The sequence below is a fragment of the Triticum urartu genome, chromosome 1A (assembly GCF_056163025.1).
Source record: "Triticum urartu cultivar PI428250 chromosome 1A, HENAU_Tu73, whole genome shotgun sequence".
Lineage (NCBI taxonomy): Eukaryota > Viridiplantae > Streptophyta > Magnoliopsida > Poales > Poaceae > Triticum > Triticum urartu.
Genome location: NC_141873.1, coordinates 469,369,725 through 469,441,166, shown reverse-complemented (window position 1 = coordinate 469,441,166; position 71,442 = coordinate 469,369,725). Strand labels below are relative to the sequence as shown.

General features: G+C 44.7%; 4 protein-coding genes and 1 pseudogene across 31 annotated transcripts; 3 read left to right on the top strand and 2 right to left on the bottom strand.

Moving 5' to 3' along the window:
* Nucleotides 1-16,592: 16,592 nt before the first annotated feature.
* LOC125519780 (soluble inorganic pyrophosphatase) lies at nucleotides 16,593-18,283 on the bottom strand. Its single transcript, XM_048684552.2, has 7 exons — nucleotides 18,061-18,283; nucleotides 17,863-17,957; nucleotides 17,631-17,738; nucleotides 17,413-17,478; nucleotides 17,174-17,294; nucleotides 16,990-17,071; nucleotides 16,593-16,884 (listed from the first exon to the last, which is right to left on the bottom strand). The coding sequence occupies exons 1-7, from the start codon at nucleotides 18,194-18,196 to the stop codon at nucleotides 16,842-16,844; spliced, it is 651 nt and encodes a 216-aa protein (XP_048540509.1). The 5' UTR covers nucleotides 18,197-18,283; the 3' UTR covers nucleotides 16,593-16,841.
* A 567-nt stretch (nucleotides 18,284-18,850) lies between these two features.
* Nucleotides 18,851-21,318, bottom strand: LOC125519822 (sm-like protein LSM3A). The gene is made up of 3 exons (XM_048684596.2): nucleotides 21,066-21,318; nucleotides 19,939-20,034; nucleotides 18,851-19,216 (listed from the first exon to the last, which is right to left on the bottom strand). The coding sequence occupies exons 1-3, from the start codon at nucleotides 21,180-21,182 to the stop codon at nucleotides 19,136-19,138; spliced, it is 294 nt and encodes a 97-aa protein (XP_048540553.1). The 5' UTR covers nucleotides 21,183-21,318; the 3' UTR covers nucleotides 18,851-19,135.
* A 118-nt stretch (nucleotides 21,319-21,436) lies between these two features.
* Nucleotides 21,437-31,333, top strand: LOC125519790 (uncharacterized). 28 transcript variants are annotated; one of them, XR_015604474.1, is made up of 13 exons: nucleotides 21,437-22,328; nucleotides 22,519-22,567; nucleotides 22,862-23,082; nucleotides 23,194-23,345; nucleotides 23,430-23,474; nucleotides 23,554-23,598; nucleotides 23,677-23,735; nucleotides 24,249-24,315; nucleotides 24,835-25,037; nucleotides 25,914-26,092; nucleotides 26,450-26,537; nucleotides 29,827-29,952; nucleotides 30,096-31,333. XR_015604474.1 is itself a non-coding variant. In XM_087525886.1 (10 exons), the coding sequence occupies exons 3-10, from the start codon at nucleotides 23,060-23,062 to the stop codon at nucleotides 25,986-25,988; spliced, it is 669 nt and encodes a 222-aa protein (XP_087382012.1). In that variant the 5' UTR covers nucleotides 21,437-22,328; nucleotides 22,519-22,567; nucleotides 22,862-23,059; the 3' UTR covers nucleotides 25,989-26,291. The 28 variants fall into 28 exon arrangements, 3 of the variants coding, with proteins under 3 accessions (XP_087382012.1, XP_087382014.1, XP_087382017.1); XR_015604469.1 differs by having other exon boundaries at nucleotides 25,914-26,109; nucleotides 30,096-31,328; XR_015604472.1 differs by lacking the exon at nucleotides 29,827-29,952 and having other exon boundaries at nucleotides 30,096-31,329.
* Nucleotides 31,334-33,361: 2,028 nt separating this feature from the next.
* LOC125535652 (uncharacterized) lies at nucleotides 33,362-37,034 on the top strand. The gene is made up of 2 exons (XM_048698727.2): nucleotides 33,362-33,778; nucleotides 36,676-37,034. The coding sequence occupies exons 1-2, from the start codon at nucleotides 33,596-33,598 to the stop codon at nucleotides 36,826-36,828; spliced, it is 336 nt and encodes a 111-aa protein (XP_048554684.2). The 5' UTR covers nucleotides 33,362-33,595; the 3' UTR covers nucleotides 36,829-37,034.
* Nucleotides 37,035-44,316: 7,282 nt separating this feature from the next.
* Nucleotides 44,317-45,246, top strand: LOC147991751 (uncharacterized; annotated as a pseudogene).
* Nucleotides 45,247-71,442: the final 26,196 nt, after the last annotated feature.

Here is a 71,442-nt window from a genome sequence, read left to right as displayed (position 1 = left end):
TGGTACCCATGGCCTTCTGGAAAGAATCCCAAAACTTGGAGGTAAAGATACTGCCACAGTCTGAAGATATCACTTGAGGAATACCGTGCAGAGAGACAATTCGAGAGGTATAGAGTTCTGCCAATTGAGCTGCAGTGATCGACTCTTTGATAGGCAGAAAATGAGCCACTTTGGTGAGCTTGTCGATGACAACGAATATAGCATCATTGCCACGCTTGGACTTTGGAAACCCAGTCACGAAGTCCATTTCAATGTGGTCAAACTTCCATTCTGGAATAGCAAGAGGTTGGAGGAGACCTGCCGGCCTTTGGTGTTCTGCCTTCACTCTTCTGCAGACATCACACTCGTTCACGAATTGAGCGATCTCGCGCTTCATTCGAGTCCACCAATAAGCTTGCTTGAGATCCTGATACATCTTCGTACTACCAGGGTGGATGGAGAGGAGAGAGTTGTGAGCCTCGTTCATGATCACTTTACGAAGTTCACCTTTGGGCACGACAATTCGATCCTCAAAGAAGAGAGTGTCCTTGTCATCCAGTCGGTAGCACTTGTACTTGGACTGACTCTTTGCAATACCAATCTTCACCTTTTTCACCATAGCATCAAGAAGCTGGGCTTGGCGAATCTGGTCTTCCAAGGTAGGAGAGACTTGAAGGTTGGCGAGGAAACCTTGAGGAACAATTTGCAGATTAAGTTTGCGGAAAGCTTCACAAAGCTCGGGTTGATAAGGCTTCAGAATCAGACTGTTGCAATATGCTTTCCTGCTCAAAGCGTCAGCAATCACATTAGCCTTGCCTGGAGTATACTCAATACTTGGATTGTACTCTTGAATCATTTCGACCCATCGAGTCTGCCTGAGGTTGAGATTAGGCTGAGTGAAGATGTACTTGAGACTCTTGTGATCAGTGAAAATGTCCACTTTCCTTCCCAATAGAAGATGTCTCCAAGTCAACAAAGCGTGCACAACTGCCGCCAACTCGAGATCATGAGTGGGGTAGTTCTTCTCATTAGGCTTCAACTGGCGAGAGGTATAAGCAACAACTTTCTTCTCTTGCATCAGTACAGCACCTAGACCTTGGAGAGAGGCATCACAAAAGACCTCGTACGGCTTGGTTTCATCAGGCGGAGTCAAAACTGGAGCAGTGATCAACTTCTCTTTCAAAGTGTTGAAAGAAATATCACACTCCGGAGACCAAACATACTTGATGTGCTTCTGAAGAAGATTTGAGAGAGGCTTCGCAATCTTCGAAAAGTTTTCAACGAATCTTCTGCAATAGCTTGCGAGACCGAGGAAACTACGGAGTTGCTTCACGTTCTGAGGAGGTTCCCAATTCACAATTGCAGACACCTTCTCAGGATTCACGGCAATGCCCTTGGCAGAGATGATATGACCAAGATAAAGAACCTCATCAAGCCAAAATTCACACTTGGAGAACTTGGCGTAGAACTGATGTTCCCTGAGCTTGTCAAGAACCAAACGCAAGTGCTTGGCATGATCTTCCTTGTTCTTGGAGAAAACCAGAATGTCGTCGAGATAGACCAAAACGAAGTCATTGGTGTAGGGGTTGAAGATGAAGTTCATCATGCGAGAGAACGTCGGAGGAGCGTTGGCAAGACCAAAAGACATGACGGTGTATTCATATGAACCAAAGCTTGTTCTGAACGCCGTCTTGGGAATATCTTGCTCACGGATACGAATCTGATGATAACCCATACGAAGATCAAGCTTGGAGAATACTTGAGCACCCTTGAGTTGTTCGAACAGCTCATTGATGTTGGGAAGTGGGTATTTGTTCTTGATGGTCTTCTTATTCACTGGACGGTAATCAACACAAAGTCGGCTCGAACCATCCTTCTTCTTCACAAAAAGAACACCACAACCCCATGGAGAAGTACTAGGCCGGATAAGACCCAATCTTTCTTGCTCATCGAGTTGTTTCTTCAACTCCTTCAACTCTTCGGGGCCGAGCTTGTAGGGACGTTTGCACACAGGTTCCGTACCGGGCTCAAGTTCAATAACAAATTCAACCGGCCGGTTTGGAGGCATGCCTGGGAGTTCTTCTGGAAAGACGTCTTGATACTCACAAACGACTGGAATTTGCGAGATAGCATCCAATTCACCCTTCTCATTGAGAGAGAACAACCGGATGGTATCATCACGAGCGGCAAAGACAATTACATCCTCAGACGAATGAGTCAGTTGAATCTGCCTGGCTGCACAATCGAGGTGAGCCTTGTGTTTAGAGAGCCAGTCCATCCCAAGAATAAGATCGATGTCAGAATTACCAAGAACCACCGGAGAAGAGAGAAACTTGTAATCGCCCAATGTGATAGAAACATCGGGAGCAACCAAACTTGAAGTCAGAAGCTTGCCTGGAGATACAACTTGCATGGCTTTGGGCATAATCTCAGTATCAACATTGTGCTTCGATGCAAACGGGCATGACAAGAAAGAATGCGATGCACCAGTATCAAAAAGTACTTTTGCGGGAACATCGTTAACAGGAAGGTTACCCATGATGACATCTGAAGAATCCTCTGCCTGAGCTGCGTTCATCATATTGACCTTGGCATGCTTGGGATTGTGCTTGACCACAGCTGTACTTGCCGACCTGACAGGAGGAGGAGGAGGAAGACGCCTCTGGTTGAAACACTTGTTGGCACAGTGACCCTTCTGTTGGCACTTGTTGCACGTGACCTCTGAAAGCGGACGGTGGTACGGAGCACTTGGCCTTGGAGCTTGAGACGAAGTCTTGTTCTGAAAGCCTGGATTGGGTGGGTGGGAAGAACCACTGCCACCTTTGCTCTTCTGCTGATACGGCTGACGGAACGGAGGAGGAGGAAGCCAATACTTCTGCTGCTTGGCCACTTGAGTAGAGGAAGACGGAGTAACATCTCTGGCACGCTTCCTGGAAGCATCACACCTCAACTGAGCAGCCTCTTGCTTCAGTGCCATGTTGTAGAACTCATCGTATCTCAACGGCTCGAAGAGGACAAGAGCGAGCTGAATTTCTTCACGAAGACCACCCCTGAACTGATAGATCATGCTCTTCTCATCAGGAACATCCTGCTTGGCAAAACGGGCAAGCTTCTGGAACAACTTGTTGTAGTCATAGACAGACAAAGAGCCTTGCTTCAGATTGCGGAATTCTTCACGTTTACTCTCAATCACACTTTGAGGGATGTGATGAGCGCGGAAATCACAACAGAAATCATCCCAAGTGATCAAACGTCCACCTCTGGAATCCTTGTACTGCTGGAACCACTCTGCAGCCTGATCTTTGAGCTGGAAAGAAGCAAACTTGACGAAATCTTCAGGCCTGACGTTGCTGCATTCAAAATGCTTGCCCAGATCCACTAGCCAATTGTCAGCATCGGTAGCCTCAATGCAATTGCTGAACGTCTTTGGACCATTTGCGAGGAACTGGTTCAGAGTAGCAAAGTGGTGCTGATTATGGCCTTGATTCCCTTGACTGCCTTGATTGCGCTCTTGGAGAATTTGCATGATCAACTGTGTATTTGCATTAGTAGCGGCCATCACAGCTTGCCAAGCTTCCGGAGGAGGCGGAGGTGGTGGCGGATCAGGATTCGGAGTCGTGCGCGTTGGAGGAGCCATCCTGAAGAGGTTGACCACCATTAGCACACAAATAGACAAATATTGAAGGTGAATCCAACGGAATGAAAATTGCAACATAGTCTTCGCATCCAAACAAAATGAACGAATGTATTTCTCTTGAAGTGGTCACACCTTCCTAAATTGCAAAGCCACGAAGAATCAGGTAGAATGGGTACATCAACGAGGAATGGAATCAACATATGACGTCGAAGCAACTCAAATTCCACAACTGAAAATAAAACCAAGGGTTGGCTTGCGGAATAAGCCGGAACAAACAGATGATAGAAATTTCGTCCGAAGTTTTCATGGTGGGACCTACACGGGCTCGATCGTACAGCACCATCATGTACAAGGCAGTGCACATGACATACGAAGCGTCCCCGAGTCAGCATAGCCAAGGACTCTTTAAGACACAACGAGACCACTGTAAAATCGACCGTGAATAGGCGAACCACTAGACGTCGAACCCCAATTTCATATCAAACATCTGTCGGAAAGATATCCTAAGAGCTACTTGAATTCCCACCTATGAAACTCCCGAAATTTTCCGGCTATGCAATCAGGTGTTGGGGATACAGGGGAGCATAATATCTCACTCAAGCTAGCAAATCCTACATCCAGCTGTATCCATCCTTCAACACATAACCAAGAAACCTTCGGAAACCATCTATCTCAACCTTCGAAAAACATCCGTTATACAAGTTATGGCGATACTCCCGAACTCCCGCCCCAGTACTGGGTGGCGTCGAGGTTATCTCACCAACGAACTGCATAAAGGAGTTTTTCGATGTCGCGCACATATCTCAAGTATACCAGAATTGCAACGATAAAATTGTGACGACAACACCTCGGAGCTCAACTCCCCGGGACACTGCCACAACCCCTAAAGACAGGAGGCACCAAGAACAATGTTCTCGTCACAAAACCATCGGAACAAATCCAAAATACTCGCGTGATCCTAAAAAAAATTAGTGAAATTTGAGAAGAGAAGAGTCAAAACTCTACGTCAGGAAGCCTTACCAGAGCGATGAGGAGACTGGGAAGTAAAAAGAATTCCTAAGCTCTCCGATATATAATTCCTAAATGACTCAAAACATTTTTCTAGACACAACTCGGCTTCTAAAAACGATCAAGCAATGGGGCTCCTAAGGTCGGGGAAGGCTCTGATATTTTGTCACCTCCGTAATCGAGAAACATATCCTTATTCCAGTAAGGATAATTTTGACCGCTGTCCATTGATCTACTCCTAGATCACTATTGTACTCCCTCTCTTAACACAGTGTATGGTATACAATAGATCTGGTACACAGCATGGCATACTTTATAGAACCTATGACTGAGGCATAGGGAATGACTTTCATTCTCTTTCTATCTTCTGCCGTGGTCGGGCTTTGAGTCTTACTCAACTTCACACCTTGTAACACAGGCAAGAAATTTTTTCTTTGACTGTTCCATTTTGAACTACTTCAAAATCTTGTCAAGGTATGTACTCATTGAAAAAATTTATCAAGCGTCTTGATCTATCTCTATAGATCTTGATGCTCAATATGTAAGCAGCTTCACCGAGGTCTTTCTTTGAAAAAATCCTTTCAAACACTCCTTTATGCTTTGCAGAATAATTCTACATTATTTCCGATCAACAATATGTCACACACATATACTTATCAGACATGATGTAGTGCTCCCACTCACTTTCTTGTAAATACAGGCTTCACCGTAAGTCTGTATAAAACTATATGCTTTGATCAACTTATCAAAGCGTATATTCCAACTCCGAGATGCTTGCACCAGTCCATAGATGGATTGCTAGAGCTTGCATATTTTGTTAGCACCTTTAGGATTGACAAAACCTTCTGGTTGCATCATATACAACTCTTCTTTAAATCCATTAAGGAATGTAGTTTTGTTTATCCATTTGCCAGATTTCATAAAAATGCGGCAATTGTTAACATGATTTGGACAGACTTAAGCATCGCTACGAGTGAGAAAATTTCATCGTAGTCAACACCTTGAACTTTGTCAAAAACCTTTTTCGACAAGTCTAGCTTTGTAGATAGTAACACTACTATCAGCGTCTGTCTTCCTCTTGAAGATCCATTTATTTTCTATGGCTTGCCGATCATCGGGCAAATCCATCAAAGTCCATACTTTGTTCTCATACATGGATCATATCTCAGATTTCATGGCCTCAAACCATTTCGCGGAATCTGGGCTCATCATCGCTTCCTCATAGTTCGCAAGTTCGTCATGGTCTAGTAACATGACTTCCAGAACAGGATTACCGTACCACTCTGGTGTGGATCTCACTCTGGTTTACCTACGAGATTCGGTAGTAACTTGATCTGAAGTTACATGATCATCATCATTAGCTTCCTCACTAATTGGTGTAGTAGTCACAAGAACAAATTTTTGTGATGAACTACTTTCCAATAAGGGAGAAGGTACAATTACCTTATCAAGTTTTCTACTTTCCTCCCACTCACTTCTTTTGAGAGAAACTCCTTCTCCAGAAAGTTTCCGAATTTAGCAACAAAAGTCTTGCCTTCGGATCTATGATAGAAGGTGTATCCAATAGTTTCCTTTGGATATCCTATGAAGACACATTTCTCCGATTTGGGTTTGAGCTTATCAGGATAAAACTTTTTCATATAAGCATCACAATCCCAAACTTTAAGAAATGACAACTTTGGTTTCTTGCCAAACCACAGTTCAGATTGTGTCGTCTCAACGGACTTAGATGGTGCCCTTTTAAATGTGAATGCAGCTGTCTTTAATGCATAACCCCAAAACGATAGTGGTAGATCGATAAGAGACATCATAGATCGCACCATATCTAATAAAGTACGGTTATGATGTTCGGACACACCATTATGCTGTGGTGTTCCAGGTGGCGTGAGTAGTGAAACTATTTCACATTGTTTTAACTGAAGGCCAAACTCGTAACTCAAATATTTTACCTCTGCGATCATATCGTAGAAACTTTTATTTTCTTGTTACGATGATTCTCCACTTCACTCTGAAATTCTTTGAACTTTTCAAATATTTCAGACTTGTGTTTCATTAAGTAGATATACCCATATCTGCTCAAATCATCTGTGAAGGTCAGAAAATAATGATACCCGCCGTGAGCCTTAACACTCATAGGATCTCATACATCAGTATGTATTATTTCCAATAAGTCAGTTGCTCGCTCCATAGTTCTGGAGAACGGCGTTTTTAGTCATCTTGCCCATGAGGCATGGTTCGCAAGCATCAACTGATTCATAATCAAGTGATTCCAAAAACCCATCAGCTTGGAGTTTCTTCATGCGCTTTACACCAATATGACCTAAACGTCAGTGCCACAAATAAGTTGCACTATCATTATTAACTTTGCATCTTTTGGTTTCAATGTTATGATTATGTGTATCACTACGATCGAGATCCAACGAACTATTTTCATTGGGTGTGTAACCATATAAGGTTTTATTCATGTAAACAGAACAACAATTTATTCTCTTACTTAAATGAATAACCGTATTACAATAAACATGATCAAATCATATTCATGCTCAACGCAAACACCAAATAACACTTATTCAGGTTCAACACTAATCCCAAAAGTATAGGGAGTGTGCGATGATGATCATATCAATCTTGGAACTACTTCCAACACACATCGTCACCTCACCCTTAACTAGTCTTTGTTCATTCTGCAACTCCTGATTCAAGTTACTAATCATAGTAACTGAACTAGTATCAAATACTGAGGGGTTGCTATAAACACTAGTAAAGTACACATCAATAACATGTATATCAAATATACTTATGTTCACTTTGCCATCCTTCTTATTCGCCAAATACTTGGGGCAGTTCCACTTTCAGTGATCAGTCCCTTTGCAGTAGAAGCACTTAGTCTCAGGCTTAGGACCAGACTTGGGCTTCTTCACTTGAGCAGCAACTTGCTTGCCGTTCTTCTTGAAGTTCCCCTCCTTCCCTTTGCCCTTTTCTTGAAACTAGTGGTCTTGTCTACCATCAACACTTGATGTTTTTCTTGATTTCTACCTTCGTCGATTTTAGCATCACGAAGAGCTTGGGAATTGTTTCCGTTATCCCTTGCATATTATAGTTCATCACGAAGTTCTACTAACTTGGTGATGGTGACTAGAGAATTCTGTCAATCACTATTTTATCTGGAAGATTAACTCCCACTTGATTCAAACGATTGTAGTACCCAGACAATCTGAGCACATGCTCACTTGTTGAGCGATTCTCCTCCATCTTTTAGCTATAGAACTTGTTGGAGACTTCATATCTCTCAACTCGGGTATTTGCTTGAAATATTAACTTCAACTCCTGGAACATCTCATATGGTCCATGACGTTCAAAACGTCTTTGAAGTCCCGATTCTAAGCCGTTTAAGCATGGTGCACTTAAACTATCAAGTAGTCATCATATTGAGCTAGCCAAACGTTCATAACGTCTGCATCTGCTCCTGCAATAGGTCTGTCACCTAGCGGTGCATCAAGGACATAATTCTTCTGTGCAGCAATGAGGATAAACCTCAGATCACGGATCCAATCCGTATTGCTACTAACATTTTTCAACACAATTTTCTCTAGGAACATATCAAAATAAACATATGAAAGCAACAACGCGAGCTATTGATCTACAACATAGATATGCTAATACTACCAGGACTAAGTTCATGATAAATTAAAGTTCAATTAATCATATTACTTAAGAACTCCCACTTAGATAGACATCCCTCTAATCCTCTAAGTGATCACGTGATCCAAATCAACTAAACCATGTCCGATCATCACGTGAGATGGAGTAGTTTTCAATGGTGAACATCACTATGTTGATCATATCTACTATATGATTCACGTTCGACCTTTTGGTCTCCATGTTCCGAGGCCATATCTGTATATGCTTGGCTCGTCAAGTATAACCTGAGTATTCCGCGTGTGCAACTGTTTTGCACCCGTTGTATTTGAACATAGAGCCTATCACACCCGATCATCACGTGGTGTCTCGGCACGAAGAACTTTCGCAACGGTGCATACTCAGGGAGAACACTTCTTGATAATTAGTGAGAGATCATCTTAAAATGCTACCGTCAAACTAAGCAAAAATAAGATGTATAAGATAAACATCATATGCAATCAAAATATGTGACATGATATGGCCATCATCATCTTGCTTCTTTGATCTCCATCTCCAAAGTACTGTCATGATCTATATCGTCACCGGCATGACACCATGATCTCCATCATCTTGATCTATATCAATGTGTCGTCACGTGGTCGTCTCGCCAACAATTGCTCTTGCAACTATTGCTATCGCATAGCGATAAAGTAAAGCAATTATTGGACGCTTGCATCTTATGCAATAGAGAGACAACCATAAGGATTTTGCCAGTTGCTGATAACTTCAACAAAACATGATCATCTCATACAAAAACTTATATCTCATCACGTCTTGACCATATCACATCACAACATGCCCTGCAAAAACAAGTTAGACGTCCTCTACTTTGTTGTTGCAAGTTTTACGTGGCTACTACGGGCTTAGCAAGAACCGTTCTTACCTACGCATCAAAACCACAACGATAGTTTGTCAAGTTGGTGCTGTTTTAACCTTCGCAAGGACCGGGCGTAGCCACACTCGGTTCAACTAAAGTTGGAGAAACTGACACCCGCCAGCCACCTGTCTGCAAAGCACGTCGGGAGAACCGGTCTCGCGTAAGCGTACGCGTATTGTCAGCCCAGGCCGCTTCATCCAACAATACCGCCGAACCAAAGTATGACATGCTGGTAAGCAGTATGACTTATATCGCCCACAATTCACTTGTGTTCTACTCGTGCATATAACATCAACACATAAAACCTGGCTCTGATACCACTGTTGGGGAACGTAGTAATTTCAAAAAAAATCCTACGCACGCGCAAGATCATGGTGATGCATAGCAACGAGAGGGGAGAGTGTGATCTACGTACCCTTGTAGATTGACAACGGAAGCGTTTGGTTGATGTAGTCATACGTCTCCACGGCCCGACCGATCAAGCACCGAAACTACGGCACCTCCGAGTTTTAGCACACGTTCAGCTCGATGACGATCCCCGGACTCCAATCCAGCAAAGTGTCGGGGAAGAGTTCCGTCAACACAACGGCGTGGTGACGATCTTGATGTACTACTGTCGCAGGGCTTCGCCTAAGCACCGCTACAATATTATCGAGGACTACGGTGGCAGGGGGCGCCGCACACGGCTAAGAATATGATCACGTGGATCAACTTGTGTATCTCTGGAGTGCCCCTGCCTCCGTATATAAAGGTTCAAGAGAGGAGGAGGCCGGCCGGCCCCTATGGCGCGCCAAGGAGGAGTCCTCCTCCTAGTAGGAGTAGGACTCCTACTAGGAGGGGGAAAGAAGTGGGGAAGGAGAAGGAAAGGGGGGCGCCGCCCCCCCTCTCCTAGTCCAATTAGGACCAGGGGGAAGAGGCGCGCGGCCCACCTTTGGCTGCCCCTCTCTCTCTCCACTAAGGCCCATATGGCCCATTACTTCTCCCGGTGGGGTTCCGGTAACCCTCCGGCTCTCCGATTTTCTCCGAAATCATCCGGAACACTTCCGGTGTCCGAATATAGCCGTCCAATATATCAATCTTTATGTCTCGACCATTTCGAGACTCCTCGTCATGTCTGTGATCACATCCGGGACTCCGAACAACCTTCGGTACATCAAAACGTATAAACTCATAATATAACTGTCATCGAAACCTTAAGCGTGCGGACCCTACGGGTTCGAGAACAATGTAGACATGACCGAGACATGTCTCTGGTCAATAACCAATAGCGGGACCTGGATGCCCATATTGGCTCCTACATATTCTACGAAGATCTTTATCGGTCAGACCGCATAACAACATACGTTGTTCCCTTTGTCATCGGTATGTTACTTGCCCGAGATTCGATCGTCGGTATCCAATACCTAGTTCAATCTCGTTACCGGCAAGTCTCTTTACTCGTTCCGTAATACATCATCTCGTAACTAACTCTTTAGTTGCATTGCTTGCAAGGCTTAAGTGATGTGCATTACCGAGAGGGCCCAGAGATACCTCTCCGACGATCGGAGTGACAAATCCTAATCTCGAAATACGTCAACCCAACATGTACCTCTGGAGACACATGTAGAGTACCTTTATAATCACCCAGTTACGTTGTGACGTTTGGTAGCACACAAAGTGTTCCTCCAGCAAATGGGAGTTGCATAATCTCATAGTCATAGGAACATGTATAAGTCATGAAGAAAGCAATAGCAACATACTAAACGATCGGGTGCTAAGCTAATGGAATGGGTCATGTCAATCAGATCATTCAACTAATGATGTGATCCCGTTAATCAAATAACAACTCTTTGTCCATGGTTAGGAAACATAACCATCTTTGATTAATGAGCTAGTCAAGTAGAGGCATACTAGTGACACTCTGTTTGTCTATGTATTCACACATGCATTATGTTTCCGGTTAATACAATTCTAGCATGAATAATAAACATGTATCATGATATAAGGAAATAAATAATAACTTTATTATTGCCTCTAGGGCATATTTCCTTCAGTATGTGGTCCGATGAATATTGAGGCTCGTGGCGGATATCGTTATTTTCTCACCTTCATAGATGACTTAAGCAGATATGGGTATATCTACTTAATGAAACATAAGTCTGAAACATTTGAAAAGTTCAAAGAATTTCAGAGTGAAGTTGAAAATCATTGTAACAAGAAAATAAAGTTTCTACGATCTGATCGTGGAGGAGAATATTTGAGTTACGAGTTTGGTGTACATTTGAAGCAATGCGGAATAGTTTCGCAACTCACGCCACCTGAAACACCACAGCGTAATGGTGTGTCCGAACGTTGTAATCATACTTTATTGGATATGGTGCGATCTATGATGTCTCTTACTGATTTACCGCTATCATTTTGGGGTTATGCTTTAGAGACGGCCGCATTCACGTTGAATAGGGCACCATCGAAATCCGTTGAGACGACGCCTTATGAACTATGGTTTGGCAAGAAACCAAAGTTGTCGTTTCTGAAAGTTTGGGGCTGCGATGCTTATGTGAAAAAGCTTCAACCTGATAAGCTCGAACCCAAATCGGAGAAATGTGTCTTCATAGGATATCCAAAGGAAACTATTGGATACAACTTCTATCACAGATCCGAAGGCAAGACTTTTGTTGCTAAATTCGGAAAATTTCTGGAGAAGGAGTTTCTCTCGAAAGATGTGAGTGGGAGGAAAGTAGAACTTGATGAGGTAACTGTACCTGCTCCCTTATTAGAAGGTAGTACATCACAGAAAACTGTTTCTGCGACACCTACACCAATTAGTGAGGAAGCTAATGATAATGATCATGAAACTTCAGGACAAGATACTACTGAACCTCGTAGATCAACTAGAGTGAGATTCGCGCCAGAGTGGTACGGTAATCCTGTTCTGGAAATCATGCTGCTAGATCATGATGAACCTACGAACTATGAAGAAGCGATGGTGAGCCCAGATTCCGCAAAATGGCTTGAAGCCATGAAATCTGAGATGGGATCCATGTATGAGAACAAAGTATGGACTTTGGTTGACTTGCCAGATGATCGGCAAGCAATTGAGAATAAATGGATCTTCAAGAAGAAGACTGACGTTGACGGTAATATTACTGTCTACAAAGCTCGACTTGTCGCAAAAGGTTTTCGACAAGTTCAAGGGGTTGACTACGATGAGACCTTTTCACCCGTAGCGATGCTTAAGTCTGTCCGAATCATGTCAGCAATTGCCGCATTTTATGATTATGAAATTTGGCAGATGGATGTCAAAACTGCATTCCTGAATGGATTTCTGGAAGAAGAGTTGTATATGATGCAACCAGAAGGTTTTGTCGATCCAAAGGGAGCTAACAAAGTGTGCAAGCTCCAGCGATCCATTTATGGACTGGTGCAAACCTCTCGGAGTTGGAATAAACTCTTTGATAGTGTAATCAAAGCATTTGGTTTTATACAGACTTTCGGAGAAGCCTGTATTTACAAGAAAGTGAGTGGGAGCTCTGTAGCATTTCTGATATTATATGTGGATGACATATTACTGATTGGAAATGATATAGAATTTCTGGATAGCATAAAGGGATACTTGAATAAGAGTTTTTCTATGAAAGACCTCGGTGAAGCTGCTTACATATTAGGCATAAAGATCTATAGAGATAGATCAAGACGCTTAATTGGACTTTCACAAAGCACATACCTTGACAAGATTTTGAAGAAGTTCAAAATGGATCAAGCAAAGAAAGGGTTCTTGCCTGTGTTACAAGGTGTGAAGTTGAGTCAGACTCAATGCCCGACCACTGCAGAAGATAGAGAGAAAATGAAAGATGTTCCCTATGCTTCAGCCATAGGCTCTATCATGTATGCAATGCTGTGTACCAGACCTGATGTGTGCCTTGCTATAAGTTTAGCAGGGAGGTACCAAAGTAATCCAGGAGTGGATCACTGGACAGCGGTCAAGAACATCCTGAAGTACCTGAAAAGGACTAAGGATATGTTTCTCGTATATGGAGGTGACAAAGAGCTCATTGTAAACGGTTATGCAAGCTTTGACACTGATCCGGACGATTCTAAATCGCAAACCGGATACGTGTTTACATTAAACGGTGGAGCTGTCAGTTGGTGCAGTTCTAAACAAAGCGTCGTGGCGGGATCTACATGTGAAGCGGAGTACATAGCTGCTTCGGAAGCAGCAAACGAAGGAGTCTGGATGAAGGAGTTCATATCCGATCTAGGTGTCATACCTAGTGCATCGGGTCCAATGAAAATCTTTTGTGACAATACTGGTGCAATTGCCTTGGCAAAGGAATCCAGATTTCACAAAAGAACCAAGCACATCAAGAGACGCTTCAATTCCATCCGGGATCTAGTCCAGGTGGAAGACATAGAGATTTGCAAGATACATACGGATCAGAATGTAGCAGACCCGTTGACTAAGCCTCTTCCACGAGCAAAACATGATCAGCACCAAGGCTCCATGGGTGTTAGAATCATTACTGTGTAATCTAGATTATTGACTCTAGTGCAAGTGGGAGACTGAAGGAAATGTGCCCTAGGGGCAATAATAAAGTTATTATTTATTTCCTCATATATCATGATAAATGTTTATTATTCATGCTAGAATTGTATTAACCGGAAACATAATACATGTGTGAATATATAAACAAACAGAGTGTCACTAGTATGCCTCTACTTGACTAGCTCGTTAATCAAAGATGGTTATGTTTCCTAACCATGAACAAAGAGTTGTTATTTGATTAACGAGGTCACATCATTAGTTGAATGATCTGATTGACATGACCCATTCCATTAGCTTAGCACCCGATCGTTTAGTATGTTGCTATTGCTTTCTTCATGACTTATACATGTTCCTATGACTATGAGATTATGCAACTCCCGTTTACCGGAGGAACACTTTGTGTGCTACCAAACGTCACAACGTAACTTGGTGATCATAAAGGTGCTCTACAGGTGTCTCCAAAGGTACTTGTTGGGTTGGCGTATTTCGAGATTAGGATTTGTCACTCCGAATGTCGGAGAGGTATCTCTGGGCCCTCTCGGTAATGCACATCACATAAGTCTTGCAAGCATTACAACTAATGTGTTAGTTGTAAGATGATGTATTACGGAACGAGTAAAGAGACTTGCCGATAACGAGATTGAACTAGGTATTGGATACCGACGATCGAATCTCGGGCAAGTAACATACCGATGACAAAGGGAACAACGTATGTTGTTATGCGGTCTGACCGATAAAGATCTTCGTAGAATATGTAGGAGCCAATATGGGCATCCAGGTCCCGCTATTGGTTATTGACCGAAGACGTATCTCGGTCATGTCTACATTGTTCTCGAACCGTAGGGTCCGCACGCTTAACGTTACGATGACAGTTATTATGAGTTTATGTATTTTGATGTACCGAAGGTTGTTCGGAGTCCCGGATGTGATCATGGACATGACGAGGAGTCTCAAAATGGTCGAGACATAAAGATTGATATATTGGAAGCCTATATCAATCTTTATGTCTCGACCATTTCGAGACTCCTCGTCATGTCCGTGATCTCATCCGGGACTCCGAACAACCTTCGGTACATCAAAACGTATAAACTCATAATATAACTGTCATCGAGACCTTAAGCGTGCGGACCCTACAGGTTCGAGAACAATGTAGACATGACCGAGACACGTCTCCGGTCAATAACCAATAGCGGGACCTGGATGCCCATATTGGCTCCTACATATTCTACGAAGATCTTTATCGGTCAGACCGCATAACAACATACGTTGTTCCCTTTGTCATCGGTATGTTACTTGCCCGAGATTCGATCGTCGGTATCCAATACCTAGTTCAATCTCGTTACCGGCAAGTCTCTTTACTCGTTCCGTAATACATCATCCCGCAACTAACTCATTAGTTGCAATGCTTGCAAGGCTTAAGTGATGTGCATTACCGAGAGGGCCCAGAGATACCTCTCCGACGATCGGAGTGACAAATCCTAATCTCGAAATACGTCAACCCAACATGTACCTTTGAAGACACCTGTAGAGCACCTTTATAATCACCCAGTTACGTTGTGACGTTTGGTAGCACACAAAGTGTTCCTCCGGCACACGGGAGTTACATAATCTCATAGTCATAGGAACATGTATAAGTCGTGAAGAAAGCAATAGCAACATACTAAACGATCGGGTGCTAAGCTAATGGAATTGGTCATGTCAATCAGATCATTCAACTAATGATGTGATCCCGTTAATCAAATGACAACTCTTTGTCCATGGTTAGGAAACATAACCATCTTTGATTAACGAGCTAGTCAAGTAGAGGCATACTAGTGACACTCTGTTTGTCTATGTATTCACACATGTATTATGTTTTCGGTTAATACAATTCTAGCATGAATAATAAACTTTTATCATGATATAAGAAAATAAATAATAACTTTATTATTGCCTCTAGGGCATATTTCCTTCAGTTATAATGACATAAATACCTACGAACCAGCATGCCAGCTCTCCTTCTATCTCACTACAATAAAGTGTGGGGCCCACTTGATCCCAACGACGTTCTTATTTTCCTATAAAATTATTCGCTTGGTTACTCCTGACAAGTGGGGCCATACTTATCATTGTGAGATAGAGAGAACTGACATGCGGGTCTAGGCTTATTTTTGTCATATAACATGGTCAATGAGTTTGATGTGAAAATAACGATGTTTAATGGCATTTTTGAGGAAACATCTAACGGAACGATGACATTTTTGAGCAAACATCTCACGGATCGATGGCATTTTTGAGTAGTCGTAACTTCTAATGGCAAAACTGAGTAGTGGGACACAACTAGTGGCAAAAATGATAAAAACCCTTATTTTAAAACTCACACTCAGTAAACAAATAGGCATAAACAAATAGGCATAAACTTCTGAATTTGTTTAGCATCCATTCTACAAGTACATGATGATACGGAAGATGACCTGGATGGCCACTGTCCTCTCAGTGTGTCAGCAACTCAGCATTGGTACGACTCCAAATGGAAGGAGGGACACACAATATCCGGAATTAAAAAGATGGGGTTAGCTTATTCAATTTTGAAGTTTGTAGACCAAAAATGGTCAATCTGACAAGGGGTGAAAAAACACTTAGCTCATACTGTATATCAATGTGACAAATTGTTATATTATTGTTCATATAGTAAGAATTGAACATGATACACGGGCCAAACCACATGGTCTTCAATACAAATTTGAGATAGGTAGTACTACGGTATCTCAGATATCAATGTGTCAATGTGACAAATTGTTATATTATTGTTCCTTCAGTAATAAGAACTGAAGATACACGAGCCAAACCACGAGGTCTAGAATACAAATTTGAGATATGGCATTACCACAGTATCTCAGATATCAATGTGATAAATTGTTATATTATTGTCCGTCCAGTAAGAACTGAAGATAATACACGAGCCAAACCACAAGGTCTCGAATACAAATTTGAGATACATAGTACCACAGTGATGGGAAAATATGGCTAATACAAAGCAAGAATGTAGAAATACAAACTCGCTTGGTTGTTCATCAGATCCCAAATGTTCCGAGGGGATCTTCTTTGCATCCCATCATAGGAGGAAGGGCAAAGGAAAAATAGTAATAGTACACACTCTACTGCCTTAGGCTGTGCATAATGTATTCTGCGTACAGATCCCTGAAAAGAAACAAATCAATTTAGGTCAGCATAGATCGACGCCTTCCGTCGTCAATGCCTCTTGAGCTTGATTACTGATCATCGTCCAAAATGGCGAGAGCTTACATGGAGTGCTGGATGGCAGCACGAGCATCATCGGCCTGGAGGAAGTCGTTGACAGCCACCTCCTTGTTCTCATTCTTCTTGTCTGAAAGATTTGATCAGCCAAGAATCACACACTTGAAGTCTGAAGATGCATGAAAAGGTTGCGGAAATGCGAGATATATAATGCAGGGAATGGTATACGTACAATCTTCGAAGAAGCGGCGGATCTCCTGGAGGCGATGGGGAGAGAGCTCGCTGAGATGGTTGAGGTTGTGGTACTCGGGGTCGTCGGCGCAGACGGCTATGATCTTGTCATCCTTCTCTCCCTGTTTAAGAAAAACAAAAAACAGAGAGTATGATATGAATATAAGCTTGATGCCAAAATGGTGGCTGGAAAGTTGACTTGTGCGCTTGGACAGGGATGAGGGGATTGGTTCAGCGTGCCTGATCGATCATGGGCATGAGGCCGATGGCCCTGGCCCGGAGGAAGGTGCCGGGGAGGACTGGTTCCTGGTTTGAAAAGAAAAGAAAAGAAATGATTAATTAACACGCGGTTGTCAGAAAAGAACGGTGGGTAATGCAGACGGTGATGCCTTGACAGGATTGTTAATTTGCACTTGTCATGACAGGACGATGATTGGAGTGTTGGTCGATTCACTCACCTGCATGAGGACGAGGACATCGATGGGGTCGTTGTCCTCGCAGAGGGTGCGTGGGACGAAGCCGTAGTTGTGAGGGTACACCACGGAGGAGTAGAGGATCCGGTCGACCTGGCAGGCAGATGATGATCTCACATCTCAGAACACATCCACGATCCATGCCGATGCAAATTAACAGGGAAAAGGGTTTGAGAGAGGCGAGGGAAGGGAATGCGCGCGGGCGCAGACTGCAGACCTTGATCATCCCGGTCTTCTTGTCGAGCTCGTACTTGACCTTGCTCCCCTTGGTGATCTCCACCACCACGTTGAACACCGCCGGAGCGCCAGGGCCTGCACCGGCCAATTCACGCAAAGATTAACTAATCAGCATACGTTCCGCGTGAGCGACCAACCAGCAGCTCCGGATCTGAGACGAAATGGGGAAGGGGCTCACCGATCTCGAGGTCGTGCCACGGGTGGGCGGCGACGGACCTCCGGGAGAGGGAGGAGAGGATCCGCTCGTTGAGCCGCGGCGTCTGCCTCTTGGGCTCCGCCGCCGCCTTCTCGCCGGCGGCCTTGTCCTGGCTCATCTTCGATCGAAGGAGGTCGCTGCTTAATTTGCTGTGTGCGCTGGATCGTTGCGCGGCTCTGAGGACGGGATGGCCGAAACGTCCGCGGCCCGGCGTGCATATATAGGAGAGGAGTTGGCGGGGCGGGGGGACGAGCGGTGAACGCGTCGTCGTCGGATGCATGCGGTGCCGTGCCGGTGCGAAGCTTCGGCCCCGCACCGTCAACAAAAAACATAAACGGTTTAAACAAACTGGGCAACTGGCCGGGCAGAATCCCTGCACATGCGGAACGTGCATGGATCAAGGCATCCGGTCACTCACAGCGCACTAGGCGCCATCGTTCATGCGTACATATACGTAAATAATAGTAAATACATAAAAAGCTGCCACCGGCACGATGCTGCGGTCAAATTTAAATTGGTTTTTCTCGTGATGGGGGGCACACGGCGCCATGTTCATCGACGTGCCGTGATCATCGTGTCAGCTTTGGGGGGGTCTCGCCCGGCTGGAAGGAGTGACCCACCCACCACCACCGGTTTTTGTTTCGCGAATTTGACTTATTACATTTCATATCGTAGCACAAAAATCAGTTCGCCGTGAACCGCAACTGTGAACGCGCAGTGAATGTTGATGCTGCTAGATGCCATTCAGAGGTAGGCGCTGGGAGAGGAATGATTAACTCAAGCTTCCCTCGACTATGGTCTAATGGATGAACAGGTGCCTGAATCAGATCCATCTACATAACAGATGTGAGTACAGTGTTTTCTCTTTGTATCAGGATACATGGATGATTGATTAACTCAAGTTATGCAGTGTCTCACGAGCCGGTAATGCTCCAGATAACATGTATAAGCTGATGCATGTCATCCGGATAGCGCTGCTGCCAATGCCCATTGAATGGTAGTTGTTCCGCCCTGACTTCAGACGGTCCCCAAGGGCGGCGAGACCAGTATCACGCCATCAGACGGTCCGCAAGGGCGGCGAAACCAGTATCACGCCATCTCCTCGGACAAAAAGGTAGGGGATGGTGCGCTTGCTGGTCTGGAATCATTGGAATAGAGAATATAAGTTAGTAGTAAATCTATTGCATATCAGCAGCCAAAAGTATCTGACACCATTTTGTGCTGTTGTATCGAATTACCCCAAACTATGGAAACGGTGACCACACAGAATTTTAAAAGTTAACGAAATGAAGAAAACAAGTAACCAGGTTCAATAGTAAAAGAAGATGAATTATCATATACACTGTAAAGTGATTAAGTGACCATAGTGACATGAGCCACATAGTACATCTAGTAATACGTGGAAGAAAGTTTCATTAAATAAGTTAAAAACCCTGACTACAATAACTGTAAACAAAAGAAATTGGTGCTATGCTTATTATGCAATATAACACAAGTGTTACCAGCAGAATACAAGCAGGTAAGACTGCTCATTTATAAACACAAAGCATTTTACACGTTACTATGCAACTGACACTGGGTTATCGTTAAGCAGCATCATGGTAAAACAATGCGCCTCCCAAATTACATGTGAGTGCAGAACTGACGATTGTGTGAGACATGACTTAATGTTAAGCAGTATCAGGGTAATCGTGCCAAACCCTCACTCCAGAGGCTCTACACATCATTAACACAAACTAAATAAACATATTGGAATAACTAATGATTTTGATTTGGAACAAACAGTAGTCGACGGTCTGAATTTGAACAAACTCACATCAGCATACAGTTCAAAATTTCGAGGAACGAGAAAGTACTTACACGAACAATCTCCTCGTAAGTCTCATCATCAATTTCAATGGAAGTCACTATCTCTTCTACATCTCCAAGTATCATATTGAGATGTTGATCATAAGCCTGGATCAAAGGAAGAATAAAGGAAACTTAGAAACAGAGAATCTCAAATAGTGGCCATGCTGATGCCCCAGGGTCAAATTTCCCAGCTGTCAGTACAACTGAATAACAATGCATTAATACAGTGTATGGCCCATGGGGCGCATCATATAACCCACATATGTTTTTTCCAGGTATACAATTGTAATGAATCGGTGAAATGATAATAATGCCCAGCGGGTAATAAGTTATAACCTCTTAACTTAAGCAACCCGAAGTCTTACATTGGAATGCCGAGATGATTTTGCCATTACGTTCCTACATATTTCTATGAACTCAAAATTAAAATACTACATTGCAAGACATCTGGTTCCACTAATCGATAAAACTCTGAAACCAGCATGTTATGCTTTATTCTAAAGTAAGCGGCCATTCTTTTTTCCTTTTTTTTTCTTTTTTTAAAGGAGGATTACCCCCGGCCTCTGCATCAAAATGATGCATGCAGCCATCTTTATTAAGTTATTCAACAGAATCTGACAAGATAAATACAAAGATCAACCAATCCCTAGAAAATGATGCCCAAAGTCTTGCATTGAAATGCCGAGATGATTCTGCCACCACAATCCAACATATTTCTATGAACTCAAAATTAAAATACTACACACATTGCAATTCATCTGGTTCCACTAATCGAGAAAACTTTCGAATCAGCATGTTAAGCTTTATCTAATGTAAACGGTTATTGTTGATGTCCATAACGAAAGCTTCTACTCGCATTTATATCCAATGGAAGGGAAAAAGGGTACATCATATGAGTCTCTACACAGATAAATTTGGGTTCTGATGTCTTCCAGTTCAACCGGAAAGTCTGTTTACACACCACAAGACCACGGCAACTCATTTCTCTATGCATTAATATCAGCTAGTATTAAAATACATAAGGCAGCACAACCACATAGTGGACACATAAACAAGATCCCTCACGCAGCCAAGCTCAGGCAGCGAAAGCTACCAGATCGACAGCAGAAATTACAAAGAGGGGCGAGGAAACATACATGGAGCTTGCCGCGGAGCTCGCGGTCGGAGCGGAGCTTGACGTAGATGCGCTCGTCGAGGCTGAGCCGTATGAGATCCAGCGGCTCCTTCACCGCCACATCCTCCTCCGACGCCATCGCCGCCGGCTGGTACCCCCTTCCGCTGCTCTCCCCAAACCCTAGCTTCTGAATCGAGCTCTTTCACTTCCGCGGCGTTCTTTTTTTTCCTTGTCGGGTCGGAGAAGTACAGTACACAACCTGTTTGGGCTTTGCACTTCTGGGCCCATCTCTATTCCTAATAGAGCAGTTGGTAGTGTCTGCCGGTCAATTTTCGTCGCACCACTTTCGTCCGGTTTTTTTCGTCGGTTTACCTTCGCCCACCTCCCACCACCCCGTGCAAAACCAAAAAAAAAAAACATACGCCACCATCCGTGTCCCGATCCACCCGATGCGGCCGCCCTATCTCCCTCGTCTAGCGATGCAATGCCGCCCCAATCTCCCCGCTCCGCCGCCGCGGCCCCCCACCTTCCACTATCACCCGCTCAGCCACCTCCACCCCCCTCTACATCGCCGGGGGAACGGGCACACCTGGCGCGCCGCCTCGAGGCGGCGCTCGAGCAGGTGAGGAGGGAGTCGGTGCGGCAGGGCGCGGCGCTGGACGAGCTGAGGCGGCGGCTCGAGCGGCGGCGGGCGCGCGCGTACGACACACCCTCCTCTCGATCCAGATGCGACCTCTCTCCCACTCCGCCGCCGCCCCTACTGCTCCGCCGCCGCCCCCTCGATCTGTTTCCTACATCGATTGTCAAGAATGCCCCAGCCGCCATAGCCTCCGCCGCGCGATGTCCGGCTGAGACGCGCCAAGGAGATCTCGCGACTCCGCCATGTTGGTGAGTACCCCACTTGACGGCTTGCTCCCGCCCCCCGCGCAGATCCTCTCCGCCGCCAACGAGCGCTATTCACCGGCCAGATTCCATCGGAGAGGAGGAGGTTCACCGGCCAGATCCTGATCCTCCTTCTACCACCGCTGCGTCGCTGCCCCAATGCTCCACACGATGCGCCGCCACCCGTATCCCAGAAATTTTTTGATCCAATCTTCGTCTCGCTGTCTCGTCTCACAGCATGCCGCCTCCCCTTTTCAAGATGGGGAGCTCGAGCGACCTCAAGCAACTACCACCGCCGCCGTCACGTATGGCCCTGCGAGCTCGTACAGCGTGTGCCCCGCCCTCCCTCCTCCGCCCCTGTCAGCCACGAAGGCTATGCCCGTCTATGGATTCTCAGTCTCAGGTGAGCTTCCCTCATTCCATTTGATACCATGTATTCTTCCTGGTTTGGACAGCATACAGTTTGATTTGTGCCCCTGCGATTTTTATGCATGAACTTTAGAACAGAAAAATGAATCTTGAGGAATGGGTTTACCTTCATGGAGATAATTCAAGGGTGCAATTTTCTGATCCACTCTTTTCTTGAATGGCAGGGAATGCTCACCTTAGGCCCTGTACGGTGGGTAGCTTGACGTTGTTGAGGTACGACGGCTGAATCTGAGTACTACTACTTTGCTTGTGCGCTTGCGTGGTGAATTGAATGTATAATTTTTTTTCTCCTGACTACTGTTTTCATTTCCGAATAATGGTTTTAAATGAACCAAATTGCCTCTGTAAGGTAGTTGATATTTATGTAGCTTCAAGCTTTCATTTCTTGTGCCTGAGGATAGTAGTTGTTTGTGTAGCTTCAAGGTTTATTTTCTTTTGCTTGATGATAGCAGGGTTGAGTAGATTATTGCCACACCCTGATATGGTCGGCCGTCCTTGTATTTTCAGGCTCTTGAATATTGTTGATCGAGTCAATGGATGTTTCCTGGTTGCTCTTATGGTGAGGATCAGGTACTTCTCTTCGACGATGATGTCGCCAACACAGCAGATGTAGCTTGCGGATCCCACGGCATGACTCAGATGCTGACGATGAACCGGACTACCCGTTGTAATCTGAACACCTAAAGAAGGTTCCTATACTCCTCCATGTTGGTTAACATTTGCTTCAGGTTCACTGTCGTTGAGTTATTTGTGTTATTTTTCAAACAAGCTATTACCAACTTATGTTGCATGTGTGCTACTAAATTTATCTTTGTTAATTAGGATGATGTTCACGTCAGGGCAGGACTTGAGGGAGGGCGTGGTTGTTGGAGGACGCCGCCGCCACCATTGCGGAACTCTAGGGTCAGGGGGTGGTCTGCGGTCAGCGAGGACCGGCAAGGCCGTGTCAATCGTTCCCTACATCACGGATCATCACAGATATTTACATTCTGTTTGTTTTCTGAATTTTTCTGTTCATTTCTGTATTTCCTGATCGTTTGTATGCTTCACCTGTCCTGAACATCATTTCTTGCAGCGAGGAGCGGCGCAAGGCCGTGCCCTATATCACCGAACATCACAGGTATTTACGTTCTGTTCATTTTTCTATATTTTTCTGATTGTTTGTATGCTTCACCTGTCCTGAACATCGTTTCTTGCAGCGAGGAGCGGCGCAAGGCCGTGCCCTACATCACCGAACATCACAGGTATTTACGTTCTGTTCATTTTTCTATATTTTTCTGATTGTTTGTATGCTTCACCTATCCTGAATCGTAGGTACATAGGTATACAGATACAATGTGAGGGCGCTGGACGCACACTCATTGAGAGGGACCTCTGCCAGGTACGCAATGTTGTGTAATGAAAGACCGTCTTGCTCGATTGATCCATTGAGTTCGTATGTTTATTAAAAAAAATTGTACATTGCGCGTGATCGGGTGTTAATTTTATCTACACCTGTAAAATGTGTGTTGTATTACTCGTCATTACCACTATTTATGAACTCTCTATTTGAACTATCAGGAATCATTGAACTATTTGGTATGGATTAAGAATTTAAGATGATTGTGTTCGTTTTGATGTTTCTGTGCTAAAGTGCCTGCAGGCAATAGGAAATGTTATGTTTTCTCGATTCTTACCATGGTTAAACTCGCGGTGTATTTTTAGATATTGTTATGTAGTCTGCTTTGCACCGCATTTATGGAGCTGGATTATTTACCTGCTTTCGTTAGCTTATGCAAGTTCGTTTGGTGAAGAAGATAGTTTTGTAGTTCGTTTTGTCGATGTGATTCTGTAAACTATGTATTGCACCTCGTATTGGGAACTTTCTCTTAGATTGATCGTTGGTTCTAAACAGGTGGTCCTCGTGCATGAATTGTTTATCGTAGTTGAGGTTGCACATAGAATGCGGAAATATATCACGGGTACAGTATTCAGGTTTTCTGAATTTTACTGCAGTTGATGGTGCTTTTCCAGTATATTACAATGTTTATGGTTTAATCATAAAGTGTTGAGATACTAGACAGGTGAGAGATACACAATCAGGTTGTGGACTAATCTTAGTCTAAACCTAGGTTTAAATATTGTTCAGAATATAGTGGAATAGTATGCTAGATTGTCAGGTCCGAGGAATCATGATTCTGAATTTACCAAAAGAATTCGATGGCTTAGCTGAAATGGTTCGATCAAACAGAAAGTATACCTTAATGGAGGATCTTGTGTTTTTTAAGGAACACTTGTGACCTTCCCTAGCTATATCAGCTAGGGATTGGTTACGAGCATATCTGAAATCATAATAGAAAACTGACAAGATGTGTTGAGGATCTTTTTCCTACTACGCATGAGTAGTCTTTGCTACTAGCACTTTTAGCAGTGGAATGGATTTGGTTGTGAACAGTCTGATCCACCCAAATCTCACTTTGCCTGACCATGCACCTGTGAAGCTTTTGTTCGAGATGGACGAGCGAAGACGCGTCCGAACGACCGCCAAATTGTGGCAGAGGACATGAGTGGCCAGGACCATTGCGAGCCGGGTAGACGCAGGCATGGTGAAGTGTGTTGGCAGAGCAGATATGGGAAGTTGGGCAGGGAACCAGCGGAGTGGCAGGCGTTGCAACGGAGTTCGGAGGACGTATCATGGTGGGAGGTGGGGCAACACGGGTCTTCGGTCTGAAGAGTTATTTTCTCAACTATTTTTGGATATAGTTTTCTCAACGGCTCTGTCTGCAAGGGGCATGTTGGAGAGGCTAGGAGCAAGGATTTTGTAGTAGAGATATGGTATGGGATGGAAACATATTTGGGAGATATGTTGCTGGGAACAAAGAAAATATTTACTTGTCAGTTTCCTGTTATCTCTTTCTCTCCCTGTCTCATTGCACTTACATGTGATTTTAGCTTATGTTCGTGCACAAATTTTATCCAGAAACCAAAGATTAAAATGGCGGGAGAAATCTAAGCTATCGTGGATCTGAAACCGCCCCGCGATTTGCATGGCTCGGTAAATAGCGGGAGATCAGGCGATTGCGCCATTATTTCCTTAATCGTCGTTGCAAAAATCCCGGCCGCGATTCTCTCTTGCCCGTGATTTTAATCTTTGCCAGAAACCAAAAAGAAGAAAATGTTTAAACCTGTTGCTGGCATCTTAGAAGCCGTTGCAAGCTTTGACCATATGGACTAGCTTTTGTCGATTAAAAACATACAGGTAGTTCTTGTAAGATACTTTCATCTATTCTCTAATTTACTTGCAGTATGAATTTTTCATCACATTGGCTTTTGGAGAAAATGCTTGCTTGAGAATTTAAGAGTTGAATGCTCGAATGACAGATTATGAGATACTGAGAAAGGAAATATTGCCTTTAGTGTGTTCATTTAATGAAGTGATTGGCCTCATTCGCAAATAATAAATAAAAATGAAGTTATTGGCCTCTTTTCTATTTGTTGCCCCATTTTTATATTGACATTGGGCATTTAGATACAACTAAAGGTGTTTTTGTTTTTTAAGATTTGTATTGTTCTTATGCAGAAATCAGTCGACGCCATTGCCCAGGTCATGCTCCCAGCCTGCACCAAAAATTCATCCGCCGACGAGTGGGATTGATATGCAGTAGGACGTCCATCTCAAGCATTCTCGGGATAAATAGCCTATGAAGTCAAGACCCTAGATATGGCCAAACTTCTCTCCAGGCCGCATGGTGGAGAGAGGTAGAGCTATGAAGAAGGTTTTGTGATTTATTTTTTGTTCTTTTTGTGGATTTGGGTGTGCTTGTAGTGGTGTAATCAAAATTAAAGAAGGTCCACTTTATGTGCATGATGTGAACATACAAGGTGAACTCACGACTACTAAACATAATATCTGGCAAGAAATGCAATTTACTCTTTAGATTGAAAGATGATTTGCTTATATCGCATCTTGTCTTTCCTTTGCCACTCCTTGGGTTTGATATGGATCCAATAAACCATGCACAGTTCTCTAATCATACATTTATATAATTGGGCTGTTTGATACAATATGCAATATGTGTGGCATGGCTAAATATTTCCCACTATGCTTTATCTCAGGATACTCAACTTTGGAGGACAGTGTCTCAATGGCGATCAACTGCGGATTCTTATTGAAGGACTGGCGACCATACAAATTTGTTAACAGGTGAATGACCATTACGACTTATTCCCATCCTTCATGTTAAAGAAAAAGAATACAAGTTGATTGGTCTTCACTCATACTTCATTGTGATGGCAAATAATTAGCATCATCTCCTTTTAATGACAGTGAAATTCTTTATACCAAATAAGCATGATATTTATTTATTTTCTCAATAGTTTTTTATGTACCATGCTATTTATGCTATTCAGACTACGTTGGCTCTGTTTCCATTCATAACCTTTTCTCACCTTCCATTATCCCTATGGTTATTCTTTTGTACAAAATCTTATTGTGTCTTCATAGATGAATTCTTAACAGAATTTGCTAATATATGTTCAAACTATCTGCGGTTTGTGACCCGGTTTTAAGAAATGAAGGAAAAATGTATGTTCCTCACGATTTACTACATGTTTCAAAAGAGAAGGTGATTTAGACCTTTTCAACTTGCTAAGTTTATCTTTTTGTGATATCAAATGTTGGGAATGGCTTATTCTATGGTTTTTAGCATGTTTATAGAAAAACACAAATTTTTACTAGACTTCAGCATTCATTATTGACGACTTCTACAAGTCATGCATTTTATTGGTATTAGTTTTTAGGGAATATGGTACCGCATGATGGAGGATGGTAGAAAATCAGATCTAAGTTTGCACCAAATGTGACTTTGCCTTTGTCATATGGAAATGTCTCACGCTGACGCTATATCTAACACTAACATTCGGCGACGTTTCGCGCCGTCACCCTCTTGGGAGCGTTGTCATTGAGCTCGGGGGTCGTTGTTCGTGCCTCGGCGAGGTGTTAGGCTTGTTCTAGGCTCATGCTGTATCTTTTGATCTACTTTGTAAGGGGACCTCTCCACTATATTGTATCGTTCACCCGTGTACTTTGTTTCGTTGCTTAAAGCAAGGCGAAAGCCTGTTCCGAGAGAGGGATAAGTGCCAATCGGCCAGGTTTCTGATCCTGGCGCATGTGCTAAGTACCGAGTGTTGGTGCTTCCCTAAGGGGACGATCAAGGAGCATAACAAAGATGTAGTGACAAAAATATAGCGGCATAGTTTATTAGATCCGATGGTCTGATGGAGAAGGATGAATAGAGGAGAAAAAACCACATGTATATTAGCGAGGTGAGTGTAGGAAGAAACGTCTTGAAAATAGGAAATGAGGAAGGCAAAAGTTCCCTCTAGATAGAAAAAGAAGACTAATATTGGGGTTCTCTATATAACAATAGTAAAACAATGTGTGGTTACATAATATTTATATTATCCAGTGGCAACATATGTACATTTAATTGCTTTGGTAAGGAGGGTATGCACACCTTTTCCTAAATATTAGTATATTTGTTTATCCGTATTATTGCCCGTAGTAACGCACGGGCATTTTGCTAGCTTTCCTAAATTTTTACCTTTTCTTGGTAACAACAAATATTTTCTATGTTTTCCACCTATTGAAGAAAATCACCCCTCCATCGATATTAGCATTTTTTTGAACTGAGATCTCCGGGTTATGATTTTTTTGTGATTCTTTCCAATTGTGACCTCTCCTTCCACTCCGGCTCCTTCTCGCATAAACACCTCCACCACAGCCGGGTGACACCGCCCCAGGCCTCCTGCCTCTCCACACCTTCTCCGCCACCTCTTTCTCGTACTCCATTAACAATCCCTCCGCCACATTTGTCCACGGCGGTGTCGAGGGCATGGCGCAGCAGCGTACCAGCGGTAGAGCAGCGTATAGCAGTAGGAAGCAACACGCAGCAGGCGAGGCGAGCGGCCGACGGTGGAGGGCGGAGATGCGGCCGGCGTGGTTAAGGGGGCGACCAGCAGAAGATGGCCACGACTGGAGGCGGCGCGAGGCAGGGGCGCGACAGCGGGGCGAGCGAAGGGATAAGCGGCAGCAGACGGGGCGAGCGCAGCCAGCGAGAGTGTGGCACGCGGCCAGGGTGTGTGTCGCGCGGGGCACAGTGGTGCGGTGGCTGCGGCGAGCGCGACGGCAGCGGCGGGCGCGACCGACGCGGTGTAGCATGGGCGTGGGCATGGAGAGGGAGTGGCCCCGCGGGTGCGGAAGAAGAGCGACAGGCTCGGGCATGGGCGTGCATAGGAGCGGGCATGTGCCACGGGGTCAATCCGAGGAGCTCGGTGGCTACCCCTGCAATGGCCATGGCGGACGGCGGTTCTCGGCCACGGAGAAATACTTAACAAGAGCAAACGAGAGGGGAAACATGGGAAAGGCAAGAGGAGATCATGGCGGTGTCAATGGCGCCCTAGGGGAAGACATGGGAGCTCGGGGCGGCGCGGATTGGATGGCAATGTCGCGGTGGCCCAAGGTTGAGGAAGACGGCAACGACGTCAATGCGGGGGTGCTGGACTTGATCTCGTTGGCGCAGATGAAGTAGCGAAAGGCGTTTGGAGCTCCTCGACAAGCTCCTAGCCCGCAGGGAGGGCAGTGGCCATGTGGACGGGGTCGGTCATGGTGGCCGTGGCGTCTGACTTCGTTCAGATCGACGGGATCGAGCGAGCGAGGAGGAGAAGTGGATTTGGGAGGGGCGTCGAGGAGGAGTGAGGCCATGGGGGCAGGGAAGGAAGGGTGTCACCCTTATCCATTCCCCTTCGATCCAGCGAGGTGGTCGGGCGGGAGCCCGGCTCTATAGCGACGTGGCTAGGGGAACAGGAGAAGACGGCCGCGCGGGGACTGGACCACTGAGCCGGTTCGATGGCAAGGCCCGGGGGGCAGGGCGAATCCCCTTTTACATCGTCCTTTTGGTTTTTCAATGTATTCTAATCTGTTTCTCCTTTTTAACACTGTTTTCTATTTATTCTTATCAACTAAATGATCTCTACTCCTAATGTCTCAGTTGGTAGTCTCCGTTCCGGGTTTATTTTCGTCCCACCTTTCGAGCGAGGGAGAGGGGGAGAGAGAGTGAGGAAGAGGGAGGGAAAGAGTGTGTGTGTGAGAATTTGATGGTAAAAAAGGTCGTCAATGTCACTTAATATGTATGAGAATATTAAATGAAATTTTAACATAATTGATATTGAATTTTTAAAGTTAATGTGGCCCCGTTGCAACGCACGGGCGTTCTTCTAGTATTGGTAATGTATGGGCTACTACTCCTCAGTTAATATGTTGGCCCATATTACTTCCTTGTGCAAACTGAAAAATCGATGCTCCCCGCCGAGCTTGAAGGGATAAACTACACTGCACTGGTGCTGTAGTCTGTAGCTGTCTAAATTTAGCTTGTCTCAAAAAAAAAACTGTCCAAATTTAGCTCTCCTACATCTCAGAAAATGAGTTTAGTTAGCTATTCTATGCAAGGGGGCGGTCAAAACTCAGAACGGTGTGCGTAAGCCAGAAACATTCAGCTCGACCATGGAGATCCCAACAACAAAAAGAAGGATTACCATGGAGATTCTCAAATGGCATTATTGTAAGTTTATAACGGAACCACACAAAAGACCGGGGGTGAAATGTGTTAGATTTTCGCCTCTCCGCAAAATGGATTCAGTGCTAAAAATCGAACACAAACTTTTTCAATAACACAAACTCACTAGTGAAAGGGTTTCTTGACAGGGCATTCGACGTCAAGTACCAGCCGATGTCATCAACCATCTCATGCTCAATATACGAAAACAAACTACGAAGGACTAGCACCGCCTTGTAAACACCGACGTGTTTGTCAGGCTCAGCCCCGCGCCAAGGCGGTTTCCGGTTATCACTAATCGGCTCTGATTCACCCGGCTAATCAGATATTCATACTAGTATAAAAAGCACCCGATCCGCCATGGAGTCATGTAACCTGAATCAGCTGAATGCCTTGCCGACTGTCAGCTGCCAAACAAATTTCCCCCGCCAAGATGTGCTCCAGAACCATTCCACTCCAGTTCAGGGCTCGTTCGGCTAATCCTGTCTCTAATGGGACTGGAGACAATTACTGGATGGGGTCACGGGGGATCAATTCTCTCCGACTGTCTCCGATCCCCACCGAACCGAACAGGGGCGCTCTGAACGCAGCGGTTCCGAACAAGGCGGCATGCTGCAAATTCCTCCCCGGCGTCGCCTCCGTCGCGCCTAGTTCGTCGCCGCTGCGGCATGTGACCCGCGGCGAGCAGAGGCCGTGGAGCTCCCCCGTGGCGAGGACGAACGACGGCGCCGCGGAGGGCGAGCCGGAGGCGCCGGGGGAGGCCGAGGGGAAGCAGGGAGACGAGGAAGTGGCGAGGAGGAAGAGCGCCGCGCAGGAGGTGTTTGAAGGCCTGTACATCTGCGGCTACGTCCTGTTCTACAGGATTGGTGAGTGCGTCTGGTACAAAGTGAAGGAAGGCATCGCCAAACTCCGCAAGAAACGATGATACCCTCCATGCTGTGGGTTGATCGGGTTAATTACGTACTACCAGTGCTTATTATTCCGTGATTAGTCCCCTCCATGCTCGCTGTGACGCCTCGTACTCGTACGCATGGGGATTGTGTTCTCCTTTGTAACCGATCGCATGTAAGGTTTGCTGGATTCACAAGAGACTGTATTGATCTGGTGGTTTCCAGTTGGGATTACCATGATTAATTACCCGGGTGGATTGAGATCATTGGTGCGTGAGACCAAAGAACTACACGGGTTTACAACTAATGACTTGACAAACTTCCCGGGCTTGCTTATCCAATCCGAACGGCGCTGACCAAACGATGTCCAAAATTTAGGACTCTCTTAGCTGGCGAACATTCGCTGGAAGGGATGGCACTTCAAACGATTTCGCTACCAGTTTTATTTGTGAGGGGATGACAACTTATTGTAAACAACAAGGTGGTTTCTTCAGAAGAAGGCATTTTCGTTACTCTCATCGTTAGATCTAGCGAAGCAACTACAACTGTGAGGAAAATCGCTCACTTGCGATCCCACTCCCAGCTGACGTTCGCCAGATAACACTACTGATAATTTAAATTCCTTTTTGCTCAAGAAAAATAAGAAAATTTATGCGTTGCAAGCAGAGTTAAAAATTTCAACGAAATTTCAGTGGAGTCCGAAATATTTTTAACTCCGAAATTTTGAGGCATATTCGAAATGATTTCAAAAAAAGTAAGTTATGTTAGAATTCATTAAAATTAAGTGAAATTTGAAATCTGAAACGCAAAAATAATTTCCGAAATACGTTAAATTTCTGAATTTTTGCATATTTAAGCGAGGTCCGAAATTATATTCTTTCCGAAATTAAAAACCTTGGTTGCACGCCTAACAGTTGGCAAGGGGTTACCAAGTCCCAGTTTTGTGGTGGTTGAACTAGTTAGAGGTAGTAAGTAGAGAGGATTAGTTTACACATGATATGATCTTTTAAACTCTAATGAGTGCTCTTAAAATAGCAGTAAATTGAATGTTTATAGAGAAGAAAATAATAGAATATTGGAATGGCTTGAGTGCAACCCAAAAATTGTCATGCAGCGCTATCCAGGAAACAAAACGTTTGAGAGTGATATAGAGAGAATTGGTCTTCTTACGGTGCAGAAATTCGCCCAGTTTTTTCCTCATTTTTGACCGAAGGACATTAAAATGACAGGAGGATCAACGCGAAATATGAAAGTGAACTAGAAAACATTGAATTCAACAAATAAAACAAATCACAACAATTACACAAGTTGGTGTGATCTGACCAAAAAAATGAACATGTTCAGCACGGTTAAGCATCCACCGGATACAAGTACATGTATCACGTACCTATCAGCGGTTAACCGTGCTCATCAATACAGAAATGATAAAAATTACACCACATCATTCGCATGTATACACACATGCGGCCAATGCAATGCTAGTAATTAACTCCTCCCCTACTGTCCGCTGCTTCAGTAGAGGAAATATGCGACAAGGGAGGCGACGAGGGCGGCGGGGGCGATTGCCACTTCAGAGGCGTCGCTGGTGGCAGGAGCGGCCTCGGAGGCCATGACGGCGGTGGCCGAGGCGGCAGCGATGAGGGCGGCGAAGGCGATCTTCTTCATCTCCATTTCGGACGGATGGTGGTGCGGTGGAGACCGGCGAGATGGCGGGGGATTATTGATCTCGGTTTTATTAGCTGGGACTTGGAAGTCTTATTTAGCTTGATGATGATCGATGCTTGGGAGAGGATTTTATAGGTCAGGATGGTTGGAGTACGAGTGGTTAGGAGCAGGGTTAGGATGGTCGCGCTCTTGGTAGCCTTAGGATGGTTTAACGGTGGTCGGAGAGCGGAGAGGGTCAGAAGGAGGCAAAAATAGGCATGCATGCATGTGTTCTTAGCAACTGACACGGTTATTCTTGAGCTTATTTTTTGCCTGGTTTCCTCAGCCTCCTCTTCCTCATATTTTAGGAGCGCACTGGCCGAAGACGTATGTACAATTGTACGGAGTATATGTAGTCTGGGTGTACCCAAGAGAACGCATGCATGCAACCGCACTAGTAGTTTGTCCTGTATACGATGTGTTCGTTCTTACCTGGTTAACGAGAGACAAATTTAACTGTCAAAAAAAAATCAGAGGATAGCATCGTAGTAACAGATAAGGAATTAAGGGCTGTAAAAAAATTCCGGTTCTTTGAGATTTTATGAAGGAAAAAATTATGGCCGAACAAGAACCTATAGTGACCCCCGGCAAAAAAAAAAAGAACCTATAGTGACATCTTATCTACTTAATGGAGCGATTGCCTTCTCCTGGGGTTAATTAACTGAAGATGGAGAACCGGCTCAAGATGAAGAAAGAAAGAAATTGCAGTGCCGCCCACGACTCCACCAGACGATGCCAGGAACGGTTCGCATCACGTCGACAGTTCGACGCCAAATGGTATACCCTAATACGGCCGGCTAGTCGGCTACAATAATAATTTGTTGATTACAGCTATTCTATCGTTGCCGCTGCCCGCTAGTTCCAACCGTACCAGCTCGCACCCACGACAACATCACAGCAAGAAGATCATTGTTGATACCGGAACTCCTAGCAGGCGGCAGGCTTATAAAACATCGCCTTCGATTGTCACCACTCACCACGCTTCTAATTTTCCTCCGCCGTTTCTTTCACGTCTGTTGCGCTTGCGCTGCGTGGCAAGAGACGGCGAAGGAAGGATGGGGAACTGCGGGTTGAAGCCGAAGGCGCTGGGCGACGACGACGCTCCCCCGCCTGCCGAGCCGCCGACGGCACCGGCGACCGGCGCGGAACAGGAGGTGGCGCTGCCGGCGGTGGTGGAAGAGGCACTGGCACCCGCGGAGGAAGCTAGCCGGGACGTCGTGGTCGGGCAACAGAGTGAGGTACGGCGCAGCTAGAGGTTTTGTTCAGCTCTCAACTTCTACCGAATTCGATCTAGTAGGAGTACTTCTTTTCTTCTCTGCTAGACTGCTACCGGCACCAGCAGCAGTCTTTTTGCTAGTAGGAGTATATGCGTACCGGCACCTGGATGTTTAGCAAGTGCATGTCTTTTTGTTCACCCTCCATTAGATCATTTTTAGGTTTTTTGGTTCGTTTTTTGAGTTTGGGCGATATAGCTCTGTGGTTGCGAGATCTGGGCCGTTGTTCTATTCGGGCTTGATCTTTATGTGTGTGTTGTACACAAACTTTGAGTGGAATAGGCCCGTTCGCCACTCGGCCCAAGGTGATCCGAGTTTGTTTCTATTGGTTTTACTTTATTTTCAAAACTTTATTTTTTCATGATTTTTTTTGCATTTTTGTTTTAGCTTTTATCTATATAGGTGACCGAGAAATTATTATTTCAAAGCCGGAGATCCTAAACGGGCATTTCTTATTAATTGAGAACTAGGCAGTTGGATATTCTTAACCATGTGTAGTGTTAAGTTTAGACAACTATAGAGACACAATTTCCTTTCGTGCAACTTCAAACATCATAATGTCCAACTTAGGCAACACAAAAATGACTTTCATTTTAAAAAAGATGACTATTGTCAGGCAACTTACAATATGGTATTCTTTTTTCTTTTTGTGACGCACTATGGCACGACGCCCTGTGTCGCGGGTTGCTATTGGGTCTTTCCACTTTGCAAGGCTGATATCACACATGCATCATATGCATGAGCAGGCAGCTAACCGAAATCCAATGGCCTTCGCTAGTTCACGCCGGTACATTGTAGGGAGAATGCTTGTTTCCTAGAAATTTTGGTGCGTTTACCAGTGGGAGAAGCAATTTACTACTCCCTTCGTTCGGAAATACTCGTCGGAGAAATAGATGTATCTAGATGTATTTAGTTCTAGATACATTTATTTTTATGCATTTCTTCGACAAGTATTTCCGAACGAAGGGAGTACTTCCTTTGACCCATAATAAGTATCGTGATTTTAGTTCAAGCTAGTTACCGTTCAAAAGTTCTACTAGGAGCAATTACTCAAAAGTCCTAGTACTATTACCTTCGTCCGGGTTTATTAGGCCCTTTATATTTTGGGTTCAAGCTTAACCATTATCTATATCTATATCTATACCTATACCTATTATTAAAGGGAATAGATATTCTTGGTTTGGTCCCCTTTTGTTTCGTCCTATTGTTTTTGGCTTCTGGTCTGTTCACCCATCGCTTGGCTGGGCCTCAGCCCGTTAAATTAAACACGGCTGAACCGTGCGCTGTAAGCTGGCCCAGCTACCAGGCCTGCCGCGCGCTATAAGCCGGCCCAACTACATTGGCAGCCCACGCAAAAAATAAGTGTTTCATCATGGGTTTCGAACGCATGACCTGTGGTCTATCCATAGATGGTATGTACCATCTAGCTACATCACTTTTGTGTTAAATAGAGACACAAATGTTGGTTTTGTTTAGTCCCACCTCGGTTTCTTGCACACAATATAACCAGTTTATATACATTTTTAAGTTTCCTGGTTATCAAGGAGTTGTCCCAAGAAATAAAGAAAGGAGAATTCAAGGAAGGAAAGGAAATCGAGAAACGGAAAATAATCGAGGGAAAAATCATGCCACCTTTGAAAAAGTAAATAAGGAAAGCGAATTGAGGGGAAATCGTGTGATTGTGTGCTCAAAGAGGTGTGAGACCTTCGAGCCGCTGCCAGCCACGCATGGGTGGACTGCATGAGGCAAGAATGAAGCAGCATAAGGCCACGCACCAACGTGTTGCAGCCTACTGAAAGACAAGATCAAGCACATACATGTTGAGGCCGTGCTAGCCTGGAGATGAGCTTGCCCAGCTAAATATGAGTTGTCATTCAAAAAAAGAATGAGTCAGACTAACTCCACAAGGTCACAATAGTATATTTGGCATAGGGGGCTAAACCTGAATTTTTTTTGTGAGCTTTTGACGCCCGACAAAACCACAGTTGTTGAAATTCTAATGCAAGGCCTGCTTCCTGCTGGGCTGGGGATTTTTCTATGTCCATGTTGAGTTGTCGGTTGAACTAAGAATGTTAATGAAAAAATAAATATCATATATAACTTTGTTTTTAACAAGAACCATGGTGAGCCCCAAACACTATTTTAGTACAATATTTTTAAAATCTAGAAAATATCCAAATATCCCCACTCGAACAAGCCCAAAAATACAATAGTTGTTGCGAACGTATGCTATCTCTCTCCGAATTTTGTGACCGGTATTGGCTAAACTTTACCGAGTTCCTAATTTCTTTTAAGGAGAAGTATGTTGATGTAGGTAAAGAAATATTCTATAAGATTAGCATGTCCTATTTCGATAATTTTGGATCTTAAAAAAATTTGACTAAAATTTGCATGAACAACGAATGTATTTTTGCACATATTATTATAAATAAACTTGAATATAAACTGATTTTTTCCGTTGCAACACACGGGCATTTGTGCTAGTTTAACTAAAAATATATAAAGTACATGCTACCAAAAGTATATTTTTGGATTTGTAGTTCAAAAGGTTTTCTATGATATAGTTTTGATGACATATAGTTTATATTTTATTAGTAAAGTTCATGGACAAATTTTGGCTCAAAATAAAAGGGGGCAAATAAATCCGAACGGTGGGAGTACCACATATGTACAGAAAGAAAGTGTTAAACTTCCTAGCAACTAATAAGTGCAGTATATATTTTTTTGCGAGATAATAAGTGCAGTATAAGAATTTTGGTGTGCATATTCATGTCAACAATAACTTGCTGAGATCCTCAAAAAAAAAAACACAATAACTTGCTGATTGCTGAACCATACTGTCTACTGCCGCTGTGCAACAGGAAGGTACGAGCGCAGCAGCTGAAACGAAAGAACAGGAAGAACCAAAGGAAACAGAGGGCGCGGAACCCCCGAAGGAGAAGGAAACGGTGGCGGAGGAAGCCCCCGCCGCCGGCGCCGAACTTCCGGCGTCCACGCCGGCGACCGTCGCCTGATATCAAGTTTTGAAATGAACGTTTTGTTGTAACATGGTCCGCTTCAGTTACTTTGGGACATACAGTAGTTCTTGAGCTGCATTGTGGCAGCTTTTCTTTTTGCGCTTCCCGGCTTTTGGTGTATACATACAGTCGTTTCATTTTCGTTCTGGATTGTTGGCTCGGAGGATAGAATGGAATTATGAATTGTCGTTCGTTGATGTACATGTACCCTGCTGTGTTATGCTGCCTCAACATATCGAATGGGAAGCAGATTGGCTCAACCTATGTGACGAATAATTGGGCATCTGTACCTCTCATATTCTGAAAAATAACACGCTTCTCTGGTGTACACTGCACAGTCCCTGAAAGTCTGCGGTTCAGATTCTTATAACTGGAGGAAACAATCAAACATGGCGTGCGTTTGAGAGAGAAGATGTGTCATGTGTTGTGGTCAAGGAAGGAATTTGTACTGTTGAATATATGGTTCGTGCATGTATATTGTATAGCCTATCTACCTCCTAATCTTTATATAGTTGAGGTTGTAGCCCACCTTGTACTTCATATGTACGTACGCTATGCACCGATCAATACATCGTGAAGCATTGCCAAAACCCTTGTCTCCAACATGATATCATACCTAAGATCCTAACCCTAACCCGTGTGCCGCCACGATCCCATCGCCGCCGCCGCCACCACCCGCCGCCGTCGTCGCCATAATCCCACGCCACCTTGACCGCCGCTCCCGTGTGTGCCGCCGCCCCCACTCCCGCCTTCACCCTACCGCGCCGCCACCCGGCCGCGCCTCCATCCCTCGGCCGCGCCGCTTCCCCGCGAGACGCCGCCAACCCCATGGCCTCCCCCGGCTCCTCCGACGCCACCCGCAGCCGCCGCACCAACCCGTTCGAAGGTCCCGATCCCGTCGTCATCTGCGACCTCAACATCCTCGTCCGGGTTCCCGTCGTCCTCGATCACCTCACCTCCACATACTATGCATGAAAGACGTACTTCTTCCTCGTGTTCCGGGAGTACAACATCTGGGATCACATCGATGGCTCCGTGGACTCCCGCTTCATGGAGGACGATGAGGAGTGGATGTTCATCGACGCCACTCTCATCCGTTGGTTCTACACCATCATCTCGAAGGACCTCTTCCACACGGTGGTCTCCGCCGACGATGATGCTCACGCCGTTTGAACCAAGCTCAACGGCCTCTTCACCGACAACGCGCTCCAACGCAAGGTTTTCTTGCACGGCGAGTTCTTTGGGTGCCAGCAGCTCGGCACGTCCGTTGATGATTACTGCATGCGCCTCAAGAAGCTTGTTGACGAGCTCCGTGATTTTGGTGAGAAGGTCTCCGACGAGCTCCTCCTCAGCACCCTCATCGCCGGCCTGAACGACGATTTTGGGAACGCCGCCTCCAACACCCCCCTCATCATCAACCCGACGTTTCCGAGAATCGTTGTGTACCTGAAGTTGGAGGAGCGGAGGATGCGGATGTCACGCACCCGGGCCACCCACACCGCCCTCACCGCCGGTACCCGCGGCGGTGCGCCACCCACCGCCCCGCCGAGGCCCGTCCCGGGTCCCTTCCCAGCGCCGCCGTCGCCCGGATTCCCGTACCCGCAGCAGCCGCCGGCCCCTCTGTAGCCCCCCGCCGAGCAGCAGCAGCAGCAGCGCCGCGGGGGGCGCCGTGGCCGAGGCGGCCGCAAGCCGCAGCAGCAGCCGGCTGCGCCCGGCGGGGCGCCTCGCCACCACCACCAGCAGCTCCCACCGGCGCCCTGGCAGGCCGGCCAGAACCCCTGACCGGGGTTGTGCACGCGTACTCCATGCCTATCCCGCGTGCCCCTGTTCCGGGCCTCTTCGGCGCCCGCCCTGCCGCTCATCAGGCGCTTCATGCGGCCCCTCAGCTGTACCCGCTCATGCCGCTCTACGGCCCCTCCACGGCCTATGGGTTGTCCTCGGCCGGTGGGTACGTGGCGCCACCGCCTCAGCCCGCACCGTCCGCCCCGGCTCTTCCGCCGGCACCTTGAGACCCCACGCTCCTAGCGGCCCTCCACACCGCAGCAGTACACTGGCGGTGGCGATTGATATATGGACACCGAAGCCACGGCTCACATGGCCGCCAACCCCGGTAACCTTCTTGCCGCTCACCCCGTTCACACCGCTGCTCGCATTACATGCATGTATATTGTATAGCCTGGCCCACCTCCTAGTCTTTGTATAGTTAAGGTTATGACCTATCTTGTACTCCATATATACGTGTGCTATGCACCGATCAATACATCCTGAAGTATTGCTTGTCTCCAACATGTACGAAGCTACTACAGTACCGTTTCTGACGAGTGGGGTCGTCGAACCATGTGCAACAGTGCAACGACTAGCTAGATGCGCGATTAATTACCCGGTCGTTGCGGTCGCATTTGACCAGCGAATGATGGGCTGGGCCGGGTCTCATTGATGCCGCTTCACTGTCGTGGTCCATCCCATGCCCTTGTAACGGAATTGAGCCGTTCAAAACGTTTTTTTACCAGCCAATTTACCAGTAGTATACATCTTGTCTTGGTAGTAGTAGTACTACGAAGAACCAACCTGTGATTGAGATGGTTAGGTGGATAGTGGTATCCCCAACCCATCAGGATTCAAATCTTGATGCTCGCATTATTCCTGGATTTATTTCAGGATTTTCGGCGATGCGTTTTCAGTGGGAGGAGACGTTTCCATCAACGACGAGGCGCCTACGGTGACTTCGTAAATCTCAAGATGATATGCCGACTTAGTCTTTCGGAGATGCTCATAGGGGTAGGATGTGCGTGTGTGCGTTCATAGGGATGAGTGTATGCGCGTGTATATGAACGCTTGTGTCTATACTGATGCTAAAAAAATATAGTAGTAGTACGAATCAAGCGGCTATGAGTGAGTGAGAGTGAGATCGACTTCTCCGTGACCCTTGCCCTATCCATGGGTTAGTGGTACAGCATCCATCCTTCCGACATGTGTGGGTGCTCCTGACTTTCGACGGTGCGATCGATGGGCTTTGCTACTGGCGATAAGATTCGACGCACGATCGAAGACGATCGCTGCCGATCATACGCACACACATCATCAGCGGTTCCAATCTAGGACTCCATGGCGAGTCTCGCCACAGCCCACCAACCGATTGTCATCGTCGCAATCATCATCACCATGCGTCTTGTGCCTATCACCCGTGCATACGCTGACAGCGCCACGCCACGCGCATACGAACGACCGCGCCGCTGTATGCCCTGTATGGAGCACGCACGCCTGAGTTGTCACGGGAACCACGCCGAGGCCGATCGATCGAGCGATGAGCGGCAGCTGCGCGGCGCCTTCCGGGCTGGCCCGAGAGGAGAGTCCGGTGCGTGCTCTCGCGTTGTCGACAGCGGCGTTCGAGCAAACTGCTTTTGTATTGTAGCGCACGCACGGACGTTCCGGTGCGTCACGCGTCCCACGCCGGCGTACGACGACGTACGGCATCGCTCCCTCGGGAGAGGTCGCCGGAAAGTTTTCCGTTCGGGTTACGGCCGCACGCATGGCGTGCGCACGGGCCATCACCGGCGCTGTGACGGTGCAGGTGGCGGCATCGGGCGCCGGCCGCTCCGACCGGCCCCCCGGGCGGCGCGCGGAAGAGACAAGCTTCAACTACTCGCCAGTACAGTACACTAATAGTAGCTTAACTGTAGAGTGTAGACACACGACCGTAGCCTAACTGTAGTGGTGGTAGCAGTAGTACTCCGGCTCGCTGGTCCACGTGCTCCATCGGTGCACCGTCACGACTGGGTCTCTCCTCTCCTCCCATGCCGGTGGCTCGATCCGAGCAGCGCGACTTCACATCAAACCTACGCCATGGTGCGTATCACACCAAGTTGCCACTTTCACGCAACCACTCGTCCGACTGAAAGCTCCGTCCCATATTTAGTAGCTGAATAAGAGCTCGATCGTTTAGTGGTAGGGTTGAGAGACGTACGATGTGTTACTGCAAACCAGTCTCCACCACTCCGCGTTACATTGATTAAGGATGGTGGTACCCTGACCCCATTGGGATACTAGTAGGCTGATCATAGTACTAGTGTCATGCATATAACACTAGTCTAACTTACTATCTTTATAGTGTAAAGTAAGAGCAACTTCAATGCAGTGACCCAAACGAACATCGATTTTGTCCGTTTTTCGTCCGTTTGGGTCGCCCGTCCGCCTGCCCGCGTCCGCCTTTTGGTTTGGGTCGGCCGGTGTGCCTAACGGAAGTCGGGCGCATTTTGTGCATGCCTGCGTCGCATTCAGTCGAACACCTGGTGGGCAAGCTCCCGTCCAGGTCCGATGCATCGCCCGCGAGGTCCGCCGCCGTCCGCCGCCGCGCCCACGAGCTCGCCTCCATCGCCTTGCCCGCAAGCTCCCAGTAGCAGCTCGCCGCGCCGGCCGCACGCGCCCCACCCCGCCCCGCAGCTCACCGCGTCCCCCACGCTCGCCTGCAGCTTGGTCACGCCCCCGCCCATGCTCTAGGTTGTGCGCTCGCCGCCCGTGCACGGGTGCTGCTTGTGGCTCGTCGCCAGACAAGAGCGCAGTGGCGGCGGCGTGGGTGCCGCAAGTGCCGGCCAGCCGCGGCGCGGCGAGGCAAAGCTGCGGCGAGGCAAGGCCGGGGGCGACCGGACGCAGCAGCGGAAGAATTGCATCTATGTGCTCCCATGTTTCTTCTACTGGTGCGCGTTCGTGCGAGACTGCAATCCAGTAAGCAAAATAGCAAGCACCCGGCCAACGTGTAGACATCACATGCATGCATGCGACAGCAGCATCGCGAGCTTGGCAGGGCAGCGCGAGCCTGCACGATGAGGTCATCGAGAGCATCCGCTTGGCCCGGCGCTGCTTCATGAGTGCCTGCATCTCCTTTGTGCCCGAAGCGGCCGCCATGGCCGCCTTCGTCGACAGCGCGCACGTGCTCCCGCTCCCGCCGGAGGACGTCGTGGACGCCCACGAAGCGGACGCTTCCCGTCGGCTCCGGCGCTTCACCGGCGTTGCCCCGGCTCTGGTGCTTCTCCGGCGCTGCCCTGGCCCCTGCTCCTTGCTAGTTCACGACGGAGAACGAAGTGGCCGGCGGCCTGGCGCTATGGGGTGGATGGGAGAAAGATGGAAAAGTAGGAGAGAGACGGAGGTGGGATGGGTGGGTGGCCCCTCGATGACAGATGGGCCAGTGCTCGCATGCAGCGGACGGAGACGGACGGGGAGAGCAAAGAAAACGTCTGCTTTGTGTCTGCCGCGGACCCAAGTGTGACGCAAATTTGGGCCGGATATGGGTCCGAGCGGACACAAAACGAACGGCAGGCAGACGCTGTGTCCATTTGGGTCGCCCCGTTGGGCCAAGTTTTATGTCCGGATGACCCAAACGGACAAAATGGGTCACCCGATTGGAGTTGCTCTAACATACTAGTAGCGTCATATATGGCTTCATTTATGGACGCGTCTAGTGGGCGGTCGGCTGCCCACTAGTGCGATCGAGTGGCCAGCCTAAAAAGGTAAGCCCTGTCCTCCTTCGATACAGAAAAGGAAGGGACAGGCAGCCACCAAACCGAGCCGATGGAGCGTCCAATCTCGAACAGAAAAAGCGCTCTCCACGTGGCCAACTATCCCCGGCGTCCCAGCCCCTCCCACGACCGCTCGCCCCCACGCCCCAGCCTCTCCCACGCTGCCTTCTTCTTCTCCACGAAAGAAGGGGATCTAAGGCCCTTCTTCCTCCTCTGTACAGTCGCCATTGCAGCCCAAAAGTAGAAGAAATTACTGCAAAAAATTGATCTAAGGGCGGGGTGATCAGAGTCCTACCAGGCAGCAACATCAGGCAAGTAATTCCCCTCTGCCCCTCTTCAGTTCTCGCCCTTCTTGTACTTCATCTATAAACCCCCTTCTCCATGGATCTATCAGCAAAACCATGGAGAAGTTGCTTCAAGAAAGGAGTGGATCTGCCACATCACCCCATTGTCAACATCACACCACCCCCATGAGTGTCATGTCTGCAAAGTAAAAAAAAACCAACCATGGACAGAAGCCTACTATTTTCTGGTTCGTGCAACTAAACAGAAGTCGTTAAGTTTAGTTGCATGGCTTTCTATTTGCACACTAAACATGGTTTGAGATCAAGTTTAACAAAACTAAACATGTTTTCTAACATGCATGCCAGCCGAGTTTCTCCCTGGATGTGTTTAGCAAGCTGACTACTCCCTCCGTCTTTTAAAGAGTGTACTTCCAACTTTGTTGGAGGGTCAAACTATTTCAAAGTTTGACCGAGTATGTGCAAAAATATATCAATGTTTGTGAAACAAAATAGGTATATGATGAAAATATATTTTATGATGAATCTAATGCTACTAATTTGGTGGCATAAATGTTGGCGTATTATTGTATAAATACGGTCAAACATAAAAATGTTTCACTTTCCAACAAAGTTGGAAATACACTCTTTAAAGGACGGAGGGAGTAAGACATATTTTCTAGCCAACTAAACATGATTCTAGCCAATTAAACATGCAATGTAGCTAAAACTAAACATGCATTCTACCAAGTTGAAGTTATGTTTTGCAAATGAACACATTGACTGTCCAAAGAATATGTGCAACTAAAAATGCATATATGTGCAACTGAACATACATCCCAGCCAACTGAATCATGTATTCTGGCAACTCAACATGCATTCTAGGCAAAATGAAACATGCATTGTACTCCACATGAACTGGATGTTTTTTGAGTGAAAACTTTAGAAAACCTGAAGTATATGTGCAATAAAAATATGCATCCTAGCCAACTAAAACATCTATTCTAGCCAACTAAACACATTGACTATCCAACTGAACATGCGTGCTAGCCAACTGAAAAAATGCATCTTGACCAACTGACACATCTATTCTAGCCAAAACCAAAAATCTGTAGTACGACAGCAAAAACATAAGAACTTTTGTCCATACCTAATGAAACCACAAACCATATTAAAATAGTCACGCATATATTCTTTGTCCCACACCTATTGCAAATCTATAGTGTAAAAATATGTTCAACATACTAGAAGTAAAACAGAAACGACGATGAAAATCATATATCTATAATATGTCATCCAATTATTCTTTTTTCCTTCACCTGGATTTTCCTTCTCAATTGTAGCATCAAAGTATGTGCAGAAAAATCCGAATCAGCTCCTTGCCAACAGAAAACCTGCGAATCATTGCAACAAATAGAGGAAAAAGTCAGAAAAACTCCGTAGTAAAAAAAGTCATGTTCTTGCCACCTATTTACTGCAAAATGTGCAACTAACATGACAACTTTGTGCAAACAAAAAAATGCATAAATTTTATAAAAAAGATTCTACTATAGACATGTAGTTTTTGCAACTAAGATTGTCATAATGGTGTGCAACTGCCTATTTACTAAGTTTTTAGGTTGTTTGAAACACTCTTTCATGATTAAAACTGATGACATCACTTCCTTCATTTTATATGTGCAGGGGGTGTGAGGCAGCAGCAAAAAAAGGAAAAAGAAATGCTTGATCTCAATGAGTTGCCTCCTGATCTCAATGAGCTTCCTCATGATATGGATCAGCAGCAACCCAATATACCACAAGGAAATTGGACAGAAAATGGGCGCTCTGTTTACTACACGCAGGCAACCCGTGGGCCTAACCCTATGGGCCATGACAATGTGGCAGGGCAGTCATCAACCCGTGGTGCCCCTGTACTGGTGTCTTTGCAGTCAGAGAGCCATACTCTTGATGACACGGGCACCGCGGCAAATGTTCCTGGTCCAACTAGGAATGAGCTCGGAGCTGGTGCTATTGACGGTGTTGTGCAAGGAGAAGAAGGAGAAGATGAGGCTGGTTCTCAGCCCATGGAACCCTATGTTGGCATGAGGTTTGACAACCTTCAAATTGCTAAGGATCACTACAACAGTTATGCCCTACGAATGGGTTTCTCTATCAAGATGAACACCTCTAGGCGGATAGCTCGCACAAATGTATTGGTAAAACAACAGTTTTGCTGCAACAAGTACAAGAAGCGAAAAGCTGATGATGGAGGAGCTGAGGCTCCTCTTGTCCTGGACCCTATACCCGATCCAAAACCTGTTGACACTGATGAGGAAATGGAAGATGAACCTCCAATATTTGCTGAAGAGGAGGCTGGTCCTAGTAAGAAAAATAAAAAACGGAAACGTGAGACAATAAAGCAGACTCAATGCAAGGCAAAAATGTTGATGGAGCTGCTAGATGGGTGATGGGAAGTGACACACTTTGTTCGTGACCACAATCATCCGCTGGTGAACAAACATTCGTTGTCCAAATACTTGAGATCCCACCAAGGCATCACTCCTAATGAAAATGAGTTTTTGCGCATCTTGTATAACTGCAACTTGATTGTAGGTGTGTTTCTTTATCCCTTACAGAATTAAATTTCCCTCTACGCAGTCTAGTGTGCAACTGTTATGGTACTAGTGTGCAACTAAAATGTCTTAAGTGTGCAACTAGTGTCCAAGTTCCTATGTTGTTTCTATATCACTTTGCTGCTTGTTGTGCAACTAGTTTACCTTCACTGTGCAACTACACAATGTGCTGTGTGCAAAATGCAAGTGTTTTTTAAAGGTGCAGCTACTTGTCCATTTCCTGCAACTATCCTTTGTGCCAACACATGTCATATTACTGTGCAGCTGGATGTGTGCATTCATGCGACTAAAAAAGATATATTGTTTCTTTTTGTATTATGCAGGACGTATGATGCCTATAATGGCAGAGTTCTATGGATCTGAGATGATGGTGTCGTTCGGACCAAAGGCAATAACAAATCTATGTACAAGTTTCCATAGAGATGACACAAAGGAAGGTGACATGATGGAGACAATTGTGCACTTCAAGGATATACAAAAATCCGATCCAGACTTCTTCTATAAGGTAAAATACGATGAAGAGGACAGAGTTGTCAACATATTTTGGATGGATGACTTAGCTCGAAAAGCTTATGCGAAGGCGTACCATGATTGCATATCGTTTGACACCACCTACATGACCAACATGTACAATATGCCGTTCGGGCCCTTCATAGAAATAAACCGACATGGCCAATCTTTCATGCTGGGTTGCACGTTTGTGAGGCAGGAGTTGGCATCGAGTTTTGATTGGGTCTTCCGAGCATTACTAAAGGCTATGGATGGCAAACCTCATGACAACTCCATAACCGATCAGGATGGTGCGATGAGGCAGTCAATAGAGAGCATCTTTCCAACCACCATGCATCGCTATTGTCAATGGCACATCATGAAAAAGGCTCAGGAAAAAGTTGGCTGGCTGTTGCGCCAGAATCCATGGCTCTCTGATGATTTCAACTACTGTGTTGACTTCAGCTTCACTATAGACGAGTTTGAGCAGAATTGGGCTGGGTTAATGATGAAGTACGAGGCTATGACACACACACACACACACACTTTGAGAAGTTGTACGAATACAGGTCAACTTGGGTGCCGTGCTACTTCAAACATAGGTTCTTCCCCTTCCTGTAGTCTACACAGCGTAGTGAGGGGTTCAACACCGTCCTAAAAAGATATGTGAACCCACACAAATCAATGCTGAACTTCGTCAAGTAATATGAAAAAATTCAGAACCACATCCTTACCAAAGAAGGCTGCAATGATTACAGGACAGAACACCTTGAGATTGAGTTATGGTCCAACTTCGCAATAGAGAGGCAAGCTTACGAAACCTACACTAGGGACCTTTACCGCAAGTTCTGAGAAGAGTTTGAGCTGATTGGACGTTATAATGTGTTCCAAGTTGGTGCTGACCTTTTTGAGCTCAGACCGTACCAGGAATTTGTTGCCAAATATGGTTCTCGAAACTACTTGGTGCAGGCAAGGGTGGTGGAGGGTTCCTATTTGTATGAGTGCTGTAAAATGAACAAGAACGGCATGCTCTGTTTCCACATCCTCAAAGTGTTCACCCATCTTGGAGTTGATGTCATACCGGAAAGGTATATGCTAAGACGGTGGACACCTACTACTGTCCCTAGTGCGCCAGGGAACGAGTATGAGCAACTGGATGGAATGCCTCCTCAATCAAAAAAGCAAATAAGGGTGAGAAACATGATATATGATTTTCGGAAACTAGCCAAGTTTGTGAGTGGCTCTGATGCAGCACATGTCGTTGTATACAAGCATATGCACGGAGCACATACCGAGATCGGCCACCTGAACAAGTCCAAAAAAAAGAAAAAAACATGCTGCTGCTACGGGGCCATCAGATGATGGCAACCCTCGAGGACCTCCTCCACCTCCAGGCCCTACACGGCATGCTCCGCCACCTCCTCCCCGCCTAGCCCAACAAGCATTGCCCCGTGTGCTCCTCCCAATGGCCCTACAGGCAGTACTCAGGGGGCTCATCATCCAGGTAATTACCCGCCCCAACTCCCCATCTAACTAGGTGTGTAAATTCAGTTGCACACATCTTGGTGCCCAGTTGCAGAGAACAGGCTACCCAGTTGCGCACACTGTGTTAGTTCGAGCATCAAGATAAACAACTAACTTGTTTTTCCTGTTCTGGCTATAGGTGATTACCATCCAAGTGCCATGACGGGCCGTGCTACTACATGTTTTCTTTTCAACTTAACTTGCACACAGCAACCAGTTAGTTGCACAACATGAGCTGTGTGGTTGCAGAAAACATCAGTCTTAGTTGCGCAAATAAATACTAAACTTTTTATATGATTATTCCACAGGTGATCGAACATAACCTCATGATGGTCCAGCGCCCACGCACACTGGTCCTACTGCCCCTCCGGAGGCTGCATCCCCTGCACAAGCCTCTGATGATTTTGTGCCCAGAGATCCTCCAAGGTCTACTACAAAGGGTAGGGCGAAGAGTCGACGGTACAAATCGGTGCTGGAGCTACACTCAAAGAAGAAAAACAAATGCAGCCACTGCCAATCTACGAAGCACACTGGCGGTGCGTGTCCACTCAGACTGCTGTTATTCTCTTGCATCGTTTGTATGAAAAAAGGGAAAAAGGAAAAGAATGATGGTTTTGAGCAATGTTGGGACAAAGTGGACACATTCATCATCTATGCTTTCTCTTCTCTAAGTTGTTTTCCTTGAATTGGTTCACGCATTGTGTAAAATGGTTGCTATTTGTGCCTTTGTTGGCAAATGGTTTAATATTTAGTTGTTGAACAATTTTATGCCCAGTGCTCCTAATGTGTCAACAAAAGTGATGACATTGAGTTGCAATGGAATTACTACTAGTGTGCAACTACAAATCTGTCGAAAAATTGTGCAAACCAGCAAGGCATTGAAAAGGGACAGAGAATAAAAAGAGTACTGACCTAGTCCTTGTCGTATCTCAGCAACTTCCTCCATGGGGAGGAGTTGTGCACACTGGTGATCCAATCATATGCCAGCTTCTTCCTGATGTTGAGTACTTCCTTGGTATCATAGTTGGGCAGTTGGCTATCGTTCCACTCAGTGGCGTTAAGCAGTGCGAACAACCCACACTCATTGCTGCGGTGGGGAAAAGGAAAATTTGTCACAGAAATTTAAAACCAGATAAGATGATGTACTCTGTGGCACTGTGCAACTACTTATGTGCCACTGTGCAACTAATTATGCGCCACTGTGCAACTACTGATGTTCCACTGTGCAACTGGCTAGATAATCCATGAGAAAGTCATAAAAATGAAAAACAGATTTCAAAATAGTTGTGTGTCTTAAAAAACTATAGATTGTACATCTATAAAACAAATAATCATTTAAACAAGAGAGAAAACAATACATCTAGAAAAATGTAAAAACTATAGATTGATGGTAAAAATTGAGAATAATGTCATGCTTCTTGTCTTACTTGCCGTGTTGCTTCGGTACGTCAATGCCAATAATTTGGAAGTGCTCGATGCTGAACTTTTGGTAATGCTTCCTCCATAGCTGGCGTACTATTCCCGCAATGGTAGATGCGGTGTTCATCAACTCAATGTTGTCCAGCTTCCTGCTTGAATCAAGAACTTCGAAACGTCCGTCCCTCAAGTTGACGTTGAAGACCCAATAATTCCTGCCTCCATCCTTATCGTTTATATCATCGCACTCAAGCACTGGCAACATGACCTGCACACGTGAACGATTCAGACATAGATACACGATGTAGGTAAAGAAAACAATGAAAAAATGGTGAAGTTAAAACAGGTTGCAAGAAAGTATTTGCCAACTAATAGATGTGTCATGTGCAACTGAACATGCTATGTGTGCCAACTAAGAGATGGATCATGTGGGCATAGCACCGACCAAGTCTTGCTTGTCGAGACAGGTCTTGTAATCAAACTTCTTGTTTATCTCATTCACATTGTGGATCCCTTACTGTAAATTGATCTGCAGAAATTATAAACATACATCAAACTCCTTACTAGATGAAAGGAATCCCTGAATTGGTCAACAAAAGTGCTACAAAAAAGATGAGGGTAAAAAGGTTTTGAAAAAACTTACAGAAAACCTCAGTGGCATAACGACCTTCTTTGACCCTTCTGGTAAGTTATCCATGATGTGTATGATTTCAGTCTCAATAACAATTCTTGACAACCATTGAACCTGCTTCATGGAATCAACTAACTCATTTATAGAAATGTAGAAAGCACCATACCTGATTATCTCAGGGCTGGGTTTTTTAAAATAAAATAAAAGACAAGTTAGCTTGAAGGGTCACAATAACAACAAAAATGTGTATTAAAAAAACAAAAGTGTGCAACTAAAAGATCTGTTTTGTGCAACATGCTCTGATTGTTGTGCAACTAAGTGGGTGGTACTGAGCAACTGAAAAGATATGTATGTAGGCTATGAAGAGTTGGTTTACCTGGTAAGATCATCATTTGCTCCTCAGTGATTCCTGACCCAATACAACAGGGCAGCATAAAGCTTGTTGACTGCCTCATGTTGGGGAACGTAGTAATTTCAAAAAAATTCCTACGCACACGCAAGATCATGTGATGCATAGCAACGAGACGGGAGAGTGTTGTCTACGTACCCAACACAGACCGACTGCGGAAGAGCTGACACGACGTAGAGGAAGTAGTCGTACGTCTTCACGATCCAACCGATCAAGCACCGAAACTACGGCACCTCCGAGTTCGAGCACACGTTCAGCTCGATGACGATCCCCAGGCTCCGATCCAGCAAAGTGTCGGGGAAGAGTTTCGTCAGCACGACGGCGTGGTGATGATCTTGATGAACTACAGCAGCAGGGCTTCGCCTAAACTCCGCTACAGTATTATCGAGGAATATGATGGCAGGGGGCACCGCACACGGCTAAGGAATAGATCACGTGGATCAACTTGTGTGTCTAGAGGTGTCCCCTGCCTCCGTATATAAAGGAGCCAAGGGGGAGGGCTGGCCGCCAAGGAGGAGGGCGCAGGAGAGTCCTACTCCCTCTGGGAGTAGGATTCCCCCCCAATCCTAGTCCAACTAGGATTCCTCGGAGGGGGAAAAGAGGAGGAGGGGGCCGGCCACCTCTCCTAGTCCTAATAGGACTAGGGGAAGGGGGAGGCACGCAGCCCATCTAGGGCAGCCCCTTCTCTTTTCCACTAAGGCCCACTATGGCCCATATAGCTCCCCGGGGGTTCCAGTAACCCTCCCGGTATTCCGGTAAAATCCCGATTTCACCCGGAACACTTCCGATATCCAAACTGAAGGAAATATGCCCTAGAGGCAATAATAAAGTTATTATTTATTTCCTTATTTCATGATAAATGTTTATTATTCATGCTAGAATTGTATTAACCGGAAACATAATACATGTGTGAATACATAGACAAACAGAGTGTCACTAGTATGCCTCTACTTGACTAGCTCGTTAATCAAAGATGGTTATGTTTCCTAACCATGGACAAAGAGTTGTTATTTGATTAACGGGATCACATCATTAGGTGAATGATCTGATTGACATGACCCATTCCATTAGCTTAGCACCCGATCGTTTAGTATGTTGCTATTGCTTTCTTCATGACTTATACATGTTCCTATGACTATGAGATTATGCAACTCCCGTTTGCCGGAGGAACACTTTGTGTGCTACCAAACGTCACAACGTAACTGGGTGATTATAAAGGTGCTCTACAGGTGTCTCCAAAGGTACATGTTGGGTTGGCGTATTTCGAGATTAGGATTTGTCACTCCGATTGTCGGAGAGGTATCTCTAGGCCCTCTCGGTAATGCACATCACTTAAGCCTTGCAAGCATTGCAACTAATGAGTTAGTTGCGAGATGATGTATTACGGAACGAGTAAAGAGACTTGCCGGTAACGAGATTGAACTAGGTATTGGATACCGACGATCGAATCTCGGGCAAGTAACATACCGATGACAAAGGGAACAACGTATGTTGTTATGCGGTCTGACCGATAAAGATCTTCGTAGAATATGTAGGAGCCAATATGGGCATCCAGGTCCCGCTATTGGTTATTGACCGGAGACGTGTCTCGGTCATGTCTACATTGTTCTCGAACCCGTAGGGTCCGCACGCTTAAGGTTACGATGACAGTTATATTATGAGTTTATACATTTTGATGTACCGAAGGTTGTTCGGAGTCCCGGATGTGATCATGGACATGACGAGGAGTCTCGAAATGGTCGAGACGTAAAGATTGATATATTGGAAGCCTATGTTTGGATATCGGAAGTGTTCCGGGTGAAATCGGGATTTTACCGGAATACCGGGAGGGTTACTGGAACCCCCCGGGAGCTATATGGGCCATATTGGGCCTTAGTGGAAAATAGAAGGGGCTGCCCTAGATGGGCTGCGCGCCTCCCCCTTCCCCTAGTCCTATTAGGACTAGGAGAGGTGGCCGGCCCCCTCCTCCTCTTTTCCCCCTCCGAGGAATCCTAGTTGGACTAGGATTGGGGGGGAATCCTACTCCCAGAGGGAGTAGGACTCTCCTGCGCCCTCCTCCTTGGCCGGCCAGCCCTCCCCCTTGGCTCCTTTATATAAGGAGGCAGGGGACACCTCTAGACACACAAGTTGATCCACGTGATCTATTCCTTAGCCGTGTGCGGTGCCCCCTGCCACCATATTCCTCGATAATACTATAGCGGAGTTTAGGCGAAGCCCTGCTGCTGTAGTTCATCAAGATCGTCACCACGCCGTCGTGCTGACGGAACTCTTCCCCGACACTTTGCTGGATCGGAGTCCGGGGATCGTCATCGAGCTGAACGTGTGCTCGAACTCGGAGGTGCCGTAGTTTCGGTGCTTGATCGGTTGGATCGTGAAGACGTACGACTACTTCCTCTACGTCGTGTCAGCGCTTCCGCAGTCGGTCTACGTTGGGTACGTAGACTACACTCTCCCGTCTCGTTGCTATGCATCACATGATCTTGCGTGTGCGTAGGAAATTTTTTGAAATTACTACGTTCCCCAACAGTGGTATCAGAGCTTAGGTTATTTATGTTGATGTTATATGCACGAGTAGAACACAAGTGAGTTGTGGATGATACAAGTCATACTGCCTACCAGCATGTCATACTTTGGTTCGGCGGTATTGTTGGACGAGACGACCCGGACCAACCTTACGCGTACGCTTACGCGAGACCGGTTCCCTCGACGTGCTTTGCACATAGATGGCTTGCGGGCGACTGTCTCTCCAACTTTAGTTGAACCAAGTATGACTACGCCCGGTCCTTGCGAAGGTTAAAACAGCACCAACTTGACAAACTATCGTTGTGGTTTTTGATGCGTAGGTAAGATTGGTTCTTGCTTAAGCCCGTAGCAGCCACGTAAAACTTGCAACAACAAAGTAGAGGACGTCTAACTTGTTTTTGCAGGGCATGTTGTGATGTGATATGGTCAAGACGTGATGAGATATAAGTTGTTGTATGAGATGATCATGTTTTGTTGAAGTTATCGGCAACTAGCAAAAGCCTTATGGTTGTCTCTCTATTGCATAAGATGCAAGCGTCCAATAATTGCTTTACTTTATCGCTATGCGATAGCAATAGTTGCAAGAGCAATTGTTGGCGAGACGACCACATGACGACACATTGATATAGATCAAGATGATGGATATCATGGTGTCATGCCGGTGACGATAGAGATCATGACAGTACTTTGGAGATGGAAATCAAAGGCGCAAGATGATGATGGCCATATCATGTCACATATTTTGATTGCATATGATGTTTATCTTTTATGCATCTTATCTTGCTTTGATTGACGGTAGCATTATAAGATGATCTCTCACTAATTATCAAGAAGTGTTCTCCCTGAGTATGCACCGTTGCGAAAGTTATTCGTGCTGAGACACCACGTGATGATCGGGTGTTATAGGCTCTACGTTCAAATACAATGGGTGCAAAACAGTTGCACACGCGGAATACTCAGGTTATACTTGACGAGCCAAGCATATACAGATATGGCCTCGGAACACGGAGACCGAAAGGTCGAGCGTGAATCATATAGCAGATATGATCAACATAACGATGTTCACCAATGAAACTACTCCATCTCACGTGATGATCGGACATGGTTTAGTTGATTTGGATCACGTAATCACTTAGAGGATTAGAGGGATGTCTATCTAAGTGGGAGTTCTTAAGTAATATGATTAATTGAACTTAAATTTATCATGAAACTTAGTCCAGGTAGTATTTTGCAAATTATGTTGTAGATCAATAGCTCGCGTTGTTGCTTCCATGTGTTTATTTTGATATGTTCCTAGAGAAAATTGTGTTGAAAGATGTTAGTAGCAATGATGCGGATTGGATCCGTGATCTGAGGTTTATCCTCATTGCTGCACAGAAGAATTATGTCCTTGATGCACCGCTAGGTGACGGACCTATTGCAGGAGCAGATGCAGACGTTATGAACGTTTGGCTAGCTCAATATGATGACTACTTGATAGTTTAGTGCACCATGCTTAACAGCTTAGAATCGGGACTTCAAAGACGTTTTGAACGTCATGGACCATATGAGATGTTCCAGGAGTTGAAGTTAATATTTCAAGCAAATACCCGAGTTGAGAGATATGAAGTCTCCAACAAGTTCTATAGCTAAAAGATGGAGGAGAATCGCTCAACTAGTGAGCATGTGCCCAGATTGTCTGAGTACTACAATCGCTTGAATCAAGTGGGAGTTAATCTTCCAGATAAGATAGTGATTGACAAAATTCTCTAGTCACCATCACCAAGTTAGTAGAACTTCGTGATGAAATATGATATGCAAGGGATAACGGAAACGATTCCCAAGCTCTTCGTAATGCGGAAATTGATGAAGGTAGAAATCGAGAAAAACATCAAGTGTTGATGGTAGACAAGACCAGTAGTTTCAAGAAAAGGGCAGAGGGAAGAAGGGGAACTTCAAGAAGAATGGCAAGCAAGTTGCTGCTCAAGTGAAGAAGCCCAAGTCTGGTCCTAAGCCTGAGACTAAGTACTTCTACTGCAAAGGGACTGGTCACTGGAAGCGGAACTACCCCAAGTGATTGGCAGATAAGAAGGATGGCAAAGTGAACATAAGTATATTTGATATACATGTTATTGATGTGTACTTTACTAGTGTTTATAGCAACCCCTCAGTATTTGATACTAGTTCAGTTGCTAAGATTAGTAACTCGAAATGGGAGTTGCAGAATAAAGACTAGTTGAGGGTGAAGTGACGATGTGTGTTGGAAGTGGTTCCAAGATTGATATGATCATCATCGCACACTCCCTATACTTTCGGGATTAGTGTTGAACCTGAATAAGTGTTATTTGGTGTTTGCGTTGAGCATGAATATGATTTGATCATGTTTATTGTAATACGGTTATTCATTTAAGAGAATAAATTGTTGTTCTGTTTACATGAATAAAACCTTATATGGTTACACACCCAATGAAAATAGTTCGTTGGATCTCGATCGTAGTGATACACATAATCATAATATTGAAACCAAAAGATGCAAAGTTAATAATGATAGTGCAACTTATTTGTGGCACTGCCGTTTAGGTCATATTGGTGTAAAGCGCATGAAGAAACTCCATGCTGATGGGATTTTGGAAGCACTTGATTATGAATCACTTGATGATTGCGAACCATGCCTCATGGGCAAGATGACTAAGACTCCGTTCTCCGGAGCAAGCAACTGACTTATTGGAAATAATACATACTGATGTATGCGGTCCGATGAGTGTTAAGGCTCACGGCAAGTATCGTTATTTTCTGAACTTCACAGATGATTTGAGCAGATATGGGTATATCTACTTGATGAAACATAAGTCTGAAACATTTGAAAAGTTCAAAGAATTTCAGAGTGAAGTGGAAAATCATCGTGACAAGAAAATAAAGTTTCTACGATCTGATCGCGGAGACAAATATTTGAGTTACGAGGTTGGTCTTCAATTAAAACAATGTGGAATAGTTTCACAAACTCATGCCACATGGAACACCACAGCATAATGGTGTGTCCGAACGTCATAACCGTACTTTATTGGATATAGTGCAATCTATGATGTCTCTGACCGATCTACCACTATCGTTTTGGGGGTTATGCATTAGAGACAGCTGCATTCACGTTAAATAGGGCACCATCTAAATCCGTTGAGACGACACCGTGTGAACTATGGTTTGGCAAGAAACCTAAGCTGTCGTTTCTTAAAGTTTGGAGTTGCGATGCTTATGTGAAAAAGTTTCATCTCGATAAGCTCAAACTCAAATCGAAGAAATATGTCTTCATAGGATACCCAAAGGAGACAGTTGGGTACACCTTCTATCACAGATCCGAAGGCAAGACATTCGTTGCTAAGAATGGATCCTTTCTAGAGAAGGAGTTTCTCTCGAAAGAAGTGAGTGGGAGGAAAGTAGAAAACTTGATAAGGTAATTGTACCTTCTCCCTTATTGGAAAATAATTCATCACAGAAATCTGTTCCTGTGACTACTACACCAATTAGTGAGGAAGCTAATGATGATGATCATGTAACTTCAGATCAAGTTACTACCGAATCTCGTAGATAAACCAGAGTAAGATCCGCACCAGAGTGGTACGGTAATCCTATTCTGGAGGTCATGTTACTTGACCATGACGAACCTACGAACTATGAGGAAGCGATGATGAGCCCAGATTCCGATAAATGGCTTGAGGCCATGAAATCTGAGATAGGATCCATGTATGAGAACAAAGTGTGGACTTTGGTGGACTTGCCCGAGGATCGGCAAGCCATTGATAATAAATGGATCTTCAAGAGGAAGACGGACACGGATAGTAGTGTTACTATCTACAAAGCTAGAATTGTCGCAAAAAGGTTTTCGACAAGTTCAAGGTGTTGACTACGATGAGATTTTCTCACTCGTATCTATACTTAAGTCTGTCCGAATCATGTTAGCAATTGCCGCATTTTATGAAATCTGGCAAATGGATAAACAAAACTGCATTCCTTAATGGATTTACTAAAGAAGAGTTGTATACGATGCAACTAGAAGGTTTTGTCGATCCTAAAGGTGTTAACTAAATATGCAAGCTCCAGCGACCCATCTATGGACTGGTGCAAGAATCTCGGAGTTGGAATATACGCTTTGATAAGTTGATCAAAGCATATAGTTTTATACAGACTTGCGGTGAAGCATGTATTTACAAGAAAGTGAGTGGGAGCACTACAACATTTCTGTAAGTATATGTGAATGACATATTGTTGATCGGAAATAATGTAGAATTATTCTGCAAAGCATAAAGGAGTGTTTGAAAGGAGTTTTTCAAAGAAAGACCTCGGTGAAGCTGCTTACATATTGAGTATCAAGATCTATAGAGATAGATCAAGACACTTGATAAGTTTTTTCAATGAGTACATACCTTGACAAGATTTTGAAGTAGTTCAAAAATGGAACAGTCAAAGAAAAGGTTTCTTGCCTGTGTTACAAGGTGTGGAGTTGAGTAAGACTCAAAGCCCGACCACGGCAGAAGATAGAAAGAGAATGAAAGTCATTCCCTATGCCTCAGTCATAGGTTCTATAAAGTATGCCATGCTGTATACCAGATCTATTGTATGCCCTACCACTGAGTTTGGCAAGGGAGTACGATAGTGATCTAGGAGTAGATCACTAGACAACGGTCAAAATTATCCTTAGTGGAATAAGGATATGTTTCTCGATTATGGAAGTGAAAAAAGGTTCGTCGTAAAGGGTTACGCCGATGCAAGTTTTGACACTAATCTAGATGACTCTAAGTCTCGGTCTAGATACATATTGAAAGTGGGAGCAATTAGCTAGAGTAGCTCCATGCAGAGCATTGTTGACATAGAAATTTGCAAAATACAAGCGCATCTGAATGTGGCAGACCCGTTGACTAAGATTCTCTCACAAGCAAAACATGATCACACCTTAGTACTCCTTGGGTGTTAATCACATAGCGATGTGAACTAGATTACTAAATCTAGTAAACCCTTTGGGTGTTGGTCACATGGCGATGTGAACTATGGGTGTTAATCACATGATGATGTGAACTATCGATGTTAATCACATGGTGATGTGATCTAGATTATTGACTCTAGTGCAAGTGGGAGACTGAAGGAAATATGCCCTAGAGGCAATAATAAAGTTATTATTTATTTCCTTATTTCATGATAAATGTTTATTATTCATGCTAGAATTGTATTAACCGGAAACATAATACATGTGTGAATACATAGACAAACAGAGTGTCACTAGTATGCCTCTACTTGACTAGCTCGTTAATCAAAGATGGTTATGTTTCCTAACCATGGACAAAGAGTTGTTATTTGATTAACGGGATCACATCATTAGGTGAATGATCTGATTGACATGACCCATTCCATTAGCTTAGCACCCGATCGTTTAGTATGTTGCTATTGCTTTCTTCATGACTTATACATGTTCCTATGACTATGAGATTATGCAACTCCCGTTTGCCGAAGGAACACTTTGTGTGCTACCAAACGTCACAACATAACTGGGTGATTATAAAGGTGCTCTACAGGTGTCTCCAAAGGTACATGTTGGGTTGGCGTATTTCGAGATTAGGATTTGTCACTCCGATTGTCGGAGAGGTATCTCTAGGCCCTCTCGGTAATGCACATCACTTAAGCCTTGCAAGCATTGCAACTAATGAGTTAGTTGCGAGATGATGTATTACGGAACGAGTAAAGAGACTTGCCGGTAACGAGATTGAACTAGGTATTGGATACCGACGATCGAATCTCGGGCAAGTAACATACCGATGACAAAGGGAACAACGTATGTTGTTATGCGATCTGACCGATAAAGATCTTCGTAGAATATGTAGGAGCCAATATGGGCATCCAGGTCCCGCTATTGGTTATTGACCGGAGACGTGTCTCGGTCATGTCTACATTGTTCTCGAACCCGTAGGGTCCGCACGCTTAAGGTTACGATGACAGTTATATTATGAGTTTATACATTTTGATGTACCGAAGGTTGTTCGGAGTCCCGGATGTGATCATGGACATGACGAGGAGTCTCGAAATGGTCGAGACGTAAAGATTGATATATCGGAAGCCTATGTTTGGATATCGGAAGTGTTCCGGGTGAAATCGGGATTTTACCGGAATACCGGGAGGGTTACTGGAACCCCCCGGGAGCTATATGGGCCATAGTGGGCCTTAGTGGAAAAGAGAAGGGGCTGCCCTAGATGGGCTGCGCGCCTCCCCCTTCCCCTAGTCCTATTAGGACTAGGAGAGGTGGCCGGCCCCCTCCTCCTCTTTTCCCCCTCCGAGGAATCCTAGTTGGACTAGGATTGGGGGGGAATCCTACTCCCAGAGGGAGTAGGACTCTCCTGCGCCCTCCTCCTTGGCCGGCCAGCCCTCCCCCTTGGCTCCTTTATATACGGAGGCAGGGGACACCTCTAGACACACAAGTTGATCCACGTGATCTATTCCTTAGCCGTGTGCGGTGCCCCCTGCCACCATATTCCTCGATAATACTGTAGCGGAGTTTAGGCGAAGCCCTGCTGCTGTAGTTCATCAAGATCGTCACCACGCCGTCGTGCTGACGGAACTCTTCCCCGACACTTTGCTGGATCGGAGTCCGGGGATCGTCATCGAGCTGAACGTGTGCTCAAACTCGGAGGTGCCGTAGTTTCGGTGCTTGATCGGTTGGATCGTGAAGACGTACGACTACTTCCTCTACGTCGTGTCAGCGCTTCCGCAGTCGGTCTGCGTTGGGTACGTAGACAACACTCTCCCGTCTCGTTGCTATGCATCACATGATCTTGCGTGTGCGTAGGAATTTTTTTGAAATTACTACGTTCCCCAACACAAACATAGGCTTCCAATATATCAATCTTTACGTCTCGACCATTTCGAGACTCCTCGTCATGTCCATGGTCACATCCGGGACTCCGAACAACCTTCGGTACATCAAAATGTATAAACTCATAATATAACTGTCATCGTAACCTTAAGCGTGCGGACCCTACGGGTTCGAGAACAATGTAGACATGACCGAGACACGTCTCCGGTCAATAACCAATAGCGGGACCTGGATGCCCATATTGTCTCCTACATATTCTACGAAGATCTTTATCGGTCAGACCGCATAACAACATACGTTGTTGCCTTTGTCATCGGTATGTTACTTGCCCGTGATTCGATCGTCGGTATCCAATACCTAGTTCAATCTCGTTACCGGCAAGTCTCTTTACTCGTTCCGTAATACATCATCTCACAACTAACATATTAGTTGTAATGCTTGCAAGGCTTATGTGATGTGTATTACCGAGAGGGCCCAGAGATACCTCTCCGACAATCGGAGTGACAAATCCTAATCTCGAAATACGCCAACCCAACATCTACCTTTGGAGACACCTGTAATGCTCCTTTATAATCACCCAGTTACGTTGTGACGTTTGGTAGCACCCAAAGTGTTCCTCCAGCAAACGGGAGTTGCATAATCTCATAGTCATAGGAACATGTATAAGTCATGAAGAAAGCAATAGCAACATACTAAACGATCGGGTGCTAAGCTAATGAATGGGTCATGTCAATCAGATCATTCAACTAATGATGTGACCTCGTTAATCAAATAACAACTCATTGTTCATGGTCAGGAAACATAACCATCGATTAACGAGCTAGTCAAGTAGAGGCATACTAGTGACACTTTGTTTGTCTATGTATTCACACATGTATTATGTTTCCGGTTAATACAATTCCAGCATGAATAATAAACATTTATCATGATTATAAGGAAATAAATAATAACTTTATTATTGCCTCTAGGGCATATTTCCTTCAGTCTCCCACTTGCACTAGAGTCAATAATCTAGATTACACAGTAATGATTCTAACACCCATGGAGCCTTGGTGCTGATCATGTTTTGCTCGTGGAAGAGGCTTAGTCAACGGGTCTGCAACATTCAGATCCGTATGTATCTTGCAAATCTCTATGTCTCCCACCTGGACTAGATCCCGGATGGAGTTGAAGCATCTCTTGATGTGTTTGGTCCTTTTGTGAAATCTGGATTCCTTTGCTAAGGCAATTGCACCAGTATTGTCACAAAAGATTTTCATTGGACCCGATGCATTAGGTATGACACCTAGATCGGATATGAACTCCTTCATCCAGACTCCTTCGTTCACTGCTTCCGAAGCAGCTATGTACTCCGCTTCACATGTAGATCCCGCTACGACGCTTTGTTTAGAACTGCACCAACTGACAGCTCCACCGTTTAATGTAAACACGTATCCGATTTGCGATTTAGAATCGTCCGGATCAGTGTCAAAGCTTGCATCAACGTAACCTTTTACGGTGAGCTCTTTGTCACCTCCATATACGAGAAACATATCCTTAGTCCTTTTCAGGTATTTCAGGATGTTCTTGACCGCTGTCCAGTGATCCACTCCTGGATTACTTTGGTACCTCCCTGTTAAACTTATAGCAAGGCACACATCAGGTCTGGTACACAGCATTGCATACATGATAGATCCTATGGCTGATGCATAGGGAACATCTTTCATATTCTCTCTATCTTCTGCAGTGGTCGGGCATTGAGTCTTACTCAACTTCACACCTTGTAACACAGGCAAGAACCCTTTCTTTGCTTGATCCATTTTGAACTTCTTCAAAATTTTGTCAAGGTATGTGCTTTGTGAAAGTCCAATTAAGCGTCTTGATCTATCTCTATAGATCTTAATGCCTAATATGTAAGCAGCTTCACCGAGGTCTTTCATGGAAAAACTCTTATTCAAGTATCCCTTTATGCTATCCAGAAATTCTATATCATTTCCAATCAGCGATATGTCATCCACATATAATATCAGAAATGCTACAGAGCTCCCACTCACTTTCTTGTAAATACAGGCTTCTCCAAAAGTCTGTATAAAACCAAATGCTTTGATCACACTATCAAAACGTTTATTCCAACTCCGAGAGGCTTGCACCAGTCCATAAATGGATCGCTGGAGCTTGCACACTTTGTTTGCTCCCTTTGGATCGACAAAACCTTCCGGTTGCATCATATACAACTCTTCTTCCAGAAATCCATTCAGGAACGCAGTTTTGACATCCATCTGCCAAATTTCATAATCATAAAATGCGGCAATCGCTAACATGATTCGGACGGACTTAAGCATCGCTACGGGTGAGAAGGTCTCATCGTAGTCAATCCCTTGAACTTGCCGAAAACCTTTTGCGACAAGTCGAGCGTTGTAGACAGTAACATTACCATCAGCGTCAGTCTTCTTCTTAAAGATCCATTTATTCTCGATCGCTTGCCGATCATCGGGCAAGTCAACCAAAGTCCATACTTTCTTCTCATACATGGATCCCATCTCAGATTTCATGGCTTCAAGCCACTTTGCGGAATCTGGGCTCACCATCGCTTCTTCATAGTTCGTAGGTTTCATCATGATCTAGTAGCATGACTTCCAGAACAGGGTTACCGTACCACTCTGGTGCGGATCTTACTCTGGTTGATCTACGAGGTTTAGTAGTATCTTGATCTGAAGTTTCATGATCATTATCATTGGCTTCCTCACTAACTGGTGTAGGTGTCACCAAAACAGTTTTCTGTGATGTACTACTTTCCAGTGAGGGAGCAGGTACAGTTACCTCGTCAAGTTCTACTTTCCTCCCACTCACTTCTTTTGAGAGAAACTCCTTCTCTAGAAAGTTTCCAAATTTAGCAACAGAAGTCTTGCCTTCGGATCTGTGATAGAAGGTGTATCCAATAGTTTCCTTTGGATATCCTATGAAGACACATTTCTCCGATTTGGGTTCGAGCTTATCAGGTTGAAGCTTTTTCACATAAGCATCGCAGCCCCAAACTTTTAGAAACGACAACTTTGGTTTCTTGCCAAACCATAGTTCATAAGGCGTCGTCTCAATGGATTTTGATGGTGCCCTATTTAACGTGAATGCGGCCGTCTCTAGAGCGTATCCCCAAAACGATAGCGGTAAATCAGTAAGAGACATCATAGATCGCACCATATCCAGTAAAGTACGATTACGACGTTCGGACACACCATTACGCTGTGGTGTTCCGGGTGGCGTGAGTTGCGAAACTATTCCACAATTTTTCAAATGTACACCAAACTCGTAACTCAAATATTCTCCTCCATGATCAGATCGTAGAAACTTTATTTTCTTGTTACGATGATTTTCAACTTCACTCTGAAATTCTTTGAACTTTTCGAATGTTTCAGACTTATGTTTCATTAAGTAGATATATCCATATCTGCTTAAATCATCTGTGAAGGTGAGAAAATAACGATATCCGCCACGAGCCTCAATATTCATCGGACCACATACATCGGTATGTATGATTTCCAACAAATCTGTTGCTCTCTCCATAGTACCGGAGAACGGTGTTTTAGTCATCTTGCCTATGAGGCACGGTTCGCAAGTACCAAGTGATTCATAATCAAGTGGTTCCAAAAGTCCATCAGAATGGAGTTTCTTCATGCGTTTTACACCGATATGACCTAAACGGCAGTGCCACAAATAAGTTGCACTCTCATTATCAACTCTGCATCTTTTGGCTTCAACATTATGAATATGTGTGTTACTACTATCGAGATTCAACAAGAATAGACCACTCTTCAAGGGTGCATGACCATAAAAGATATTACTCATATAAATAGAACAACCATTATTCTCTGATTTAAATGAATAACCGTCTCGCATCAAACAAGATCCAGATATAATGTTCATGCTTAACGCTGGCACCAAATAACAATTATTTAGGTCTAATACTAATCCCGAAGGTAGATGTAGAGGTAGTGTGCCGACTGCGATCACATCGACTTTGGAACCGTTTCCCACGCGCATCGTCACCTCGTCCTTAACCAATCTTCGCTTAATCCGTAGTCCTTGTTTCGAGTTGCAAATATTAGCAACAGAACCAGTATCAAATACCCAGGTGCTACTGCGAGCATTAGTAAGGTACACATCAATAACATGTATATCACATATACCTTTGTTCACCTTGCCATCCTTCTTATCCGCCAAATACTTGGGGCAGTTCCGCTTCCAGTGACCAGTCTGCTTGCAATAGAAGCACTCAGTTTCAGGCTTAGGTCCAGGTTTGGGTTTCTTCTCTTGAGTAGCAACTTGCTTGCCGTTCTTTTTGAAGTTCCCCTTCTTCTTCCCTTTGCCCTTTTTCTTGAAACTAGTGGTCTTGTTGACCATCAACAGTTGATGCTCCTTCTTGATTTCTACCTCCGCAGCTTTCAGCATTGCGAAGAGCTCGGGAATAGTCTTGTTCATCCCTTGCATATTATAGTTCATCACGAAGCTCTTGTAGCTTGGTGGCAATGATTGAAGAATTCTGTCAATGATGCAATCATCTGGAAGATTAACTCCCAATTGAATCAAGTGATTATTATACCCAGACATTTTGAGTATATGCTCACTGACAGAACTGTTCTCCTCCATCTTGCAGCTATAGAACTTATTGGAGACTTCATATCTCTCAATCCGGGCATTTGCTTGAAATATTAACTTCAACTCCTGGAACATCTCATATGCTCCATGACGTTCAAAACGTCGTTGAAGTCCCGACTCTAAGCCGTAAAGCATGGCACACTGAACTATTGAGTAGTCATCAGCTTTGCTCTGCCAGACGTTCATAACATTCGGCGTTGCTCCTGCAGCAGGCCTGGCACCCAGTGGTGCTTCCAGGACGTAATTCTTCTGTGCAGCAATGAGGATAATCCTCAAATTACGGACCCGGTCCGTGTAATTGCTACCATCATCTTTCAACTTTTCTTTCTCAAGGAACGCATTAAAATTCAACGGAACAACAGCACGAGCCATCTATCTACAAACAAGCAAGATACTAATCAGGTACTAAGTTTCATGATAAATTTAAGTTCAGTTAATCAAGTTAAAGAACTCCCACTTAGATAGACATCCCTCTAATCCTCTAAGTGATTACGTGATCCAAATCAACTAAACCATAACCGATCATCACGTGAGATGGAGTAGTTTTCAATGGTGAACATCGTTATATTGATCATATCTACTATATGATTCACGCTCGACCTTTCGGTCTCCGTGTTCCGAGGCCATATCTGTATATGCTTGGCTCGTCAAGTATAACATGAGTATTCCGCGTGTGCAACTGTTTTGCACCCGTTGTATTTGAACGTAGAACCTATCACACCCGATCATCACGTGGTGTCTCAGCACGAAGAACTTTCGCAATGGTGCATACTCAGGGAGAACACTTCTTGATAATTTAGTGAGAGATCATCTTATAATGCTACCATCAATCAAAGCAAGATAAGATGCATAATAAGGATAAACATCACATGCAATCAATATAAGTGATATGATATGGCCATCATCGTCTTGTGCTTGTGATCTCCATCTCCGAAGCACCGTCGTGATCACCATCGTCACCGGCGTGACACCTTGATCTCCATCGTAGCATCGTTGTCGTCTCGCCAAGCTTATGCTTCCACGACTATCACTACCGCTTAGTAATAATTAAAGCATTACATCGCGATTTCATTGCATACAATAAAGCGACAACCATATGGCTCCTGCCAGTTGCCGATAACTCGGTTACAATACATGATCATCTCATACAATAAAATTCAGCATCATGCCTTGACCATATCACATCACAACATGCCCTACAAAAACAATTTAGACGTTCTCTACTTTGTTGTTGCAAGTTTTACGTGGCTGCTACGGGCTTAAGTAAGAACCAATCTCACCTACGCATCAAAACCACAATGATAGTTTGTCAAATAGACTCCATTTTAACCTTCGCAAGGACCGGGCGTAGTCATACTTGGTTCAACTAAAGTTGGAGAGACAGTCGCCCGCAAGCCATCTATGTGCAAAGCACGTCGAGGGAACCGGTCTCGCGTAAGCGTACGCGTAAGGTTGGTCCGGGTCGTCTCGTCCAACAATACCGCCGAACCAAAGTATGACATGCTGGTAGGCAGTATGACTTGTATCGTCCACAACTCACTTGTGTTCTACTCGTGCATATAACATCAACATAAATAACCTGGCTCTGATACCACTGTTGGGGAACGTAGTAATTTCAAAAAATTTCCTACGCACACGCAAGATCATGTGATGCATAGCAACGAGACGGGAGAGTGTTGTCTACGTACCCAACGCAGACGGACTGCGGAAGCGCTGACACGACGTAGAGGAAGTAGTCGTACGTCTTCACGATCCAACCGATCAAGCACCGAAACTACGACACCTCCGAGTTCGAGCACACGTTCAGCTCGATGACGATCCCCGGGCTCCGATCCAGCAAAGTGTCGGGGAAGAGTTCCGTCAGCACGACGGCGTGGTGACGATCTTGATGAACTACAGCAGCAGGGCTTCGCCTAAACTCCGCTACAGTATTATCAAGGAATATGGTGGCAGGGGGCACCGCACACGGCTAAGGAATAGATCACGTGGATCAACTTGTGTGTCTAGAGGTGTCCCCTGCCTCCGTATATAAAGGAGCCAAGGGGGAGGGCTGGCCGGCCAAGGAGGAGGGCGCAGGAGAGTCCTACTCCCTCTGGGAGTAGGATTCCCCCCCAATCCTAGTCCAACTAGGATTCCTCGGAGGGGGAAAAGAGGAGGAGGGGGCCGGCCACCTCTCCTAGTCCTAATAGGACTAGGGGAAGGGGGAGGTGCGCAGCCCATCTAGGGCAGCCCCTTCTCTTTTCCACTAAGGCCCACTATGGCCCATATAGCTCCCGGGGGGTTCCAGTAACCCTCCCGGTATTCCGGTAAAATCCCGATTTCACCCGGAACACTTCCGATATCCAAACATAGGCTTCCAATATATCAATCTTTACGTCTCGACCATTTCGAGACTCCTCGTCATGTCCATGATCACATCCGGGACTCCGAACAACCTTCGGTACATCAAAATGTATAAACTCATAATATAACTGTCATCGTAACCTTAAGCGTGCGGACCCTACGGGTTCGAGAACAATGTAGACATGACCGAGACACGTCTCCGGTCAATAACCAATAGCGGGACCTGGATGCACATATTGGCTCCTACATATTCTACGAAGATCTTTATCGGTCAGACCGCATAACAACATACGTTGTTCCCTTTGTCATCGGTATGTTACTTGCCCGAGATTCGATCGTCAGTATCCAATACCTAGTTCAATCTCGTTACCGGCAAGTCTCTTTACTCGTTCCGTAATACATCATCTCACAACTAACATATTAGTTGTAATGCTTGCAAGGCTTATGTGATGTGTATTACCGAGAGGGCCCAGAGATACCTCTCCGACAATCGGAGTGACAAATCCTAATCTCGAAATACGCCAACCCAACATCTACCTTTGGAGACACCTGTAATGCTCCTTTATAATCACCTAGTTACGTTGTGACGTTTGGTAGCACCCAAAGTGTTCCTCCGGCAAACGGGAGTTGCATAATCTCATAGTCATAGGAACATGTATAAGTCATGAAGAAAGCAATAGCAACATACTAAACGATCGGGTGCTAAGCTAATGAATGGGTCATGTCAATCAGATCATTCAACTAATGATGTGACCTCGTTAATCAAATAACAACTCATTGTTCATGGTCAGGAAACATAACCATCTTTGATTAACGAGCTAGTCAAGTAGAGGCATACTAGTGACACTTTGTTTGTCTATGTATTCACACATGTATTATGTTTCCGGTTAATACAATTCCAGCATGAATAATAAACATTTATCATGATTATAAGGAAATAAATAATAACTTTATTATTGCCTCTAGGGCATATTTCCTTCACCTCATTGGAGTTGAACATCTTCTTCTTGTTGTAATCAATGAATGGGGACCTTTGAGATGCTCCGGGCCTTACTACCCTCCTCTGTCTTCGTGTAATAGGTGGTCCTGAAGAACTGCTCATGCGAACTGCTGGTTCTGCGCATATCGGGGGGTGGCAGCTATCTGGTGATCCAACATCTAGGTGGTGAGCTAATCCCTTGCCAGCATCAGCAGCAGCACATCCTTATTCATAGTTGTTGGGTTCAACTCACCCTCATCTATAACAACCACATTTGCATCCCCTGTTTGTGCTGTTGGAGCAAGTGCTGCAGCAGGCTCAGCATCACCATCTATACCTAAGTCAAAAGTTGGTGCATCGCAATACCCGTCATCATGATAGTTGTAAGAGTTTGATCTGCGTATGGGTTGAAGGCCCAGGGCATCTCCTTGCGGCACATACAAAGGTGCATCATTCGCTGACTTAGTTCGCAATAGTGTTGTAGTTGGCGGCCTAGGAGGCTTGCACCTACTTACAATGTTGAACACCTCCTCTTGTGTTAATGACTGTTGAAAGTCAGCTCTTGGTGATGCAGGCTTGCTTGGATGCTGTGGGTTAGTGATACGTCTCCAAAGTATCTACAATTTTTATTGTTCCATGCTATTATATTATCTGTTTTGGATGTTTAATGGGCTTTAATATGTTCTTTTATATTATTTTTGGGACTAACCTATTAACCGGAGGCCCAGTGCCAGTTTCTGTTTTTTTGCCTATTTTTGAGTTTTGCACAAAAGGAATACCAAACGGAATCCAAACGGAATGAAACCTTCATGATGATCTTTCTTGGACCGAAAGCAAACCATAAGACTTGGAGTTCAAGTCTGGAACTCTGTGAGGCAGCCACGAGGCAGGAGGGCGCGCCTAGGGGGTAGGCGCGCCCCCACCCTCGTGGGCCCCACGTAGCTCCACCGACGTACTTCTTTTGCCTATATATACTCTTATACCCTAGATCGATCATAGAGAGCCACGAAACCACTTTTCCACCACCGCAACCTTCTGTACCCGTGAGATCCCATCTTGGGGCCTTTTCCGGCGATCTGCCATAGGGGAAATCGATCATGGAGGGCTTCTACATCAACACCATAGCCTCTCTGATGAAGCGTGAATAGTTTACCATAGACCTTCGAGTCCATAGTTATTAGCTAGATGGCTTCTTCTCTCTCTCTCTTTGATTCTCAATACAAAGTTCTCCTCGATGTTCTTGGAGATCTATTCGATGTAATACTCTTTTGCGATGTGTTTGCTGAGATCCGATGAATTATGGGTTTATGAACAAAGATTATCTATGCATATTATTTGGTTCTTCTCTGAATTCTTATATGCATGATTTGATATCTTTGCAAGTCTCTTCGAGTTATCGGTTTAGTTTGGCCTACTAGATTGATCTTTCTTGCAATGGGAGAAGTACTTAGCTTTGGGTTCAATCTTGCGGTGTCCTTTCCCAGTGACAATAGGGGCAACAAGGCATGTATTGTATTGTTGCCATTGAGGATAAAAAGATGGGGTTTATATCATATTGCTTGAGTTTATCCCTCTACATCATGCCATCTTGCTTAAAGCGTTACTCTGTTCTTATGAACTTAATACTCTAGATGCATGCTGGATAGCGGTCGATGTGTGGAGTAATAGTAGTAGATGCAGAATCATTTCGATCTACTTGACACGGACATGATGCCTATATTCATGATCATTGCCTTAGATATCTTCATAACTATGCGCTTTTCTATCAATTGCTCGGCAGTAAATTGTTCACCCACCGTAATGCATGCTATCTTGAGAGAAGCCACTAGTGAAACCTATGGCCCCGGGCCTCTTTCTTATTATATTGCATCTATTTTATTTACATCATATCTCGTTTACTATTTTTCAATCTATACAACAAAAATACCAAAAATATTTACTTTACTATCTCTATCAGATCTCACTTTTGTGAGTGACCGTGAAGCGATTGACAACCCCTTTATCACGTTGGTTGCGAGGTTCTTGATTGTTTGTGCAGGTACTAGGTGACTTGTGCGTGGTCTCCTACTGTATTGATACCTTGGTTCTCAAAAACTGGGGGAAATACTTACGCTACTTTGCCGCATCACCCTTTCCCCTTCAAGGGAAAGCCAACGCATGCTCAAGAGGTAGCAAGAAGGATTTCTGGCGCCGTTGCCGGGGAGATCTACGCCAAGTCAAGACATACCAAGTACCCATCATAAACTCTTCTCCCTCGCATTACATTATTTGCCATTCGCCTCTCGTTTTCCTCTCCCCCACTTCTAAAACGATTTTCGAAAACCTTTGCCTTTCTTTAGCCATGGCCAAACCAATAGGGGCTAAGGGCTTTCTCCCGGGTTTTAATACTTTGGATAGTCCCCCTGCCCTTTCTAAGCTCACAAATAATGATGCTATGGAAAGACCTACCGGGATTATCGATGAGAGTTTGAATAATTTTGATGAAGATGATCCTGGAATTTTTCGTTATTTGCTTGATGAATCTTTGGAAGATGCTTGGGATAGGCTATTAAGGATCTGAGCCAGCTATGTGTGCAAATATCAAATTGAGATTTACTTAAAAAGTTTTTATGTTGGCTTACCTTCTTCTTTCAAGCAAGTTCTGGATTATATTTTTGAAGAAGGTTTTCTTGAGGGGGATGCCATCGATACCTATGAAAAGATGAAAGCTATATTTGGGCACCCCATGAGTGAAAAGGTTGAATCCACCTCTCTTTTGTGTTTTTATGAGAATGAAATCATCAAAGAGATGAAGGCTAGCTTAGATGCAAATTTTCATAGCGTGCTTAATCTTTCTTCTACCATTAATGGCCACGTACTCTCACAAAATAGAAAGATAAGTGCTTTGGATAAGAAATTCTCTCTTTATCACCAAAAGGGAGAAGACGGCAATACCTAGATCTATTCTTGTTTTTATGCCTAGCTAGGGGCGTTAAACGATAGCGCTTGTTGGGAGGCAACCCAATTTTATTTGTATTCTTTACTTCTTGTTCCTATTTAGTAATAAATAATTCATCTAGCCTCTCTTATGATTGTGTTTTAATATTTTAATTAGTGTTTGTGCCAAGTAAGCCTTTAGGATCTTCTTGGGTTATTGTTGTTTGATCTTGCTGATAAAAACAGAAAGTATGCGCTCATAAAAATAATTTCATTTTTTTACCAGAGAGCGATAAAATACCAATTACAACTTCAGTAGATCAATATACAAATTTTCCTGGTCATCCTAATTTTTCAAATTTTTTGGAGTTACAGAAGTATTCAAAACCTACAGATTGCTACAGACTGTTCTGTTTTTGACAGATTCTGTTTTTCGCGTGTTGTTTGCTTATTTTGATGTATCTATGGCTAATATCGGGGGGGTATGAACCATAGAGAAGTTGGAATACAGTAGGTTTAACACTAATATAAATAAAGAATCAGTTAATTACAGTACCTTAAAGTGGTGGTTTATTTTCTTATACTAACGGAGCTCATGAAATTTTCTGTTGTGAAGTTTTCAAGTTTTTTGGTAAATATTTGATGGATTTTGGAACAAGGAGTGGTAAGAGCCTAAGCTTGGGTATGCCCAAGGCACCCCAAGGTAAAATTCAAGGACAACCAAAAGCCTAAGCTTGGGGATGCCCCGAAAGGCATCCCCTCTTTCGTCTTCGTCTATCGGTAACTTTACTCGAGGCTATATTTTTATTCACCACATGATATGTGTTTTGCTTGGAGCGTCTTGTATGATATGAGTCTTTGCTTTTTAGTTTACCACAATCATCCTTGCTGTACACACCTTTTGAGAGAGACACACATGAATCGGAATTTATTAGAATACTCTATGTGCTTCACTTATATCTTTTGAGCTAGATAACTTTGCTCTAGTGCTTCACTTATATATTTTTAGAGCACAGTGGTGGTTTTATTTATAGAAATTATTAATCTCTCATGCTTCACTTATATTATTTTTAGAGTCTTCTAGAACAGCATGGTAATTTGCTTTGGCTATAAAATTAGTCCTAATATGATAGGCATCCAAGATGGGTATAATTATAACTTTCATATAAAGTGCATTGAATACTATGAGAAGTTTGATTCTTTATGATTGTTTTGAGATATGAAGATGGTGATATTAGAGTCATGCTAGTTGAGTAGTTGTGAATTTGAGAGATACTTGTGTTAAAGTTTGTGATTCCCGTAGCATGCATGTATGGTGAACCTTTATGTGATGAAGTCGGAGCATGATTTATTTTTTGATTGTCTTCCTTATGAGTGGCGGTCAGGGACGAGCGATGGTCTTTTCCTACCAATCTATCTCCCTAGGAGCATGCGCGTAATACTTCATTTCGATAACTAATAGATTTTTGCAATAAGTATGTGAGTTCTTTATGACTAATGTTAAGTCCATG

What these genes read in the sequence shown, in the direction of transcription:
- LOC125519790 (XM_087525886.1), top strand. Translation starts at nt 23,060, where the DNA reads ATGTTGGTTAACATTTGCTTCAG. An exon ending in ATCACAGATATTTACATTCT is followed by an intron (nt 23,346 to 23,429) that starts GTTTGTTTTCTG and finishes CATTTCTTGCAG; the next exon opens with CGAGGAGCGGCGCAAGGCCG. An exon ending in TTGAGAGGGACCTCTGCCAG is followed by an intron (nt 23,736 to 24,248) that starts GTACGCAATGTT and finishes GGTTCTAAACAG; the next exon opens with GTGGTCCTCGTGCATGAATT.
- LOC125519822 (XM_048684596.2), bottom strand. Translation starts at nt 21,182, where the DNA reads ATGGCGTCGGAGGAGGATGTGGCGGTGAAGGAGCCGCTGGATCTCATA. An exon ending in AGCTCCGCGGCAAGCTCCAT is followed by an intron (nt 20,035 to 21,065) that starts GTATGTTTCCTC and finishes CCTTTGATCCAG; the next exon opens with GCTTATGATCAACATCTCAA. An exon ending in CTTACGAGGAGATTGTTCGT is followed by an intron (nt 19,217 to 19,938) that starts GTAAGTACTTTC and finishes CAATGATTCCAG; the next exon opens with ACCAGCAAGCGCACCATCCC.
- LOC125535652 (XM_048698727.2), top strand. Translation starts at nt 33,596, where the DNA reads ATGGGGAACTGCGGGTTGAAGCCGAAGGCGCTGGGCGACGACGACGCT. An exon ending in TGGTCGGGCAACAGAGTGAG is followed by an intron (nt 33,779 to 36,675) that starts GTACGGCGCAGC and finishes GCTGTGCAACAG; the next exon opens with GAAGGTACGAGCGCAGCAGC.
- LOC125519780 (XM_048684552.2), bottom strand. Translation starts at nt 18,196, where the DNA reads ATGAGCCAGGACAAGGCCGCCGGCGAGAAGGCGGCGGCGGAGCCCAAG. An exon ending in GTGGCACGACCTCGAGATCG is followed by an intron (nt 17,958 to 18,060) that starts GTGAGCCCCTTC and finishes TGGCCGGTGCAG; the next exon opens with GCCCTGGCGCTCCGGCGGTG. An exon ending in TCATGCCCATGATCGATCAG is followed by an intron (nt 17,295 to 17,412) that starts GCACGCTGAACC and finishes TTTCTTAAACAG; the next exon opens with GGAGAGAAGGATGACAAGAT.